At 38.4% G+C, this 72,089-nt stretch overlaps 1 protein-coding gene across 2 annotated transcripts; it reads right to left on the bottom strand.

Annotated features, from left to right (window-relative positions):
• Window positions 1-36,845: 36,845 nt before the first annotated feature.
• On the bottom strand, window positions 36,846-42,607 carry LOC111914975 (serine/threonine-protein kinase STY46). 2 transcript variants are annotated; one of them, XM_023910681.3, is made up of 16 exons: window positions 42,116-42,607; window positions 41,496-41,610; window positions 41,135-41,196; window positions 40,683-40,784; window positions 40,206-40,260; window positions 39,953-40,063; window positions 39,494-39,544; window positions 39,258-39,409; window positions 38,731-38,838; window positions 38,393-38,466; window positions 38,136-38,311; window positions 37,960-38,055; window positions 37,582-37,662; window positions 37,452-37,505; window positions 37,242-37,376; window positions 36,846-37,108 (listed from the first exon to the last, which is right to left on the bottom strand). In XM_023910681.3, the coding sequence occupies exons 1-16, from the start codon at window positions 42,331-42,333 to the stop codon at window positions 37,031-37,033; spliced, it is 1,668 nt and encodes a 555-aa protein (XP_023766449.1). In that variant the 5' UTR covers window positions 42,334-42,607; the 3' UTR covers window positions 36,846-37,030. The 2 variants fall into 2 exon arrangements, with proteins under 2 accessions (XP_023766449.1, XP_023766450.1); XM_023910682.3 differs by having other exon boundaries at window positions 40,683-40,781; window positions 42,116-42,602.
• Window positions 42,608-72,089: the final 29,482 nt, after the last annotated feature.

Genomic DNA, 72,089 nt, shown 5'->3' with positions numbered 1-72,089 from the left:
GTTTGGAAGTGTTTTTGGACTTGTTTTACATGGTTAGAGGGTGTTTACGGCCTGATGGGATTAAAACAACTTTTAATCTATGAAGATCGATTAGATCTTGAACAAGTATATGAATATGAAACAGTAAAAACGCAATAATAAGAACAAAACAGCTTGAATCAAACGTGTCGAATGATTAAATAAAATCCTTAAAAGAGCTCGATTAAGAACATCAACTGTAAAGGATTAGCAGATTACAAGAACGATTAACTTAAAGTATTGTACTCTGTATAAATCGCTATATCGATAATCTCAACAATCTTAACCTAATATGCATGCAAGCATTTAACTTATATACAATACATAAAAGGCTCACGGTTGGACAGGCCCAAACCGGAGAATACAAGGCTAAAGTAACAAGCCCAAAAGATGCAACATCAAAACTATCTTCAGCCCTACAATCTCCCCCTTTGCGTCAATTTGGAGCGAGACCTTCACTTCTTACTTGGGCCAGCAGCTGAAGTTGGTACCTTCTTCTTCACGGTGCTAAACAGACACTTGGTTATGGAGAGGATGGTCTGTCTAAACCGGATGTACCAATTGATCATATCATTGAAGTACTTGATGTCATCAGCCGAATTCTCCTTACACCGCTTGATAATTGATAAGATGTGCTCCAAGCAAGCTGTGGTGTAAAGGTGCTTGTCAGCTAAAGCGAACAAACATTTCTGTCCTTCGGCTCTAGTGAACATGACTGAGTTACGCCTCGGATCTATCTTGCCCATTTGCATTTGATTTAGATCACTGGCCGATCCCACAGGTGCGACTTTCGGTTTCTTCTTAAAAACTGTGGCGACCTCCTGATCCATTAGGGCAACCTCCATGATATAGCAGGCCAACATCCTTTTGACATGGTCTATGATGGGACCATATTCGGTTTCATTTGTCAGCAGGATATTGTACAAGACTATCCAGTCATGAGGATTCAGATTCGGCAGATCCGCCAGGGAGATGATGTGGGAAGTTCTTGCAGATCCTCGGATGAGCTTGAACTTAACGTTTGTGAATCTCCCCACGGCATAAGGCTTCAGCACCCGAACATTAACAATCTTCTGGGCGCTGCATGTAAGGTATTGAGGGCGAGCGGCCTCCAGGTAGAAGTTAATGAGCTCCCTGTCAAGCTCATCGTTCGGATGCGGGACTTCAAAAATGTTAGAGAAGACGTGGAAGATGAACGCCTTTCGAGTCAGCGGCATATCAAACTGCGAATCGATAGAGTTGTTGCAGTCGAATGATATCACCGGCTCGAGCCATAGTATGCTTGGAGTCTCTATGGCCTCTTTTATCATATGATCCCTGGTCCAGGCAGGGAAGAGCAACTTTCGGCTCTCAAGGAGATCGTGGGCTTCTTTTTGCTTTCGTTCGGCTTCTTCAGCCTCACGCGCCACACGACTGGCATCATCTTCAACATTGCGACTGTTCTTTCTTTTTAACATGTCCGCAATGGTCTCCTTGTCTTCATCTTCATCTTCATCTCCTCCCTCAGCTATGTTTTTGCCCTTGTTCTTCACACCCGAACCCGAGGCATGACCAGTTGGGGGTGGTTCGGTTGTGTGAGTAGCTTTGGAGGAAGGAGGTGGTTTCGATCCTTTCTTCTCATCTCCCCCTTGTTTCGGAATGGACACGAAACTCGGTAGGCCTTCAATTTTGCTTAAAAGGTCCATGGCCGGAGAGAGTTTTTCAGCAAGGGTACGCCTCACTGAGTGATTAAGGATGGGGTCGTGTGCTTCCAGGATGTTTGATAGAGCTGCGTGGACATCCGAAACACACGTCTTTATGACCTCCCTCTCGGATCGAAGAGCTTCCAATTGTTGTTCGGAGTTGGAAAGTTGCGTTCTCTTGACCTTTACGGCAGTAGTCTTGCTCGCCAAGACGTCCATCAGAGAATTTTCAGCCGCAAGGTCCTCTTGTAGCTTTGCCAAGCGGGCATCGATGGAGGCACGAAGTGCCGAGTTGTCGTCGCTAAGATGTTGTCTGAGAGTAGCAAATGAAGACAGCTCCGTCGAGAAAAACTGGGCCAATTGTTGAACAACTGGTTCCAGAGTTGTCTTAGTGGCGTCGGCGCTCTCCTGCAAGGACTTCAGCAGGATGGAAGCGTCGTTAAATAGTTTATCGACTTTTTCGGTCGCAGCCTCACAGGCTCGGGTGGAGGCGTCGATAGCAGCAGTTGCTGAGGCCACGGAGTCATGTTGAGCCCTAGAGAAAGCGTCAACGATCTTCTGAAGGGCAGCTTCAGACAAAGATGACTGCTGGTTGGAAGAGGAGGCGAGAAGTTGATCAACCTTCTCGTTAAGCTCGCGAAGACGCTTCCGTGTCACTGGAGCATCATCCTCCTCATCACTCTGAACTTGAAACGGACTATAGTAGACCGAATCGAAGTTCATGTGATCACCGCCAAGGTATTGATCACCGCCATCAGAGGCGTCTTCTGGAGATTGAGGTGGTGGTGAAGTTGGGGGTGTTATTGGTTTGGTAGGTTCAGGTTGAGTGGGTGGGGGGTTAGTTTCGGGTGGTGGTTGTGTATGGGTAGGGTCGGTTGTATGTGTTTGAGTTTGTGGTGGTTCGGTTACAGGAGGTGTTTCGGTAACTGGTGGTGTTTCGGTTGATGTGGTGAATATGGGTGGAGGTATAGGGATAGAGGTTGGGGGAATAGTGGGGTTTATGGTGGGAATGGAAATAGGAATTGTTGGTGGAGGTGAAGGAACTGGGGATTGATGAAGTTCCATCTCTGGGGTTGGGGACCGAGGTGGTGTGTTGCCTCGTTGAGGAGATTCGTCTCCTTGTGATCCTTCAGAGTCCGAACTCCCACCTTCGGATTCGCTTGAAGAGGAGGGAATAACGAGCTTTCGCTTCTGTTGGGTCTTCCTCCTTTTCGGCTGTGGGGATGAAGCAGCCTTCGTTTGTTTTCGCTTCTTGGGAGAAGGTCCCTTTGGTGCTTTGGACACTTGCTTCCCCTTCTCTGCCTTTTTGCCCCTGGCCACCGGTTTATCGGCATCATGAATCGATCGCAGCATGTCCGGTGTCAGTTCCCTCGGACCAGTTGGCCTAAACTCCTTGATCGTCCTGATCAGTCTGCTATCGGCGGGCACATCGGCATACATCGACTCCGGGATAGAGCCAATGAATGAGAATTTTGATGCATCGGATACGATGATCTTCTTGGTATGAAACGTACCAATAGAAGACATCGATGCACCATCGGCTGTTGGAACATTGAACTTGTCCATGGCCCATCTTGTGATCAAGATCCAGAACCGAGCCAGCGACACCTCAGAGCGTCGGGATGAGGAAGAGAGGCTTTGAATCAGCTGTTGCCATAGGACAAACCCATAGTCTAGGTTTATCCCGTTGTACACCCCATACATTATCGAAAGGAAAAGACGACTTGCACCGTCAGATCCTGAGCTCCTCTCAGACAGTCCCTTGAAGAGAACTGTAAATAACCCATTCCACTGGGGCGGTAGGCAGGACTTCTTAAACTTGGCGACGGAGGTGAGAACCTCTGTGTAGCCCATGTTGTAAAACATGTTGTACAACATCCCAACCGGAATCGTCTCTGGGTGAACTCGCGATGGGTCAGCAGCAAACCCTAACATAGTGCAGAAACGGGGGCGAGAAATCGAAGTCTTGTGTTCTGCCACTTCAAAGAATACACTGTCGACGGCCTTGTCGAAGTAAGCCGTCGCATAGACCTGAGATAAGGCAACCATTGGCACCGTTTCAATTCTTGACAGTGCAGGAGCAAGCTGGGAGTACTTGAGGCATTCTATGACCGGCGACATGTAGGAATCATACGCCAGTGGGTTCAGATCAATGACTAGGCATTGTTGGGGTCGGATGGGAAGAATCTGGGAAGTTGCATGAACAGAAGAGGATTCAGCCATTGTTGCAGGTGTGAAGAAGAAGATGAACGGGAGAGAGTTTGGGAGAATTTTTGCTTTGGAGATTATGGAGGCAGTAAAGAGGTAAAAGGTGGTGTTGAAGGCTTTTTATAGTGGGTGATAGGAGAGAGAAAAATCGTTTCAAATCTCTTATGGAAATACGAAACGGGTTTTTGAGTGACTGATTGGTGACAGTTGGGGCATGCGATGATCACGTAGGAGAGAGAGTGTCAGTTTCCTAGGATTACGCCGCCCAATAAGCGCCGGTTCAGAGAAAGGAACCGTTTCCATTTCCACACGCGCCTCTAATGCCAGATTGATGACGCTTCAATATCGCACACGCGTCCTTTAAGTGTCAGAAAAAACGCGGCCATTTCAAATTCACGCGCCCTTCTTTTTACCGTCGTTTGAATTTCTATCCTTTTAACTCCCGCCGAGTCAGCAACTTTTTGTCTTTTCCCCTTTTAAACGGTTGTTTTCAATTAATGACCCACGTGGCTAATTTTTTACCACAACTTCATTAGTAACCATCCAGTAATAATCCAGCCTGTAAAATAATTAGTAACAGAGTTTTTGAAAATCTAGGATTTTCGTGCAAAGAGTGTAAAAGAAAAAGAAATAAAGCAACTCTTTTTAGGATAATCTGTGATGTCCATAATGACACGAAACTGATGATCCCGGGCATGAATCTCTGCCTTTAAGGTCAAGAAAGACCTCAAAGTGTTAGTGTGGAATCCCGTTGAATTACGATCAAACATTTATAAATAAATGTTGAAAGGCTTCTTTTAATTAGGTTAATTAAGGGTGGTTTCGCTTTGATGCATCAATTCAATTCTTGATATAAGAACGAAAGTGAACAAAGTACTTGTGAGACCGGTGTAGTCTGTTGAACAAGTAGGTAGGAGTTGATTTTATAGTGGCTTGGATTAATATGAAATCTCAGAAAAAAATGTAAAACTGGATCCCTTGGGAAGAAATGTTATGGTGTGTAACAATTTCATTGGAATCACGCAAAAGAAAATTTAAGATTCCATGAAGGTACATTCGTCAATTCATTAGTGAAAACTTGATCAAATTAATTGGTCACCGTCAAATCGTTGGTGTTGAATTTTGGGTTTCACTCAGCTCGTAGTGGCACGAAACTAAGATCATAAACACAGATGTTGTGTAACCATAAACCTCAGTGGTAGTTTCTGAGAGTCTCAAGGGTTACAGTGATGAAACGAATGTAATGAAGAAGTGTAATGGGGAAGGTGTAAGAAAACATAGTACCTCTGCTGTGAAAATAAGGACCAAGCAGGAGACTCTTAACTCATGTGAGAAGAGAGTGAGGTAGCTCACGATTAGAATAAATGAGTTGGCCTTTTTGGGAAGACAAGGTTTGTGTATACCAGGTCATGAAGGCTATTATTCAAAATCTTATGAGGCTTGGGACACATACAGCAGCATGTTTCTAGGGACACTTAAGTAAGTCATCAAATATATCCCCATAAACGAATGAGCACACAAAGAAAAATAAATAAAATATTTTTGGAGTTTTTGAAATTTATAATAATAAAAAAATAAATAAAAATAATAATAAAAAAAATAAGACTTGAAATAAAAATAAGACTTAAAAAAAACTTTGGAAAAAAATGAAAAACCGAACCCGAACGTTCGGTTGGTTTCGGTTCTAGAAAATTTTGAAAAACCGAACCCGAACCTTCGGTTGGTTTCGGTTCCACAAAATTTTGAAAAACCGAACCCGAACCTTCGGTTGGTTTCGGTTCCACAAAATTTTGAAAAACTGAACCCGAACCTTCGGTAGGTTTCGGTTTTGGAAAATTTTGAGAAACTAAGGAATTTAGCTATACAAGAAATAAATACTTTTAACATAAAGAAAAACAAAATAGTACAAGAAATATACAACACAGAAAAACTACCTTTGAAGTAATGAGCGAGTCAGATGGTTGAACCGAACCCGAACGGTCGGTTGGTTTCGCTTCTTACGTTTGAGTTTGAGAGGTAGTGTGAGGTACTGACTCTGATTCCATCATACCTAGCCCTTGTAATATTTTATTGAATGATGCTTCTGGAAGAGCTTTGGTAAAGACGTCAGCCAGTTGATCAGTGGTTCTTACGAAGTGAACTTCAACATTTCCATCTTCCACATGATCTTTGATGAAGTGATACCTCAGTGCTATGTGTTTGGTCTTAGAGTGTTGCACTGGGTTATGACAGATCCTAATTGCACTTTCAGAGTCACAATATAGTGGGATCTTCTTCATATTGAGTCCATAGTCTCGAAGTTGACTCTGGATCCAAATCACTTGTGATGTGCAGGATGCAGCGGCAATGTATTCCGCTTCGGCAGTAGACAGCGACACACATGTTTGTTTCTTGGATTGCCAGCTGACCAATTTCCCATCAAGAAATTGACAGCCACCAGTTGTGCTTTTACGGTCGAGTCCACATCCTCCAAGGTCAGCATCAGAATAGGCTTGAACGAAGAAGCCTGAGTTGGATGGATACCATAGACCTAAGGAGTTGGTTCGCTTGAGATAGCGTAGGATGTTCTTTACTGCCAGCATGTGAGGTTCACGTGGGTTAGCCTGAAATCGAGCACAATAACACACAGAAAACATGATATCAGGCCTGCTAGCAGTTAAATACATCAGTGAGCCTATCATTTGACGATAAAGCGTGATATCGACAGCCGGTTTTTCTAGAGATGGGGTACGCTTGGTGCCGAATGCCATTGGGACTTTGACTTTTGAGTCTCCCATCATGCCAAACTTCGCTAGGAGAGTCTTCGTGTAAGCTTCCTGATTTATAAAGATGCCTTCGGGTCCCTGTCTTATGTTTAAACCAAGAAAAAAGTTAATAGGACCCATTGAGCTCATTTCAAACTTAGTCTCCATCAGCTTTCTGAATTCAGCTGTTATGCTGTGATTCGTGGAGCCAAAGATGATGTCATCGACATAAATTTGAACTATCATAAGGTGGTTACCTTCCTTTTTGCGAAAGAAGGTTGGGTCAACCGAACCTTGTTTAAATTTAGACATCTTTAAAAATTTTGTAAGCGTTTCATACCAGGCTCTCGGAGCTTGTTTGAGGCCGTACACAGCTTTATCCAGAATATAGCAATGATTTGGATATTTTTCGTTCACGAACCCAGGAGGTTGCTCCACATATACAGTTTCTTCGAGTTCTCCATTGAGAAATGCACACTTGACGTCCATTTGGAAAACCTCAAAGTTTTTGTGAGCAGCATAGGCCAGAAATATTCTAACAGATTCTAGCCTAGCTACTGGAGCGAACGTTTCTTCGTAATCTATTCCTTCCTCCTGACAGTATCCCTTGACCACCAGACGAGCCTTGTTCCTTATGACATTACCTTCCTTGTCCATTTTGTTTCTAAAAACCCATTTAAGACCAACAACCGAAGCATCTGGAGGAGTTGGAATGAGGCGCCAGACTTTGTTCCTTTCAAACTCGTTCGGTTCGTCTTGCATTGCTTGAACCCAATCAGAGTGATCGAGGGCAGTGTTCACTGTCTTCGGTTCAACTTTTGATACGAATGAGTTAAACATACAAAACTCAACCTTTGAAAATAAGGATGTCTGTTTTGCCTTCAGTTGAGATCGGGTCAGAACCTTTTCAGATACATCACCAACTACTTGAGAGATAGGATGATCTCTGGTCCATTTGGTAAGAGGAGGGTAATTCGGATCGAAGGTTGGATCTAGTTCAGCGTTGATCATCTCTTCTGGCTCAGATTGGCTATCGTAATCAGGCGTCATATTATCGTGCTCCCCCTCAATTGATGAGTCTTGAGAAACATGAGGTTCAGGGGTTTCTTGTGGTGCTGGACTTTCAGGCGTTGAAGCACCTTCGTTTGGAGGGGCATCTTCGGTTGGAGAGGCACCTTCGGTTGGTGAAGGACCTTCGGTTGAAGTAGTAGAGCTTGGCTCCCCCTGGACTTGTGAGCTTGGCTCCCCCTCGACATGAGAACTTGGCTCCCCCTTGACTGAAGCATTGTTGGATGGAGATTCATCAGTGGGCGATTCTCCTTCATGCATTCTTCTTGCAGCATCTTCGACAATTTGCTTCATATGATCAACTTTGTTGTCAGCTGCACCCGCTTCTGAGAGAGAAGCTTTTTCCGGTTCGTCAAAGAGTTCCATAAACTTCTCGTATAAATTAGCGATTGAGACTGTGACTTGGCCAGTTTGAGGAAAGATTTCCCTGGCCGTGTCTTCTATGGCTTGTAGCTTCTTGACATAGCTATCGTCGAAGGTCACATAGTATGTCTCTTCAATCCTTCTTGAACGTTTGTTTAGGACCCTGTACGCCTTGGATGTGAGTGAGTAACCCAGAAAGATTCCCTCGTCGGCTTTGACATCAAACTTATTGCGGTGTTCTTTAGAGTTGAAGATGAAACACCTTGAGCCAAACAAATGGAAAAATTTCACATTGGGCTTTCTGTTGTTTATAATCTCATATGGTGTGAGCGTGAATCGCTTGTTGAGATAGGACCTGTTCTGTGTATAACAAGCAGCAGAAATAGCGTCAGCCCAAAAATAAAGAGGTAAGGAAGCGAAACTTAGCATAGTTCGGGCAGCTTCACACAAGGATCGGTTTCGTCTTTCGACTATTCCGTTATGTTGTGGTGTGTAGGGAGCTGAGAAATTATGACTAATTCCCTTTTCTGCAAGAAACTCTTCAAACTCCCTGTTCTTGAATTCGAGACCATTGTCGCTCCTGATGTTTCGAACGACCTTCTTGAGCTGGACTTCAATTTGCTTGATAAACACTTTCAGCTTTTGAGACGCTTCAGATTTGTGCTTTAGAAAGAACACCCATGTAAATCGTGAAAAGTCATCAACGATAACAAGAATATACTTGCTACCACCGATGCTTTCGATAGATGAAGGACCACACAAATCGATATGAAGCAATTCGAGTGGTTCAACAACTTTTGTGTTGATTACAGATGGGTGACCTTGACGACTCTGCTTTCCCATTTCGCATGCAGCACACAGATGCTCTCTGTTGAACTTGAGCAATGGAAGACCCCTGACATGACCTCCAGTGACAAGTCGGTTGATATCTTTGAAATTGAGATGAGAGAGTCTTCTGTGCCACAACCAGCTTTCGTCGGATTGAGCCTTTGATAACAGACATATGGCTGGGTTTCCTTTGATGGGTTTCATGTTTAGAGGAAACATTTCACCCTTTCGCTCTGACTTCAGAATCACTTTCTTTGTCTTTTTCTCTATGATTTCAGAACCTTCATCATCGAACGAAACTTTGAGACCTGTACCTCCAACAAGCTGAGATACACTGATGAGGTTGTGTTGGAGTCCTTCCACATAAGCAACCTTCCTTATAGTGAAGTCTCCATTTGTTATCATACCATATCCCTTTATGGTGCCGAAAGAGTTATTTCCAAACTTAACGTTGCCACCATTTGCAAGAGATCTGTATTCCCTGAGCTCCTCTTTCCTTCCTGTCATGTGACGCGAGCAGCCACTGTCGATGTACCATTCTTCGTCAAACTGCTCGTCACTTATAACCTGCAAAAATTAAGCAGATTTAGGAACCCAAAGTTTCTTGGGTCCATGTGAGCTTTTCATGGGAACGGGAATAGTAAGAGAGATGTCAACTAGATATGTTCGTTTTATTAGAGTTGTTTCATCTTTCTTGTTAATGGTAAAAACTTTTATTTTGTTAGGATTGGGTGTGTTCGCTTTGGACTCTGGTTTGAATTCATCGACCTTCTGCTTTCCCTTCTGTTCAGCTGATGAATGAAGCTTTTGAGAGCAAGCGGGATTAGCTTTAGAGCAAGATGGAGATGAATTGGTGGAAGTAGAAGAATTAGAAGAACGAGAAGAGTTAGAATGAGAGGTTTTGGATGGAGAGGACTTCCTGGCTGATGACTCTGGGTGACCCTTTTGCTTTTGATCATTGGAGGGACTAACCTTCGAGTCTTGTTCTCTTTTGACTTTAGAGCCGAACCTCTGTGTTCGGTTGGAGTTGTTCTTGGAACCGAACCTTTGGTTTCGGTTGAAGTCCTTTTCAAAACTGAACCTTTGCCTTCGGTTAGTATCTTCTTGTGAACCGAACCTTGGCTTTCGGTTGGTATTTTCTTGTGAACCGAACCTTGGCTTTCGGTTGTTGGAACTTTCAGGCTTTCTTACAGGATTGTTTTCATACTTCAGATTCTTGTCTTGGTGTGAGTAGTATGCATTTTGGGAGTGCCAGAATTGTTTCCTTTCAGAAAGGTTTTTCCTGTATCTTTGGTTCCTTTCTATCTTCTTATCTCTCATCTGCTTAGGTTGATGATGAACGTTCGCTTTCGTTTTTGTTGTCTCCTTGGCTGGTTCCTTTTGAACTTTAGGAGTTTTACTTTGAGCCAAGGGAGCAGAAGGAGTATCCGAAGAAGATTCAGTTTGCACTGAGGGAGTAGAAGGAATGTCCGAAGAGGTTTCACTTTGAGCTGAGGGAGTGGAAGGAATGTCTTCTTTTGCTAATCTCCCATCCTCCTGAGGAATATCTTTCGTACCACTGGTGCTTGGCTCACTGAAATTATCGGGCTTATTCAATGGTTCAGGTATGTATCTCCCTTTTCTCATCCAGGAGGTTCTTTCAGATAGACCAACGGTTTCGTTTCCATTATCTATTGGAGCTTCCCAGAAGTACTCATCACAGCCATCTGCATTGTCTTCATTTACAATATATGTCAGCTCAGCTGTTTGATGTTCGGTAACTCCAGTCACTTTGTATACTTGATTCGGAGTGGTCCTGACCTTTTGATACACAACTGCTTTTTCTATTAATTTCGGGGACTTTTATTGGGACAATCGAGCGAACTCCACAGAGTTTTCAGAAATTAGGTTTTTGTGGTTTTCAGTTTCTCTTTTAACAAACTCTGAGCAGTCAACTGTGTCCTCTACAGAAATTTCACTCATGTTATCGTCCTCGTTAAGCTCAGATGCATTTTCAACATCGATTTTGTTTTCTGAGCTTACGTTGGCGTTTAGAGAGTCAAATTTTTGCATGGTTTCGGTTCTCAGTTTAAGTCTGTCATTTTCGTCCAAAAGATTTTTGAGCATGTCCTTGTGGTCTTTGGATTTAATGAAGGACTCAATTTTGTCCAGTCCATACATGTAGGTCGGATTGACATCATCAGACGATATCACACTCTCACAATTGTAGGCTTCGGCATCGATTTCATCCTCCTTAAATTCTAGGAAGGGCAAAATCATGCGATGGATCTTTTGGCCTATCTCACAGTCTAAGTGAAGTTGAGTAATATTGGAATATAAACGTTTAGCAATTAAACAAAAAACATTTCGTTGTTTTAACAATTTTAAATTGTCTCTCTGCAAATAAATGTTTTCGTCTTTGACTTTAACTAATTCCGACTCTTTTAACTCAATCCACATTCGCCGCTCCTCACTCTTCGACGCCACCCTGCTTAATTGATCAGTTAGGTTAGAATTGGTGACTCGAGTTTGAGTTAAGCTACTATCTAAATGAGAAATTCTTGTATTAACATTTTTCAATTCTTTCTCATATGAGGATGATGGTACTTTAGATGAAATAAAAACAGATTGTACCTTCTTTATCAGTTCATCGAGCTCATTGAACTGCTGGCTGAGTGGTTTGGCCGTAAAGCACATATCCTCCTGCACCTTCGGTCCATCGCTTCCTCCATCGGTATTGTATCCCCTCATTTGAGATACGTCAGTCACCATGAAGCATTTTCCACCACTGCTTTCCTCCTTAGCCCCATAAGCCTTTCCATGAGTAGGCTTCCTCACTTCTTCGTCTTCTGAGTCAGTAGACCAAACTTCTGTGCTACCGAACTCATCGTCATTAACCGAACCCTGCATAATAAGAGCATTAATAGAAGGGTTAGCGGTAGACTTCTTCTTTCTCAACTCATCCAATCTCTTCTGCAGCACGGCTTCCTCATCATTTTCATCGTCCTTTTCAGCCATCTTCTTAAGAACACAGTCCTTAGCATAGTGGTTCTTGCCACCACAGTAGAAACAGCTTACTCCGGAATCGCCATCTGCCTTCGGTTCCTTCTTGGGCTCTTCAGCCTTCGGTTCATTGTTCGCTTTTTCAGAGCTGTAACTCCCCTGCCAGTTTCGGTTTTTGTTGCTGGGGAATCTCTTCTTTATGAACCTCTTAGGATTGGATACCATCATGGCATAATCCTCAGTTGTGAGGTCATATTCTTCCAAGTTGAGCTCTTCATCCTCCATCACAGCTTTACTTTTAGATAGGAGGGCCAACGAACCAAGACTAGAAACAACGTTCTTCTCTTGAACTACAATCTTCTCTTGCGACTTTAGAATACCCACCAGTTTCGCCAAAGAGTATGATTTAAACTGTTCATGGGCTTTGACTGTGGAAACTACTGCTCTCCATTCAGATCTCAGTCCGTTCAAGAAAGTAACCTTTTGTTCGATGAGCTTCCTTTCAATGTCGTGTTTGATCATCTTGCTGAGAAGATGATTGAAGCGATCAAACGTCTGGGTCACCGTTTCTTCGGCTCCTTGCCTGAATTCTCCAAACTCAGATAGAAGTAAGGTTTGGATAGAATGTTCAAGATCTTCGTCTGTGGAATACAGTTCGCGAAGTCTATCCCATACTTCCTTTGCCGTAGTACATGAGCTGACCAGTCTGAATGTGTCTGACTGAAGGGCGAATCTGATCAACCCTAATGCCTTAATATTACACTGGAATTTGTCTTTCTCGTCTTGTGCAATATCCTTCACGTCCTTAAGCAGATCGTTGTACTCTTTTTGTGTCTTGATAATTCTGGATGTCGCAGAATGAGAAAACGGTCCATTGATGATGGCTTCCCATATGAGATAACCATTGTCCTCTGATCCAATCACGTAATCTTCAAAATGATGCGCCCATACTTCATAGTCATGGGTGTATAAGATTGGAATCTTTGTCGTCGAACCGATGCTGTTGGAAATATTAATAGGGTTTGATTGCGTTGCGTCCATTATGATCGTAAAAACCTGTTCAAAGATCAGACTTGTAATAAAGTAGATTAGGGCAAAATAATAAATATTAAGATACGTCAATTAAGATGACGGCTCAATAAATATCAATGATTGCGGAAAACCCTAATGGAAATCTTTTTCACAGAAAAGATGTGTATCGATTACACAGCCTCCTGCTCTGATACCAATTGATGGGATTAAAACAACTTTTAATCTATGAAGATCGATTAGATTTTGAACAAGTATATGAATATGAAACAGTAAAAACGCAATAATAAGAACAAAACAGCTTGAATCAAACGTGTCGAATGATTAAATAAAATCCTTAGAAGAGCTCGATTAAGAACATCAACTGTAAAGGATTAGCAGATTACAAGAACGATTAACTTAAAATATTGTACTCTGTATAAATCGCTATATCGATAATCTCAGCAATCTTAACCTAATATGCATGCAAGCATTTAACTTATATACAATACATAAAAGGCTCACGGTTGGACAGGCCCAAACCGGAGAATACAAGGCTAAACTAACGAGCCCAAAAGACGCAACATCAAAACTATCTTCAGCCCTACACGGCCTAAGCATGTGCTTGGGCCGTAAACCCTCTTTTATGCCCTAAAAATTGTTGTTTTGAGGTTCCAACACTTCTAGGTTAAATCCACAACTAGTTTCTAAGCTCAAATGAAGGAAAATTGGGACTTTGGGCACCATTTTAGGTGTTCACGGCCTAAGGAGGTTCTTAAGCCGTGAATTCCTTTTGTTCGCCATTTTGATTGGTTTTTGGGCTATAGCAAAAAGAAATGATGTTTAGAACAAGTTAGGGTAGAAGATCTTACGTTTTGGAGGCGGAAATTTGTGGTTTTGAGTCGAAAATGAGCTAGAGAGAGGGTGGATCTAGAGTGGTAAAAAGCTTCTATGAAGGGTTCAACCTCCTTTATATAAGTCTCGGGTGTTGCACCCGGTATACGACTACCCGATGCTAAAGCTTAACGTGGTTTAAACTTTTTACCCGGGTTAAATGGTCGTAATAAAATTACTTTATCCCATTAAGTGGAAATGAATTTTTCGAGTTGTATTTATTTTGTTATGACAATAACCACATAAAATATAATTAAATAAATAAACATTTATTTATTTGACGACCCCAAATTAACGGAACTTTTATAAAATGACATATTCCGTTAGCGGAAACAGGTTAATATAACAGAATAAACTTTGGGTTGTCACAAAGAAGGACAATGGAGGCCGGGTTGGGGCAAGATAAGGCGATTAAATAGGGTGCAAACCCTAAATGTTAGGGTTTCCTCCAGACAGGCCTACTCGTCGAGTCAGGGCATCCGACTCGGCGAGTAGGTTCTCCTTCCCGCGTCCCACTTGAACCTCTACTCGACGAGTTGGGGCCTCCAACTTGCTGAGTCCGAGAACAAAAGTGCAAAATTTATAATTAAATTATGTACCAGGAACCGGGTGTTACAATATTAAAAAGTTTTGAGACCATATTGGATTAGGTTGTTCTTGTGTTTCACTTCGCATGTTTTACTTCCTGAATAATAGGATTATTTAAACATCCACAGTCAATCATACTTTAGAAGTAAGTAGTAAATTAAGCTTGTCATGAATTCGACTGTAGATTGTCTAAGTGCTTATACATAGCAAATGTTTGCTATAGTGTTCATGAGTGCTCCTAAAATAGGATTCGAGTATTGGATAAACCCATGTTCATTTGAATCACTTCACGGATTTTATCACGAGTGATTGTGAGACAATAATATCTTATATTCTTGAAACAGAGACATATAGTTGTTGTTTACAAGTTTGTTGCGCATTGATAATATGTAAACGCATCAGTAACTTGATGTTATAAAACATATTACTGTGTATGATTTGATGAGTAAATAGTACAAACATATGAGTCGAAATTTATCCGTTCCTTTTACCCTAAATGGGATAAAAGCGATATCTGTGGGCCTCTCGATGATTTAGTGATGACACCTGAAGCGCTTGGCGAAGCCTGGATTAAGTTGATGTGTTTAATTGTAGTCTGAGTCATTCGTCATAAATCAGAAGTCTGGAAACAAATCTTAGACAGAGAGAATGATTATAATCCGTGTCTCATGTCCATACGATATCTTATAGAATAGAGGAATATTTGATCACTTATCTAAAGGACGTGTTACTGATGTTCGACAGCGGCTTTTGAAAGCTACGATTGCTAGTCAAAATCTGAAGGCATATTTAAAATAATAGTTATTAGACTTATCCAAGTGGGAGACTGTTTGATTAGGTGTCTAAGCCAGTAACTATAATTGATATGTACTTGATTTGATTTGTAGTATGGTTATTTTAGGTTGTCTTCACACATGCAACTTGATAGGATGACTAGTAGAGAGATAAAGTAGGATTTATTATGTGAATAAAAAATTGGTACTCAGAATGATTTTATTAATATATTATAATATTAATATATTATTTGGAAATCATATTGTTTATTAGTAATTAGTCAGAAATTAATTTTAGGAATAAAGGAACTGATTAACAATGGAGGGGATGGTTTTGCAAATCACTGATAGTTGCAAAGTTGGGCTGATGGACTCCTTTAGGAGGACTAGATGAAATCTATAGGAGACTTTATAGAATTCGTCTAAGGCTTCTAATTGTGGAGGTCCATGGACTGGTTAAGGCATAAGCGAGGAAATTAGGGTTTCCGCCTGAAAACCCTAGTAACCCTCGGCTTTATAAACCCTCCTAGTCTAGGAATTTTGGCCCCCATGCCTTCTTAGAGAACCCTGGCTGAAAATTCCTTGTCTCTCCTAATTATCCTTTTCATTGAGTGTTTATGACTCCATTATAGGTGCAACAACCAGGGCACTAACCTTTCAAGAGTCAAGGTGGTTCTTGTTGTTGCTACATAACAAGTGAGGTAATGATCAAAACCTAATTTTATATATGAATTTCAAATTGTATATGCTAGATCTAAGGTTATTGCTTTGGTGTTCATATTTGTATGTATAATAGAGAAAAACTTATATGTAAAGCAATTAGGGTTGCATGATCATATAGGAATGTAGATATGCTCATAACCCAACAATACACCGATTTCACGTCGTGACACCGTTATGGTCACAACGTGAAGAGCGAATTTATGGAAGCTATATGTATCAATCATTATATCAACTTGGGATGAAATTTGAAAAGGAGGCTAGAGATTAATCGATTATTGTGGTAGAAACCTACAAAAATTAACCTTATAAGACTATTAGAAAGAAGGAGAAGAATTGAGATCAAGAGATTAGACATTGTAGCAAGAGTTCACATCATTCATTCAGTTTGCTTAGATTCAATCATGTCTAGCTTAATTTCTTATGTGTTTATGTGTTTCTTTTCTGCAATTATAAGCTAAATCATTACGCTTTAATTTAGTAATGATGCATCCTTATACTATGATTTAGTTTCTATTTACATGGATTATTGAAGTTGGTTTAGCTTGTGTTTGATTTATCAATACGTAGGATGTTAAAAGTCTTAATCTTTGTTGCATAGAATTGAAGTTTACTATAGTTGAATGATCACTTTAATTGCATTAACTTGTTTACCTAGTTGTTTATGAACAATAAATCGCTAGAGCTAGTGATGGACCAGATCCTACAACAAGTAATAAAGATAACAACTTTAACTGTGCTAGAGAACATAATTTGATCATAGTTGTTTTGGTTAATTATCTTGATCATAGATAACTAATACTAGATACATCCTACATAGCCTAATAATCTTAATTAATAAATTTAGTGACCACTTGTGTATGACCATTGCATAGTACTTCATGAATTGGTGAAAAATTAGGAGATCGTACCAAGACTTCTAATAAATTTTATATTGGTAACCAACGTCTATAAATCCATGTCTTGAAACTAACCATAGGAAAAAGGGGGATTCAAAGCTAAACGGAAGTGTCTTCATTCTCTTGATTACAATTGTCTTTGTTTAGCTGTTTGTATTAGTTTTATTTAATTGAAGTAATTAAGTTAATATAAACTTGCAAAATCAGATAAAAGCCCCTACTTTTAGTTGTTTTTGTTAGAATAATTTTCAGTGGTTATTTTATTAAGTTAAATATTGTTCCTTGAGATTGACACCTGATTTACTTTTCTTTGCTATTAACTGACTAGGTAAACTGCCTATAAGTACATTAGTAGATAAGTTTTGTTAGGATAAAAATTTAAAAAGGATATGTATATATGTGAAAATTAGAGGGCATGACTCCTAGGAAAATGAGACTTCTTAATGCCTCAAGTGGAGGGTCTTTGACTGATAAGACTCCCACCGAGATTCATGATATTATCAAGAACATGGCGGAGGATTCAAAAAATACGAAGATGAAGATTGGTATACAGATGCGCCCCAATGTGTAAAAGAGGTGAATACTCCTCAAATTGAATCTCAACTTTTTGAGTTGACTAAGGTGGTAATGATGCTTAGGAAATACAACGGTGTTTAATCCACACCCCATCCTTGTGGTATTTTCAATCAAGTGGGACACCCAACCGATATGTGCCCTCAATTTCAAGAATAATATGAATAAACAAATGTTATGGGAGGCTATTACAGGCATAATCAAAGAACTTATAATCAACAGAACAATAATCAAGGCATAGGTTATCAACCATGACAACCACCTCCATACCACCAAAGGCCATCATACACACTTTAATGTTATAAGAAAAGTATAATTTCTATCTAGTAGATACCTTAAGTACTAATCTCTCCAGACTTTCTTGTTAGATAAAAGGGATAGTTCCTCTTTTAGTGTCCTATTTCATTATAGAAGAAACATGATCCATCTCTATAGGTGTATTGGATTTATTGGGAATGAAGGTGTCTTTTCCATAAACTACGGGCCACTTAGAGGACACTTTGAGACTCTCTTCAGACTTGCAGTTTTTCTATGTATGAACTGGTTCATACCAAAATCACTATATTTTGGAATATCTTCTCAACTTGATAAAACATATGAAATCATTCCAAGCCTTTTATTCCTTCCAAAGGTAAGGAATAACTATACCTAATATCATTTTTGAAACATCTTCATCATTACAATAATGCTTCCACCAAGCATTGTGTTCAGTTCTATTGGTAATTGTAAGTTATTTAGGAATAGGACCTTCTAGAATGTACAATTTATTATCTCTCTTGAGATTGTCTCTTAAGACACGAATCCATTGGATAGTATTGTACCCATCGAATGTTATTGTTTGGCATATATCAACAAGATTAAGTTGATGCATGGTAACGAGATTGGATTTAGTTATCATTTACAAAATTTTAACACAATTCATTTAGTATATTCAATGTTTTAAATATTTAATAACTAATACCCATTTGTTTCCTTAAATATCAGAAAGGATTCTCGATCAAGTCATCCATCTTAAAAGACATCTAGAATTGAAATATAATTAGTGGTTAGATGATCTTCATCCCATTGGAAATTACAAAATCACCTCGAACATCAAAAGATAAATCCAAGTGGTTTGGTGACCTTTATCCAACAAGGACATATTGTATCATGTATATTGCATGCATCCAATAATAAATAGTACATTTTAGAAAAATCATATTTTCTTTTATTTGTTCATCTTAGTTGAACTTTTAATATCTTGTATTAACTTATGAGTGTGTGTGTGTGTGTGTTTGGAAGCAATATTAGTCTTTTAATAACATTTTATTATTTTAGACTTGGAGTTTGTCATGAGTTTTAAAATCACTATTTTAACATATTTATCTTATTTTCAAAACTTTAAGATTCTAGAACAAATCTCCCTTTTATGTGAAAATCCAATTTGAACATCTTATGTATAAAAAAGTTATTGTTTTGAAAATAATAAACTCCATGATGATATGTTTTAGTTATTTGGTTGTCTGGCACGCAAGATCCTATTTTATTTAATCATCACACACAAACATGAGTGCATAAACCAAGTTATAACTATGTGATATTTCATGTGAGCCATATATGAAATATCAAGTTCTTTTCTTAAGGGACATTAGGGGCCAAAATCTTCAAGAGATGTTGTTGAAGTTCCCACTTGCAAAGACATCCAATGTATGCAAGATGATGAATTCTCTACTAATTCTAAATCGTTCCAACAACATGCAACACTTCACAAAAAGATAGGTTTAGGGCTATTGCTTCAAGTTCATGGAATCTGATGCAACACGTTTAGCAACACTTCAGATAAGATGTTGTGTTTTCTATTGCAATTAAAATTAATAAATTCCAACGCTTTTTGATCTTCAAAATAGCTTCATCTTCAATTCTTGTTACACTTTTATAGTACCTATACTAGATTACAAACTAATCTAATATTTACAAAAGATAAAGTAATTATTCTCAATTACAAACTCATCTAATATTTACAAAATAATAAAATGAAGAAATTCTTATTTACTATTACAAACCATTTGATTAAATAAATAATATTACAACCATATTGAAAAATTCCAACAATATTCAACACATTGTCTGTGGTTTATTTATGCACATACAATCATTAAAAAATTATCAAATAATATTTTGTTTTTCTAAAGCGTCATAAACATGATCAAATGCATGTATATATATATATATATATATATATATATATATATATATATATATATATATATATATATATATATATATATATATACTAGTTTATAACCCGTGAGAACCACGGTTATAAAAGTAATTAAACTTTCATATTAAAAAATCAAAATTATTAATCAATGATTTTCAATAAATTATCACTTAAAAGATATTATTTTTAGTTATATAAAATTATAATCGTTGATTTAAATAAATGCGTGAAGTTATATCACCTTATAATTTGTATAATTTTTTTTTAATATAATATTATTAATTTAATATAATTAAAGTGAAAAAAAAAATTAAATTTGAAATTTAAAATTTAATGTAATTAGGATGGAAATTTAAAATTTGAAATTTGAAATGGATAATTAATATGTTGACAAGTGGCATGATAAGAGACATATTAATATTAATGAAGAGTTTTAATATAATGACACTTGTCAATATGAGAATCAATCTATTCATTTATTAGAATACGGATATATATATATATATATATATATATATATATATATATATATATATATATATATATATACACTTTGATAACATATTATAATAAACTAGCATTGCAATATATATATATATATATATATATATATATATATATATATATATATATATATATATATATATATATATACTTTGATAACATATTATAATAAACTAGCATTGCACGTTGTCAAAGAAGTCATGCATGAACTTTTTCATACAACATGAAAAGCGTCCATGGCTTCCAAAAACCATATATTTTCATTTCATCAATAAAATATATGCATGCATGCAAATAAGACTCTGATACCATTTGTTGGGTTTTTGTTTCGGTCGAGATTTATAAATCATAAAATCAAGGGATTTTGCAATGGAATAACTTTTAATATTTTTTTATAAAATACTTGAACAAGGAGAAACCACCAAATGATCATTTTACATGAACGTACAATATTAAATGAAACAACCATATGAGTTTTAAGGATTACAACATTTGAAGGCTTTAAATCCTTTCATGAGGTTTGAACGTTGGTGAAGATGAAAAGAAGGCAATCGAGACTTTGTCTATAGAAATAATCGACCAACAATATTCTAATACCATTGAATGCTAGTCCGACTGTTGAAAAATACAAGCTCTTAAGCTTTAAGTACCAAATCCAAATTTTGTCTTCAAGAGAGTTATTGTATTTTCTTTCCTTTTACTATACCTTTAGAGAGAGGAAAGAATATAAGTATGTGTGTGTCAAATTTCGTCCCAAGAGGTTTTTATAATTATAAAGCCCAAGCTTTTTATCATTAATCTCTTTCTAGAAATCATTCAAAGCAATTATGGGATTGGAGGAACTAAAAGGCAAACAAACCTTATTGGACCTTCCTAAAAGTCCTAATAAGGTTAGAAGGTCGATGAATGAAAATTTAAAAGGAGAGAGAGTGTCCTACACTCTTACTTTTATATTTTATAAAAATTACTTTAGCCTCTTTATAGAATATAAACTCCAATCTTTTTAAATAACCTTTGTATTTATATATAGATAAAAATATAAATGATTTTATATATGTAATATATATATATATATATATATATATATATATAATTTAATTTTTACATTAAATAAAGTTATACAGATTTATTTAAATCATTTAACCTTTAAATGATGTAACTAACACACTTCAGTTAATTCATACCATATGAATTAATATACAATATTATTTTTCACAAAGTAACAGATGAAAGAGTTATGATATTGTAAAGACCCAATTTTCACGTCCAAAAATTTCGTATTTGATTAAGTGATTTGCAAAACATCTGAAAAACGAATCGTAAAAACATAATAATGTCAGAGTACAAATCCCAGAATAACTCATAATGCAGAAAACAAAGAGTGTGTGTATGATGTGCCGCTACCACATCAGCTCCTTCCCCTTCGCTGAAGACGTACCTGAAACCAAAACTGTAAACTGTAAGCACAAAGCTTAGTGAGTTCCCCCATCGTACCACATTCCACACAATCACTTAGCATACATACTGTCGGGCAATTCTGGGGTGCCCGACCTACCCGGTACGACAATTCTGGGGTACCGTCCTACCCATGCGGCCATTCTAGGGTGCCGTCCTACCCATATCAAGCCATTCTGGGGTAACTCACCGCTACTGGAAGGTAACTCACTTTGTAGTAGCTGCTGATCTGTGCGGAAATCCTCTGACTGATGCCGCTGCTGCTCCGGAAATCCTCCGGCTATAATTCCCACAAAACACTTAGTCATACACTGCTAACTTGTTCTTAGGGTAAAATGACCATTTTACCCCTGACCAACTCAAAGTCAAAGTCAACTTCTAGTTGACCTGACTCGCCGAGTTGGCTCGCCAACTCGCCGAGTCTCTGTCCTTCCATTTGTCCTTATACTTCGTCTCTACTCGTCGAGTTAGGCGATGACTCGACAAGTTTTCCTTCTAAATGAGCATCGACTGAATCCTCATCCGACTCACCGAGTTGTATGAATAACTCGTCGAGTTCATCTTCATCCTTAAGAAGTTTGTCTTGGACTCGTGGAGTCTGCTCATGCACTCGCCGAGTCCCATGAACTTCCAGAACAATGGTTTAGTCCAAAACGTTAGGTCACTCCCCAGGACCCCCTAAAACCTTTCCACACTCAACTGGGTCCTTATGACCCTCAACTGATATATGGGACAGAAACCTTGGACTCACCGAGTCTAAGAATGGACTCGTCTAGTTGGTCACATCTTCTAACTAAATCTTTGATTTTTGATGTACAACCCTTGATCAAAAGATAGATCTATGCTTCTACAATCGATCTAGCACGTAAAGCTACAACCTTTACGTGCTTGCATGGGACTTTGAGCTAAAAATGTCCTTAAACAAGCTCTTTCAATGCATGGGGCCTTCTTTGAGTGCAAAAGCCACTCCTTTCTGCCCTGTAACCCCTCTAAAGACCTAGATCCGAAACATCAACTCCAAACCATGCTTACAGTCATGGTTGGTGACCAAAATGCCTTAGAAAAGCCCTTAAACTCCACAAAATGGGATCTATCAAAAGAACTAACAAGGCATATACTTTATACCTTTTGAAGACTGCAAATGATGCTCAAAATCGGATCCTTCTAGCCTCCTTTTGATCCTTCAAGCTTTTCCTCCTTCCTTGGGTCACAAAAGCACCAAAATCACTCCAAATGCCTTAGATTGCTTCAAGAATGGCTAGGGTTTGCTAGGGGGGTCTTCTGGGAGCAAATGGCACGAAGGAGGCCAAGTTAAGGTGTTTAAATAGGGTGCAAACCCTCGGGTTAGGGTTTTTGTCTAGTCAGGGCCTACTCGCCGAGTCCAGGACCCGACTCGTTGAGTCCACAGCTTAAACCCTGCGTCTCATCCTGGTTCTACTCGCCGATTTGGTACTTCGACTCACCGAGTCCAATGCCAAAATGCAAAAATGTAAATAAAAGAATATGTACCAAGAACCAGGTGCTACAAATCTCCCCCACTTATTTTAGACTTCGTCCTTGAAGTCTGCTGCTCGATCCTGAAACAGCTCGGGGTAATGCTCCATCATCTCGTCCGCCGGCTCCCAAGTCCACTCCGACCCCTTCCGGTGCTGCCATTGCACCTTCACGAGTTCCACTCTTTTGTTCCTCAAATTATTCAACTTCCGGTCGAGGATTGCCACCGGTCGTTCAATGTAGTTCAGGCTGTCATCAATCTGAATGTCCTCCAAGGGTACTACTGCTGAGGCGTACACCAGGCACTTTCACAGCTGAGAAACATGGAAAGTGCTATGTATCTGACTGAGTTCGGTTGGAAAATCCAACCTATACGCCACCTTGCCCACCTGGGCTATAACCTTGAACAGTCCATTGTACCTGGGGCCCAACTTGCCCCGCTTCCTGAATCAGATAACGCCTTTCCATGGAGACACCTTCAGGAGAACCATATCCCCGACCTGGAACTCCAGGTCTGATCGGCGCTTATCGGCATAGCTTTTCTGCCGACTCTAAGCACTCTGAGCCTGCTCTGGACCTGCTGAATCTTCTCTGTCGTCTTGAGCACTACCTCAGTGCTCCCCATTACCCTCTGGACAACCTCGCCCCAACATATCGGGGTCCTGCACTTCCTCCTGTATAGCATCTCGAAGTGAGGACGATCAATGCTCGCATGATAACTATTGTTATAGGAGAACTCTGCCATTGGAAGGTAGGTATCCTAACTACCTCCGAAGTCTAATACGCATGCTCACAGCATGTCGTCCAGGGTCTGGATGGTCCGATCGCTCTGACCATCCGTCTGCGGGTGAAAGGCGGTGCTAAAATGCAGACGAGTACCCAACTCGTCATGAAACTTCCTCCAAAACCTGGAAGTGAACCGCATATCCCTGTCTGAAATCACAGAAACTGGAACACCGTGCTGCGCCACTACCTCCTGCATATAGATGTCGGCCAACTTCTCGGCCGAGATGCTCTCCTTAATCGGGATTCTGGGGTGCTGACCTACCCGTCGGTCCTAACAACCAAACTTGGGGACTATTCCCTCCTACTACCGCTATCACATATAACATATCATGCCAGCATATAAACATATCAGCACATATTATCAGACATATCTGGGGTGTCTGACCTACCCTTCGGTTCTAACAACCGAACTCTACTACTATCACATGTAACATATCATGCCAACATATAACATATCAGGTAGTAGCAAACCTATATGATATCACAAAGACAATCATCTAATCATACAACTCCTACTGGTGGACCGACATTGTGGCCGTAGACCCACTGCTACTGGAAGGTAACTCACCTCGTAGTAGCTGCTGATCTGTGTGGAAATCCTCTGACTGATGCCGCTGCTGCTCCGGAAATCCTCCGGCTATAATTCCCACAAAACACTTAGTCATACACTGCTACCTTGTTCTTAGGGTAAAATCACCATCTTACCCCTAACAAAATCAAAGTCAAAGTCAACTTCTAGTTGACCTGACTCGCCGAGTTGGCTCAACCAACTCGCCGAGTCCCTATCCTTCCATTTGTCCTTATACTTCGTCTCTACTCGTCGAGTTAGGTGATGACTCGAGGAGTTTTCCTTCTAAATGAACATTGACTGAATCCTCATCTGACTCGCCGAGTTGTATGAACAACTCGTCGAGTTCATCTTCAACTGATACACAGGTCCTGTCGGTGACTCGCCGAGTTGTATGAACAACTCATCGAGTTCATCTTCATCCTTAAGAAGTTTGCCTTAGACTCGCCGAGTCTGCTCATGCACTCGTCGAGTCCAATGAACTTCCAGAACAATGGTTTAGTCCAGAACGTTGGGTCACTCCCTGGGACCCCATAAAACCTTTCCACACTCAATTGGGTCCTTATGACCCTCAACTGATATATGGGACAGAAACCTTGGACTCACCGAGTCTAAGAATGGACTCGTCTAGTTGGTCACATATTCTAACTAAATCTTTGATTTTTTATGTACAACCCTTGATCAAAAGATAGATCTATGCTTCTACAATCGATCTAGCACGTAAAGTTACAATATTTACATGCTTGCATGGGACTTTGAGCTCAAAATGTCCTTAAACAAGCTCCTTCAATGCATGGGGCCTTCTTTGAGTGCAAGAGCCATTCCTTTTTGCCTTGTAACCCCTCTAAAGACCTAGATCCGAAACATCAACTCCAAACCATGCTTGCAGTCATGGTTGGTGACCAAAATGGCTTAGAAAAGCCCTAAAACTCTACAAAATGGGATCTATCAAAAGAACTAACAAGGCATAGACTTTATACCTTCTGAAGACTGCAAATGATGCTCAAAATCAGATCCTTCTAGCCTCCTCTTGATCCTTCAAGCTTTTCCTTCCTTCCTTGGGTCAGGAAAGCACCAAAATCACTCCAAATGCCTTAGATTTCTTCAAGAACGGCTAGAGTTTGATATAGGGGTCTTCTGGGAGAAAATGGGATGAAGAAGGCCAAGTTAAGGTGTTTAAATAGGGTGCAAACCCTCGGGATAGGGTTTTTGTCCAAATAGGGCCTACTCGCCGAGTCCGGGACCCGGCTCGTCGACTCCACAGCTTAAACCCCGCGTCTCATCCCGGTTCTACTCGCCGAGTTGGTACTTCGACTCGCCGAGTCCAATGCCAAAATGCAAAAATGTAAATAAAAGAATATGTACCAAGAACCAGGTGCTACAAATCTCCCCCACTTATTTTAGACTTCGTCCTTGAAGTCTGCTGCTCGATCCTGAAACAGCTCGGGGTAATGCTCCATCATCTCGTCCGCCGGCTCCCAAGTCCACTCCGACCCCTTCCGGTGCTGCCATTGCACCTTCACGAGTTCCACTCTTTTGTTCCTCAAATTATTCAACTTCCGGTCGAGGATTGCCACCGGTCGTTCAATGTAGTTCAGGCTGTCATCAATCTGAATGTCCTCCAAGGGTACTACTGCTGAGGCGTACACCAGGCACTTTCACAGCTGAGAAACATGGAAAGTGCTATGTATCTGACTGAGTTCGGATGAAAAATCCAGCCTATACGCCACCTTTGCCCACCCGGGCTATAACCTTGAACGGTCCATTGTACCTGGGGCCCAACTTGCCCCACTTCCTGAATCGGATAACGCCTTTCCATGGAGACACCTTCAGGAGAACCATATCCCCAACCTGGAACTCCAGGTCTGATCGGCGCTTATCCGCATAGCTTTTCTGCCGACTCTAAGCAGTCTGAGCCTGCTCTGGACCTGCTGAATCTTCTTTGTCGTCTTGAGCACTACCTCAGTGCTCCCCATTACCCTCTGGCCAACCTCGCCCCAACATATCGGGGTCCTGCACTTCCTCCTGTATAGCATCTCGAAGGGAGGACGATCAATGCTCGCATGATAACTATTGTTATAGGAGAACTCTGCCAATGGAAGGTAGGTATCCCAACTACCTCTGAAGTCTAATACGCATACTCGCAGCATGTCCTCCAGGGTCTGGATGGTCCGTTCGCTCTGACCATCCGTCTGCGGGTGAAAGGCGATGCTAAAATGCAGACGAGTACCCAACTCGTCATGAAACTTCCTCCAAAACCTGGAAGTGAACCGCATATCCCTGTCTGAAATCACAGAAACTGGCACACCATGCCATGCCACTACCTCCCGGATATAGATGTCCGCCAACTTCTCGGCCGAGATGCTCTCCTGAATCGGGATAAAATGGGTGCTCTTGGTCAATCGATCGACGATGACCCAGATCGAATGCACTCCCCGCGCGGTCCTGGGAAGCATAGTGATAAAATCCATCGTGATGCTTTCCCATTTCCACAGTGGAATATCCAACGGCTGCATCTTGCCGTGAGGTCTCTGATGCTTAGCCTTGACCTTCCTGCAGGTCAAGCCCCACTCCACGAACCATGCCACATCCCACTTCATGCAAGGCCACCAATCGTCCAGACAAAGATCCCTATACATTTTCGTCGCCCCGGGATTAATGGAGAATCGAGATTTGTGCGCCTCTTCCATCAGAACTTGGCGCACACCCCCGTGGTATGGCACCCACACCCTACGGTGTAGTGTCATTAATCCTCGGTTGTCGTAGTCGAAAGAGGAAACCTGCCCCATGATCCTCTCGCTCTTCCGATGTTCCTCCTTCATGGCCTCCTGCTGGGCCTCCCGAATCCGCTCCAACAGTGGAGTCACCACTGTCATCCTTAGACAGATATTCCTGATCGGTGTTGCCTTGCAGCTAAGCGCGTCGTCCACCACATTGGCCTTACCCGGGTGATAAAGGATCTCGCAATCATAATCCTTTACCACGTCCATCCACCAACGATGCCTCATGTTTAGATTCGGTTGATCCATGAGGGCTAAAAGAGTAAATTGGGAAAGAGTGACTCGGCGAGTCCATGGATGGACTCGGCGAGTAGAGTCACGATTTGGTCGCATGTTAAGTAGCCGACTCGGCAAGTCAATGAGGTGGACTCGGCGAGTAGGCGCTGAGTGGAGAAAGCCCTAATTCTAAGGGTTGAGCCCTATATAAAGAACATTATGTTTCCTTCCCAGCCTCTTTATCACCCCTTGAGTCCCAGAAACCCTAAAGTCATGGAGAAACCCCATTGTTGAGCAAATTGGAGCTTGGAGAGGTGGTTGTTGAAGAGATCTTAGAGAAGGAGAGGCTTGGAGAAAGGGGCTTTGCTTGGATTCAAGTTTCATTGCAGTTGGGGAGTTCTTTTGAGGTAATATCTCGTCTTTGAGCTGCTATTTCCTTGATGCATCATTTTGGGGGTATTAGAGATTATATATTTGGATGTGTTGGGGTTTAGAGGTTAGATCTGAGGTTGCTACCTCAGATCTGGAATGGAGAAGAGTTGGAATGCATGAAAGTCCCTGTGATGAGTGTTGGATGAAGCTATCATGTCCCAAACCTTATCCCTAATGTGCAAAATGCATAGATCTCTTTGGATTCACGTAAAGTTTGCCACTTTACGTGATGGATGAGTTGTAGGAGGCTAGATCTATGTTTTGGAGCAATTGCATGGCCTGGAATGCTTCTGAATGGATTCAGACCGGTGGTACTCGGCGAGTCACATGGGTGTACTCGACGAGTTGCTTGAAGATGAGCTGGAACTCGACGAGTTGGAAGAACAACTCGGCGAGTAGGTTGAAGATAGCCTTAGAGTCGGCGAGTCTGTTTTTGGACTCGGCGAGTCTTGTCGAAGAGTTCCAATATTTTCTGGTTGAGTCGAGAATCGGCGAGTCAAGGGATGACTCGGTGAGCTGTAGGCGAGTGGACTCAGAGTTGTTGGACTCGGCGAGTCTCGGGGTGACTCGGCGAGTTAGGTCGCGGATTGAGGGAAGTTCTGAGTATGGGGACTCGGCGAGTCATCGGGTTGACTCGGCGAGTAGAGTCAGTTAGGGGTTGACTTTGACCTTGTCTTTGACCAAGGGCTGACCAGTGGTTTCCAGGGGCATTTTGGTAATTGTTGATTATTGTTTTGAGTTCAGTGCATTGGTGGTTGTCCAGTGGTGGAGATCGTATCAGTGATCAGAGCAGCTTGGGTTATCTGTTCAGTCGCCAGTTTCGAGGTGAGTTATCCTCACTATACCAACAGGGTCTAAGGCACCAAGGCCGGCCCTTATCGGATTGAGATCCGGGTAGTTGTTATCATGTTACTGCTTTGATATGTTTGCATCCTGTGAGCTAGGATGGTATATGTTAGAGACATGATTGAGATCGGTATCCTGAGAGATAGGGAGATGCTATGCTAGTGACCTGTTAGGTCGATATCCTGGTTAGGATGGTGATATGTTATGTGATCTGTTTGATCTGCTCGTTGACTGTGAATTGCTATATGATTGTATGTATATGTGCACATGGTTGTTTGGACTGGAGTTGGGTTGAGGCGGGTCCTGCTGTGTACGGTAGGCCAAGATACCCAAGGCGGACCGGTTGTCCCGAAGGCCCAGCGAGCGGTCCGGATAGGCTGTAGGCCCCGAAAGGGTGGACCAGACGTGCCGAAGGCTCGGAGAGTGGACCGGGTGGATTGTAGGCCCGGGAGTGGACCAATCACACTGCAGACTCGATGTATGTGGATAGACTCAGAGGGTGGACCAGGTGGACTGTAGGCCGGTGCGGCGGACCAGTCACACAGTAGACCCGAAGTGCATGGTTGTTCTGTGATCGGATATGTTATGGCATGTTATGCGTGTGTGGTATTTGTGGTTGGTATTTTGGGGATATCTCACTAAGCTTCCGGGCTTACAGTTGTGGTTTTATGTTTTTCAGGTTCTTTAGGGGATCGTGGCAAGGCGAAGGCGTGATTGTACCGCTCCTCATGATTTTTTAGTATTGTGATTCTGGGAACACGTTAAACGTTTTGTATTGAAAACCTTTTTGTAAAGATTTAATGGAATCGAGATGTTTTTGAAAAATTTAAAATTGGTTGTATTTTTCGGTCGTTACAGTTGCCTCGACGCGTAGGCGATGACATGCCCTCTATGCATTAATACTGCGCCCAAACCTGAGATGGACACATCGCAGTACACAACAAAATCCTCTATGACCTCTAGCAGGGCTAAGATTGGCGCCTCGCACAATCTCTGTCTCAGTGTCTCAAACGCGGCCTGCTGCTTAGGCCCCCAACAAAAGACCACGACCTTCCTCGTTAGCCTGGTCAGGGGTACGACTATCTTGGAGAAATCCTGGATAAATCTCCGATAGTAGCAGGCTAATCCTAGGAAACTCCAAATCTCGGATGGAGACTTCGGAACCTCCCATCTCATCACGGCCTCCACTTTGGTCGGGTCCACTGAGATCCCATTCTGGTTGACGAGATGCCTAAGGAACTGCACCTCGCGCAACCAGAACTCACACTTGGAGAACTTAGCATACAAGTTCTCCCTCCTCAAAGTCTCTAGAACCTATCGCAGATGCTCCTCGTGCTACTCCTACGTCTTGGAGTAAACCAAGATATCATCAATAAACACTATCACAAACCGGTCTAACATCGGTCTACACACACGGTTCATGAGGTCCATGAACGCGGCAGGAGCATTGGTGAGCCCGAAGAGCATCACCACAAACTCGTAGTGGCCATAGCGCGTCTGAAAGCAGTCTTCTGTACATCCTCCTCTCTGAACCTCATCTGATGGTATCTTGAACGCAGATCAATCTTGGAGAACCAAGATGCTCCCTGTAGCTGGTCAAAGTGGTCATCAATCCTCGGGAGTGGGTAACGGTTCTTCACCGTTACCTTGTTCAGCTCCCGGTAATCTATACACATCCGATGTCACCCATCCTTCTTCCTTGAAAACAGAATCGCGGCTCCCCAGGGAGAGCTACTCGGTCTAATGAATCCCTTGTCTAACAGCTCTTGCAGCTGTGTAGACAACTCCTGCATCTCAGGAGGAGCCAACCGATACGGTGTCTTGGCACCGTTACCTTGTTCAGCTCCCGGTAATCTATACACATCCGATGTCACCCATCCTTCTTCCTTGCAAACAGAATCGCGGCTCCCTAGGGAGAGCTACTCGGTCTAATGAATCCCTTGTCTAACAGCTCCTGCAGCTGTGTAGACAACTCCTACATCTCAGGAGGAGCCAACCGATACGGTGTCTTGGCTATCGGAGCCGCACCAAGGACTAGGTCAATCCTAAACTCCACCTGCCTCTCCGGAGGTATCCCTGGAAACTCCTCGGGGAGTACATCCGTAAACTCTCGCACTACGGGCACATCGTCCACTATCACCTTACCCGCCTCCTAGGTGTCCATAACATAAGCGACATATCCTGCACAACCCTGCTGAAGGTAACTCCTAGCTCTCGCTACTAAACATACTGCTGGTCCTTGCTGTGGCCTCTCGCCCTGAACTACCAACTCTCCCTCACTTGGGGTCCTGATCCGAACCAGTTTTTGTGCGCAATTTATCACTGCCCCATTGGGGCTCAACCAATCCATGCCTATAATCACCTTGTTCCCTCTCAATGGAATAGGAACCAGGTCCACTAACGCTCCTCGAATAATCTCATCACACAGCCTCGGAATACCGTCGATGCTCGCACCGATCGGTCATCTGCAATCTCTACCTCTAAAGGGCAATCCAACATGCCCAAAGACTCAGTAAACTTCTTGCTAAGCGCAAGAGAGACAAATGATCGGGTAGCCCCCAAATCAAATAGTACCTGAACTGGGAAACTGTTCACATGGAACCATCCTAAACGGAGCACATACATAACATATCAAAATCACAGCAGCCCATCATAAAGCACAATGATAAGAAATCATACCCGTCACCACATCGGGTGCAACGTGTGCCTTCTCGGTAGTCAATTGGAATGCCCTGCTCCTCACCAGTGGAGCCTCTGCCTTGCCCTGCCAGCCATCAGTGATCCGCATGGTTGCTGGCGCTAGCGCCTTCACTGGTGTTGATGCTGCTGTCAACTGGGGGCAGTTGGCTTTCTTATGGCCCTTCTGGTTGCAATGGAAATATAGCAACTCAGACGTCTGAATAACCGGTACAGGGTCAGTACAATCCCTGCTAAAAAAATTCCCCGTCTTGCCGCACTTGTAGCAGCCCGACGATCCCAATCTACACACCCCCTCGTGAGGCCTTTCGGCCTACCGTCTTATCCCATGGGCTTCTTCCCAAAAGCCCCAGTCATCTGACCCTCCTCTATCTTTGTTTTCCTGACATGCTCCAGATCAATCTCCCTCTCCCTTGCCCTAGCAATCATGGAATCCAGGGTATGGCGCGCTGAAAAACTAACATGCTCCCGAATGTCGGCCCGTAGCATGTCATGGTAGCAGGTCCTGCTCATATCCTCATCTCCCGCATACTGGGGCACCAGAAATGCCCTCTCCCGGAACTTGGCGGGGATCTCCGCCACAGTCTCTGTAGTCTGTCTCATGTCCAAAAACTCCCTGGCCAGATGCTGAAGCTCTACAGCTGGCGCAAACTCTGCTCAGAACCGGGTCACAAAATCTAACCATGTCATAGCCTCAACAGCCGAGGCTCCCATAGAGTCACCAACCGACTCCCACCAATCCCTAGCCCGGTCCCTCAAACACCCTGCTGCAAATCGTAGCTTTGACCCCTCGGGGCAGAAGCTGGTCAGCTGTGCGGATTCAATGTCTGCAATCCATCGTCTGGCAGCAATGGGGTCCTTCGCCCCGTGGAAATCTGGTGCACCACTGCCCCTAAAGTCCTTAAAGGACAGTGTGCGGGATCTTGATTGACCAGACGCCATATCACTCTTGAACGCCCTGAGGCGATCCTCCATCAGCTCGACTATCCCTTCCTTGATCGACTTGAAGATGAAGGGGGTCGACTCAAGGATGCCTCTGGTGATCTCTGACGCGATGAACTCGCATAGCCTCTCATCTGCTGGCTCGGAACCTGATCCCGAACCCGATCCCTCTCCTGAACTGCCAACTACTGGCCTCTGTCGTAGTACCACCATTCTGCAAAACATGATACCAACCGTTAGTGATACTGATACATCTCGAGGGATCACGTCCACTACAAGTTCCCTGGTCTTGTCTTAGCCTTCCTCAATTTAGGTACGGATCCTCTGCTTTCAGTAGTGCGGGACCATACTACCTTCCACATCTATCCGTACCTTCCTCAAGGACTGACTTGACTCCACCAAGTCCCTTTCAATACTGCTGATTCTCTGCTATTCTCATCCTAGGATTACCCTCGGGAAAATCTCTAACTCCACCCAAACCGGTCCTCAGCTGCTAAAGGCCTCCTTGTAATGCCAATTAGCCAATACCTAAATACCATCACATGTGATGAGGCTCAGATAATCCTTCGAGTAACAGACTCGTCCCTACAACGGTTAGACTCAGACGAGAGTTGCGCAATAGGGCCAAATCCAGTGTTCTGAGATTATTCAATCCTAATCACATGTGACGTGACGTATTCACCTAATGGCTAACTCCCACCACTCAGAGTCCCACAAAGCACAAAGCAAGCGGCATTCGGACGCAGGAAAAACTACTCAAGCAAATATGTCCTCATAATGAGAAGCTGAACTAGCATATAATGTTGAGCTCATACTACCAGGCATAACCTAAACAGGCTATCCTACTACTGTCTACTCAATACTAGCATGCAATTCTCATAAGCTGAAGCACATAAAGCAGGCACATAAGGCATCGTTCCTAGATCCTTTGTCCTATTCTAGCATGTTGTTCTACTGAAACTGATAAACATAAGATAACTGGTATGGGTACTATGGGGAATACTTACTTGAGCTCGGCCGGTTGCGCACATCACACACTTGTTCCTTCTCAAAACTCTTTTATCTTAGCTTTTAGAAAGTCATTTTCCTTGTAAAAGTCTTTTGATCCCTTGGCTTAAGTCCAGATACCCCCGAAGGTGTGTCCGAATCCCTCAAACTAGGGCTCTGATACCAACTTGTAACGACCCAAATTTCACGTCCAAAAATTTCATTTTTGATTAAGTGATTTGCAAAACATTTGTAACAAAATATCATTCGATCATATCATTAGATAAAAACATGTCTCGTATCTGAAAACCGAATCGTAAAAACATAATAATGTCAGAGTACAAATCCCAGAATAACTCATAATGCGAAAAACAAAGAGTGTGTGTATGATGTGCCGCTACCGTGCCAGCTCCTTCCCCTTCGCTGAAGAGGTTCCTGGAACCAAAACTGTAAACTGTAAGCACGAAGCTTAGTAAGTTCCCCCATCGTACCACAGTCCATACAATCACTTATCATACATACTGCCGGGAAATTTGGGGTGCCCGACCTACCCGGTACGGCCATTCTGGGGTGCCGACCTACCCATGCGGCCATTCTGGGGTGCCGTCCTACCCATGTCAAGCCATTCTAGGGTGCTGACCTACCCGTCGGTCCTAACAACCGAACTTGGGGACTATTCCCCTCCTACTACCGCTATCACATATAACATATCATGCCAGCATATAAACATATCAGCACATATTATCAGACATATCTGGGGTGTCTGACCTACCCTTCGGTCCTAACAACCGAACTCTACTACTATTACATATAACATATCATGCCAGCATATAAGATATCAGGTAGTAGCAAACCTATATGATATCACAAATACAATCATCTAATCATACAACTCCTGCTGGTGGGCTGACATTGTGGCCGTAGACCCACTGCTACTGGAAGGTAACTCACCTCGTAGTAGCTGCTAACCTGTGCGGAAATCCTCTGACTGCTGCCGCTGTTGCTCCGGAAATCCTCCGGCTATAATTCCCACAAAACACTTAGTCATACACTGATAACTTGTTCTTAGGGTAAAATGACCATTTTACCCCTGACCAAATCAAAGTCAAAGTCAACTTCTAGTTGACCTGACTCGCCGAGTTGGCTCGCCAACTCGCCGAGTCTCTATCCTTCCATTTGTCCTTATACTCGTCTCTACTCGTCGAGTTAGGCGATGACTCGACGAGTTTTCCTTCTAAATGAACATTGACTGAATCCTCATCCGACTCGCCAAGTTGTATGAACAACTCGTCGAGTTCATCTTCAACTGATACACAGGTCTTGTCCGTGACTCGCCGAGTTGTATGAACAACTCGTCGAGTTCATCTTCATCCTTAAGAAGTTTGCCTTGGACTCGCCAAGTCTGCTCATGCACTCGCTGAGTCCCATGAACTTCCAGAACAATGGTTTAGTCCAGAACGTTGGGTCACTCCTCGGGACCCCCCTAAAACCTTTCCACACTCAACTGGGTCCTTATGACCCTCAACTGATATGGGACAGAAACCTTGGACTCGTCGAGTTGGTCACATCTTCTCACTAAATCTTCGATTTCTGATGTACAACCCTTGATCAAAGATAGATCTATGCTTCTACAATCGGTCTAGCAGGTAAAGTTACAACCTTTACGTGCTTGCATGGGACTTTGAGCTCAAAATGTCCTTAAACAAGCTCTTTCAATGCATGGGGCCTTCTTTGAGTGCAAGAGCCACTCCTTTCTACCTTGTAACCCCTCTAACGACCTAGATCTGAAACATCAACTCTATACCATGCTTGCAGTCATGGTTGGTGACCAAATGGCTTAGAAAAGCCCTAAAACTCCACAAAATGGAATCTATCAAAAGAACTAACAAGGCATAGACTTTATACCTTTTGAAGACTGCAAATGATGCTCAAAATCGGATCCTTCTAGCATCCTCTTGATCCTTTCAAGCTTTTCCTTCCTTCCTTGGATCACAAAAGCACCAAAATCACTCCAAATGCCTTAGATTGCTTCAAGAACGGCTAGGGTTTGCTATGGGAGTCTTCTGGAAGCAAATGGGACGAAGGAGGCCAAGTTAAGGTGTTTAAATAAGGTGCAAGCCCTCGGGTTAGGGTTTTTGTCCAAACAGGGCCTACTCACCGAGTCCGGGACCTGACTCATCAAGTCCACAGTTTAAATCCCGCGTCTTATCCCGCTTCTACTCGGCGAGTTGGTCCTTCAACTCGCCAAGTCCAAGGCCAAAATGCAAAAATGTAAATAAAAGAATACGTACCAAGAATCAGGTGCTATAGATATTTTACTATGAATCACATTCATTAAATAAAATATCAATTGGTGTTTGTTTGCTATTGTGTGACCCTATAAGATCATACGTTATTATCAATATTATTTTATGATTATTTATGACCATATATAACCAAAAATATCAAATAAATTTTCGAACAATTATCAAGTCGACTTAGCAAACATGTTGAATTGCATCTAGTTTTTACATCTCGCCTAAGCATAGTCCACTTGATTATAGCACACAGTTGAAACATTGTTTTTCAAGGCTTATGTAAATCGTGGTTTGTCGTAATGGTGAAAATAGCAATGCTTCTTGGATCATGAACTTGGTAAACATGTCTCATAGATTTTCCTTGTTATACACAAACAACATGCTACTTCCGCCAACCGGCATTAGCTTGCACCGGGTCGAAAAGTTATTTAAGCGCCTTGCATTTCATGAACCCTCTGCATAATTTTTCAATTATGGTGTTTCAGCTAGGGTCAAATAACTTACAGTTCTCTCTCTCTCTCTCTCTCTCTCTCTCTCTCTCTCTCTCTCTCTCTCTCTCTCTCTCATGTCATAGAAACGGAAGTGGGCTAAATAACCAGGTTTCAAGTTTTGAATATGGTCAGCAATAGCCACAACATCATCATCGGTATAGTTTCTTGCTCCAAAACCAACACATGCTTGTGAGTATGAGATTGAAAATTGAAGAAAGAAGCGAGGGATCGAGAAAACAAGATTTCAAAACTAATCTTGTTTCTGAGTGGTGTGGTGAAACAATACAATCGACGCCTATTTATATCAAGTCTAGAGGGATAAAATTATTATTTTGGGGTTTCAAACCCTTTGAAACATCCCTATAAAGTGACGTTACTTTAAACCTTAATGGCATGGATTATTGTATGCAACAAAGGACTTACATTAATTAACAGAAAGCTGATCCTCTATCTTTCTCATTTATATAAAGGCAAATTAAAAAACCTAGTAACATACTTATATTTTGATACCCTTCTTTTACCAACAACACTACACGACGTAATTTTTTACCCATAACAAAAACATGCTTCCATTTTCTCTACCAATACAGATAATATAAATAATTTACATATTCCTATTATCGATAAAAAAATGTATAGATGCTTTGATGGTACAATTAGTTTGTTGTAAGCACATTGCTATTTATGTGTTAAGAAATGTAATGCAAGTAAATTGCTATAGTGGGTTACATATCGCTGAAATTATGGTGAAAAAACATATACATCTTGCTACTATAAGTAAAAAAAATGGTGATTAAGGTACTTTTTGAGCAAAGTAGTAATTACTTGCAAATATATGCAATGAAAATTATACTTTTTTGTAAGTTGGACAATTTCTAGTCCAAAAAGAGAAAGGAAAAATAGGATAATTAAGTATACTACTGTACAATGGCTTACATAACAAACCATTTTAGATACCACAGTAAATAATAAATTACGAGTTTTAGTTTAATGATGGCCCCGCCTAAGTAGCGATAGGAATCGACCCGATCCCTTTTCTGTCCGCCTGTCCTCCGCATTTTCAACCTAGAAAATGGAACCAATGTTTAATTTTTTTCATCATTATTATTATAGTAATATTTCAGTGGCTAAATTGATAAAATTGTCAAAGGACGTGTTTTTCTATGTTATGCATGAAGTAAAATATATAAGTTCGTACTTCAATAGTTATTTTCTTGAGAATATCTATGATCTCAGTGAAATCTGGTCTTAAAGCTGGATCTTTTTGCCAGCATTTCCCTAGCAATTCTGCGAGCTTTGGTTGAGTGTTCTTGGGTATAGTAGGCCTTAAGCCCTGAAAAGTTGGAACATATATGTTAACAAAAATGGAAATTTATAAGGTTGAACAGTGTAATGATTTATGTTTTACCTTTTGAACTACTCCAATAGCTGCCTGGACTGGGGTCAAGAACTCGTATGGAAGCTGGAAAAATAAATATACAAAATACATGAATATCAATGTACATAAAAATATACCAAAAGTGAAAAAAAAAAAATACCTTTCCAGTGAGCAACTCCCACAAAACAACCCCAAAACTGAAAACATCTGCCTTGAGATCATACGGCTTGTGTTCAATAACCTTCATTGTAAAAAAAGTTATCACGAAAAAAACTCATCATCGAACTTCCAACCAAACATATTGCGTTTGACATGCACTAGACCAGGACTGAGACAGATGTCAATAGGACAAAATAGTAATTTGTCCCACCCAAAAAGGTAAGACCGTCTCACTTTTTTGGGTAGTACAAAAAGTTGTAATGTTTGTCCCATTGATATCTGTCTGTGTCAGTATCAGTTTCAGTCTGGTGCATGTTAAATACAGTACAAGGCCTAACAAACTAAGAATCGTAAAGAAAGATTGATAAAAATGAAGCACCTCGGGAGCCATCCATCTATATGTCCCGGTTTCTGCTGTCATGACACCTGTCTGAGCCTTCACTCTTGCGACTCCAAAATCAGCCACCTTAACGACCTGATTACAAAATATTAGTAAAGAATATTGAATGATTTAAAAAAAAAATACTATATGGAATGCTAAAGAAGATTGATTACATCATTTTCATCCATGAGAAGATTTGCACACTTGAGGTCCCTGTGTATAATATTGTTCTGATGCAGGTAGTTCATCCCCCTTGATATATCAATTGCAACTTTGAGTAATATTGGAAGCTTAAATGTACCCTTTTGTTTGTGCAAATAATCATACACACTTCCCCCACTCATGAATTCTGTACAAATTTATACACTTACTAAAAATCTACCCATGAAAAAACTAACATGGAGAAAAATCAAAATCAATTAAAAATTACCAGTTACAATGCACAAGCTTGATGGTTTAGTACATGCTCCAATAAACTGCACAACATTCTTATGTCGGATTTTCCTGCATATAGTAATTAAACACATTTCTAAAAGTTTTATAATAAGAAATTTATAAACTTCGGATGAAATAACATGCATAATTATTTAAACCCAATTTGTTACTCATGACATGACATAACAGGTTGTACTGTGTTTGCCTTTGATGTCATTCAGACAAAAGCTGCAACTTTTTGTCTGACCCTAAAAGGTAGGATAGGGACTAGCTTTCAATCTCTTGTTTGTGAAATTGACGTAAATGCCCTCCTCATGGGAATTGATGACAAACCTCATGATATAAACTTCTTGGGCAAATTCTTGTTGCATATCTGTGTCTATACGCTCAGCCTTAAGCATCTTTATAGCCACCTCTTGACTACGATATGTACCTTTATATCTAAATTATTAACACATATAAAATATCAGCATTTAAAAGAAATAAAGAATTCGTAATAAATTAATAACCCCTTCATCCCAAAATAAATGAAGGTTCTACTAAACATGTAAGAGTTAGGATATTCCTTTACATATGTAAATCACCATTGATAATTATTTGTGTGAAGTAATTGACATATATTGTCATCATATGTTTAATAAACCTTCTAGGCTTCCCCTATTGTTTACATATTCTAGAAGAAGATAGTCAAATTAGTCAAAGTCAAAGTCAAGACTATGATTTCCATGTTATTTTCATTGCAGTGAATATTTATTGGTGTGTATGAGCCTACTTTCTTAAAAAACAGAAAAATCAAAAGGGTCATTAGATTTAGGCAAAAATCAAAAGCCAAAGGGGTAATTTAATTTGAGAAGACTTACAGATCACCATAAGATCCAGATGCAACTTTGTGATCAAGGGTCAGAAACTGAGGATCAATTTCCCATACATCTGTTCCATCATTTGGTATTCTTAAGTGATCAATTTGGCAACTTTTTCCTCTTTGGTCTTGCTCATCTTTCCAAGACTGTTTCTGTAGACATTAGAATGAAGTCAAATAGTCAACCTCATAGTCATTGACTTACAATATCAGGTCAAAATGTCTGGAAGTACATACCTCAAGCTTAGAAAGTTTTCTTTCTATTGCATCTCGGAGTTCTTCAGTTTCCTAAAAATGTTTACAAAAAAAAACATCTATAAAAAACAATAGATAAAAAGTGACATAGTACAAAACTTATAATTGTTTTTAACCACTGAACTTTCAGTTATGTTCCATTGTAGTGAAATTTTGTATCTTCTGTTTCATTCTTACAACTTTTTTTTTTAACTTTTTGCTGATGTGGACGTATAACGTGGCAAGTTAATTGCAACAATTTAATTAGATGATAACAAAGTTTCAGTTTAAACCTCTTGAAAATGAGTTTGAGGTGCCCAAATGGAACAAGCATGAAACTTGGTTACAATTTAGTGACATTGTCCTTTTTTTTAAAAAAAAAAAACAAAACTTAGGAGTTAAAAATAAGTAATTTGAAACTAACTATATGTGTGATAGATTTAAAGGAGAAGAAGAAAATACCTCAAATGCCCATCCATCAACAACAAAGACATCTAATGAGTAGCCATCTACAGTAGAAAAAGCATGTGCTTCCTGGATATTTAGTCCTATTTCAGCCAGTAAGCTTGTCAACTGCATTTTTTTACACATCCAAATGTTCATCATGTGCAAACAAATGATGAGGAGGGCATTTACGTCTTTTGTATATATGAGAGATCAAGGGCAATTCTTGGTCTACCTTTTTGTGTTAAACAAAAAGTTGTAAAGTCTTTACCTGACTCAGAAGCTTTGGTTTGTCATCTGTTGAAAAGGTGATTTCATGCATTGGCCTGTATAATAATAAAAAATTGTAGAGTAAGTTATCCAAGAATAAACATTATACTTTTACAATACTGAAAGCTAATTAATTAACTACATTATCTATTTATAATGTGTCCAAGAATCTTATACATGTTAACATCTAAACAAATGGAAGTATGTAAAAGATCATAAAGCATGAAATAAATTAGAGTTTTAACAAGAGTGGGTTAATATCTTGTATCAATATCATAGTAGGTTGTAACTCAGTTTTTTGGTGCTTAAGTTCATAGTGCACTTTAATAACAAAGATAATAAGATAATAAGATAAGTTTTGAACTATTTTTATTATGTAAATAACAATACAAAATCATGAATGATACTGAAATAGTGTTATATATCAATATGAAAGGCTGCATATGTGAAAATAAATCAGCATAGTTAATATATATACCTGGGAATGTCTATGTGACTATTTACAGAATTATTTCCATTTGCTTCAAGTGCAAGGGCTTCAAGATTAGGTGCTGAACCAAAGGCAGGTGGTGGATGACTGCTGACATAAAATATATATCATCAGAAAACAACATTCAAGATCTCAAAATATCAAAAGAGACAGAAATGAAGAAGAAAAATAAGGCAATACTTGTTTAGGACTTAACAGGCTGAATAAATGAATGATATTAAATAAATCTTTGGTCAACAAGTTAAATAATTCATAACATTGAAGTAGTATCAAATATCTGTTATTTATGTAATTCATAAGTTGACATTTTTTGTCATTCAGATTTTTTGTTCATAACATTGATCAAACAATCATTTTAGTCGGCACTAATTCTACACGGAGGGGTAAAATAGTCATTTTCTATCATTCAGGACATAATGTGTAGGTATCTAAGCTTGTACCTTTGGGTTGTCTGCTTCCCAGGTGAGCTGCAATCAACTGAATCTTCTGAACTCTGAGAAACCTGCATATAGGCAATACAACTTAGACCTGCTATGCACTCACAAAGAATTATTAAGATGAGAAAGATTATAAATAATTAATAAAATAACATTAACATAAAAAGGCACCACAGAGGGCATTCACGTCTTCTGCACATTCAAGACATTGAGAGTGAGTCATGTGATAATGTCCTATCTTGTTCACCTTTTTGGGTGCGAAAAAAAATTGCAACTTTTGTCTTGTTGACATAAGTTTCAAGTTTTAGTCTAATTCATGTCAAACAAAGTCTAATGCATGTCAAACACAGTACAAAATACAAACCTGAACAAGGCGAACATCGAATACAGGCCGATTAGCAGGATCATGTGCTAAACTCAGCAATCTCTTGTGCATGAGTACATCTTCTGCCCTTTCGACATTTACATCAAGTGCATACCTTCAATACAGCACAGAAAATGCATCAGATATGATATGAATAAACTATTCAACTTTAATTTCCAACTCGCCAGAAGAAAATATTAAAATATATTATCCAAGTGGTATTAAAAAACAAAGAAATCCCTAGGTTAAACAGATCCACTTACAGACAAAAACAACATATAAAATATTATATAATGTGGAAGATTTATATATATACCAGTAGAAAAACTAATAAACATAGACAAATTGCTACGCAGAAAATCGTTGAATACAATTTAATCAATGATAGATGACAAAAAAGTGTCTGAAGATCGAAGAAACAAAATTTGCTTCCTTCAACACTAAATGTTAATTCCGCCTTTTTCAATCCAAATCAACATTAAAAAAACATAAAATTCATTTACAAATGTGATCTGTTTTACGTTTTGATCATCTGTGGTTCTATTATCAAAAAAAAAAAACAAGGTTGAAATTGAATGGCTATTCAATAAGAAAAGAAGATTAATGGATTTCACATATACCTGGTCGGAAGACGATTGAAGTGCGCAAAGAGCTCGTCATCAAAACCAGGTTCTTTGGCTTCATCGCTGCTCGATTCTTTGAGTCGCAGAAGAATCTCATTGTAAACCTCTAGCTTTTGTATATGATTCCGGTTATTGTTATTATTCATCGCCGCCGTGGACGGCCGCTTCGATTCCATACTCATACTATCACAGCGCTCGTTATCCACCGTCACCATTGATACAAAATCAAAAATATATTTATCTACGTAAATCAAATTAAGCAACAAAAACCCCAAAATTCTTTCGAGATCCGATTGAATCACTTTTCAAGTTATAAAAGGAAGATTGAAGAACGTAATCTTCAAATTTGATGCGCAGTGTGCCTTCCGCTATGTGCATACATTGTGTACATATTCATGCCTTCTCTCACCCTCTCTATATATAGTATGTGTAGGGAGAAATTCTTAATTTATCTGTTTTCTATTTTCGGGTTAAAAACGGTGTCGTCCTGTGCAAATTAAATTTTACAAGAGGAATGAAATTGTCGTGTATAGCATAAGTCCTTCGATTAACATAATTCATCAACAACATTTTAGTAGTATGATGTTTATCCTTATCAAAAAAGTGGACATATTTTAATAAGATTTGTTGGAAAAGTCTTTAAATATATGAAGACATAAAACCGGGTTAATGTTTTTATTTTTAGGAATTTTGCTATTGAAATACTTTTTAGTCGGTTGTACAGATGATGATATAGTAAGATACTACTTAATGATAATGAAATTTTATGGATCAATAGTAAAATAACAATAAAATAATACCTAAAGCAATAGCATAATCTTTCTTAATAAATAAATTTTTTTTTTCCACGTATCAATCTCTTATGAGTTTTGACCTTTGTCATTTTATGGTATTTCTAAAATAAATATTAGGCACTTTTTAATTTTTGATTTGTTTTAATTTTTAAAATTAAAGTCATATACTTATATATATATATAAAATATTAATTATCATATATGATATTAAATTGCAATAAATATGTTTTCTTTCTTTCTTATTTTAAAAGTTGTACATTAAAAATATTTTCTGTTTACACTTTAATTTAATGTTTAATTTTTTTTTAAATCAACCCGTGTAATACACAGGTATTACACCTAGTACTCATTACATAAAGATTAAAATAAGATAATACATACCATCTATTATATAGAGGAAAAATGATATATTTACAGTAAAATAATATTTTTTGCGAAAATATAATAAAATTACAATATATGATCTGGATCATACTAAAAGAATATAATAAGATTCATTAAAACGATATTATTTGATCTGGTTCAGACATAAATATTACATAAAATTATCGGATCATACATACTTTTTTTAAGAAATAAGACACATAAAATGATAATTTTTTTATATTAATTTAGTTATTTTGATACTTGTAGATTTTTTGTACTTGTAATATAAATTTTGGAATTATTTTAATTCATAGGCTTCACTGAGAATGTTCATTTTTTAAATATGTATATCTTAGAACCATATTGTATATAATTTTGTTACAGTAAAATATTTTCGCAGTTAAATTTTATGTCATACAATTATAACACGCCAAGAATAATACATATCATTATGGAACTTCTATTTGATTCTAAGTTTAAAATATTTATCATTTAGTTATCGGTTTTCAGAGTATCCTTCCATTATAAATCAAAATCTTTTTGTCATATGCCTTATTCTCCTTCATTTGGACAAATGTCATTTTCTAGAATTTTTGAATTTTTTATTTTCCATTTGTCATTTTATTGTACTTTTAATTTTATTAAATTAAAATTCACATTTAAAATGTAAGATAATATATATGTAAGGTATTTATTAGAAATGGTTTATATATGTAATGTATTCAATTTATTAAAGCCTCATTAATTTCAATAATTTAATTTTTTTTTTATTTTTCTTATAAATTCAAACTTCTCAAATTGTTAAAATTTCATATCAATTTTTTTTTTTAAATAAACCTATCTCACACCTAGTTTATTATAAATTAAAAGTAATTAAATTATTTCTTTTTATTTACATATAGTTTGTCTATATCTTGACTTTACACTTCAGAAATTGGAATTATAAAGATATCATATCTTTAGTGTAATAGTGTAAAAGTAGAAAGGTTGACTTTGGCGGGTAGTTGAACTTTAATTTGTAGGTACAGACAAAGTAGTGTAGACTTCATGTGAGAAATGTGAATTGTAGATAAAAAGGGTTCGGGGATGGAGAATATGGTCTTGGGCTTATTGATTTTATTTATAAATTTAGCTAAAAGTTAAAAGTTTGTATATTTAACGTACTCAAATGTTTATAATTTTTTGTTTTGTTTTATTATAAATCTTAGATTATAATTTAATAGTTTAATTTTGTAATGTGATTTGGTATAATGTTGATTGATACATTTGAAAAAAACCAATTTATTACGGTCATACTATACGTACATCTTTACTCACATAAATTATCAAATCATGAAATATATCCGAATACATTTCCACTCACAAGGGGTGTGTTAAACTTTGAATGGTCAAATCATTGTAAGTAAACTTTTTGTTTGCTTACAATGTAAATGAGTTCACATAAATTGTATAAGAGAATATCAAAGTATTACATGACTGGATATCATAATTTTGAAAAACATATTCTAATAAGACAATAGAACTCTAGAAGGGCAACATTTAACATATTCACATTGAAACTTGATACAATACATATGTATTTATATTTATATTTTGTGTTGCAGAGTCCAATCTTCTGTTTGACCTTATTTTCTTTGAGCACTTCGTAAAGTGAAGCCTTAGGGCAAATGCGCTTGGTGAAGTTGTTTAGTGTTGCTTCCATGCGAAGCTGCAAACTATAGGCGAAGTCTTAGGACGAAGCCCATAGCCTGATAAGCGAAGCTTTGAAGCAAAGTGTTGGTACACATATCATGTGTCAGATTTGTCAACATTGTTGTCTGGGCATTGTTTTATTTGTTCATTTTAGGTCCATTCGTCTATATAAATAGATTTCATATGAATTAGTATCGTAAATAAATAAAAAAAAAATATTTCTAATTCATCCATGGAGATAGCTTAATTCGAGTGAACTAAAGTTACATTCTTGTGCTTTTGTGTTTTTTTTCCAGATCTTTGTTTTATTGTGTTTGTGTGTTAAACCTATCCATAATCCTAACATTATCCTTATAACCCCATCATTTAAATGAAGTAACTTGCGGGTTAAAATGATAGTGATCGTTATATTAATAATAATATTTGTTAATCGAACAACCAAACTTAAAAACTTTATAGGAAAAATAACTTTTTTAAAATAAAATTTATCTTTTGAGTTATTTCTTCTTGTATACTAAAAGCTTGAATAGACTAACAAATACTGAGAAAGAGAGAATGCATAATCGAGCTTGATTTTTTTTTAATATCATGTCATTGTAAACTTTTTTCTTTCTTTCTTTTTTTTAATTATTTAATGCCGTATAAATTGATGTAAAAGATTTAGTGTTTTAATGCTATAATACAAGTTATTTTGACCAATAAAATGGTATTTTACCTGTTCGAGTCATTCGAATTGGTGAAAATTTATTGACTTGCCGCAGAAAACGTAGGCGCCTTGGAGTTGGGGGTATATATGCCACGTGGGAAGATCAGAAAAAGTGACATGGCAACAAGAAAGCGGCTTTTCGGAGTCCCAAGGGGTCGGTCACATTGACTGGTCAATGAGGTCGTTGCATGAAGTTGTTACGTGACCTCGTAATTATCTTTTTCCATGTGTTTAGGCGCGATCGATTTTACATTAGAGAATTCTAAAATGAGCATATTCTACAGATTTATGCTATTTCAATTCACGATTTTATAATAATTGACTTGATAATAAAATAACATAACTTATAAAACAAGAAAACAAATATGAGTTATATGTTAAATAGAGTTTTTATTTTTAGATGGTTTATAAAAAAAAACCAAGTTTAGAATATTTATTCCGATAACCATATTTGTAAATAAAACATCACATACCAACAATATTTTTAAAAATAACATTTTTGAACGAAAAATGTAATCTATTGATATGAACTACTCCTAATTTAATCTATCTTTGTAACAATACTTGAATTTTTGATTTTAAAGAAAAAAAGATAACACTAAATATTGTTGCACTAGAAGCCATTTTAACCTTTAAAAAATAACAATGATACTTTTGAAAATATACTTTTTTTTTTTAAATTCGTTAGTCTATTCAAAACGGGTCTCATTTTTATAATAGGTGTTATTTTCTTCTTCAACATCACTTCATAAATTTTCTTTTCAAATTTCTCTGCATAATTTCATCAAGAAAATGTTCGAAACACAAAAAAAAAACTCATTATATTTTCAAGTTTTAGAGTTTATTTTTTTATCAAAAAAGATTTAAATTCATAACTTTTTATCATCTTTCCAGTGATATCAAATTCTATATTATTTTTTTTTATCTGTTAAGATTCACATTTTGAATCTGCATAGATTCACACTATGAATATGTATTGATTATTTTTTTTAGAATGGGTCTGTATTGATTCATAGTGTGAATCGAAACAAATTAACAAAGTAAAGAAAAACTTATATCGAATTTGATATTAATGGAAAAAGTATAAAAAGTTATGATTTTTTATATTTTTAGTTTTTTTTATAAGAAATAAGCTTTAAAAGTTAAGAAAATATTGATTATTTTGTTTTAAGATTTAAAATAGTTCATTGTTATATATATATATATATATATATATATATATATATATATATATATATATATATATATATATATATATATATATATATATATATATATATATAATGGAACTATAAACTTTTATAAGAGATAACACAAAAATAAATTCCAGACAAAAGATAGTAAGATAATTTTATTTAATTACGATTTCATTAGATATAACAAACTACACTACAATAAATTAGAATATTACTGGCGACAGTCCTCGCCACTAAAACTAACATTTATCGTCGTTAATAGTATTAGCGGCGACGTGTCGTTGCTAAAACGTCGTTGCTGATACTTTGTCGCTGACAATCTAAATTCGTCGCTAATAATAGGCCGTCGCCACTAATAATAGGGTGTCGCCGCTAATAAACAATTGTCGCCACTAAAGGCGTCGTCAGTATTGGTATTTTTTTTATTTCACATTAAAATTGAAAAAAAAACTATATAAAAAGTATAAAAACTATTATGATATTAATTAAGCTAATCCCACATCCTTCCATTCCAAAATATTAATCCAACATCCGTTTAAAATACTCATCCAATTTAACATAATACAAAATATCGAAAATACTAGTCTAAAATATTTACACAAACAAAACATACAAAAATCCTACAACTAGCTACTCGTCATCATCGCTCTCCTCGTCTCCTCCGTTTTCATTTCGTTGTGGCAACGAACAAAACTAATCTTCAAGTGCGGCACTACATTCCGGGTCCTTTAACATTGTTTGAAGCATTTCCAACTACAAATAAAGCAACATAGTCTTATAAGTTAAACCAACATTATAACATTCTATATATAAAATATACATTAAACATAAACTAACAATTACCAAATTACACGTATTGCATATCACACATTATAGCATTGTACTATAACTAACAATTACCAAACTACACATATTGCATATAACACATTATAGCATTGGACTTTCATAAACTAACAATTACCAAACTACAAAATACCAATATATCAAACTATAACCAAACTAACAATTACCAACATATAAAATATTATCAAACTAACAATTACCAATATTTGAAACTATTACTAAACCACCAATTACCAACATTTGAAACAAATACCAAAATTAAATAGTTTTGTCACCTGTGATTGTGGTGGTGGCTGTGTCAGTGGTTGCTCTTGATCGTACATCGACACAACCGTAGAAGGTTTGCGCTCGATGCCTCTGTTGTGGCCTCGTCGAACACCAATATTCTGTCAAAACAATTTTGTGTATCCTTTGGTGTTAAACCACTGGCTTGTGAAGGAGCTTGAGTTTTTTACTGATCTCAAGGAGTAAAGCATTCTATATTTTCAAAAAATGATAAATATCATAAAAATTAGATTATTAAATACCCCTTGACGATATAAACACTTATATAAAAAATACAAATTAACCACTTACATATTTTTGTTCGACTGCAGGACTACTAAATACCCCTTGACGATCAATATTAGCCTTACGAAATGCTTCAACTCAAGTGATGTCCTATTTAACATTAAAAGTTAGAATAATTATAATTTAAATAAACAGTTAAATATATCATATCTTACTTCTTTGAAACATGCATTGCTATAAGAGCATGATCCCCCTCTGGTTACAACTTGTTATTGTGCACAGACTCCTTTGTTTGACGCCGAACGCTTTCAAAATTCGAGCGTTTGACAATGTTCGACTGCTTGTGCCCAATTTTCACATGGCATACCATCCGGGGGGTGTCTAATGCCCTTGGGATATCTGTAAGCCCCCAGCATTCTGAAAATGAGTATGCGCTTTATTTTTTTCGGCCTCTATAAACTCTTTGTAAAGTCGCATCAATGCTCTGCAACAATTGAGCACGCTCGGGATCCAAGTTAACCTTATCTAAATCAAACTTATTCTACAAATACAAAAAATTTAGTTAATTAAATATCAATCACAATTAAACTTAAAATATTATCCAAGTTACCTTTAGATGCACGACTGTAGCATTCCTTAAAGCGGGGAAAACATTGTTCCAACCAGATACGTTCAAAGGGATATTCATCCACATATACCTCCCAATCTCACGGGTAAACCAATTACCACGGTTCCTGACAGGGGAATATGTGAGCTCTCTGTTGAAATCCAAATCCACGGGCTTTCCCTTGTTTGCCCGTATCAGCTTTGATAGTTGGATGTTTTGTGCTAGGCCTTTTCTTTTTTTAGGAAGCTCGGCTGAAAAATATAATTAAAAGTATTAGTCGCGATATCTTATAATAAATGGATAAAAATAGCTAATAAATATATCACAATAAGACTTACCATCCTATTCGTGTTGTCCACGACCAAATCCTACAGGAGGTGGTAGATCCCCGACTCCATCACCTCCATGTTCTAAGCCCATAACATCCGCCATCACGTAGAAGAGTATTGCCCAACCAAACCCCATATGTAGCCTATAAAATTACAATATGAATAAAATTTACACATATTTCCTATACAAAAATAATACACTTTATATTATAGCACCCTACTTTGTTTTTTTTTTTCATCTATAACATTATAGTTTCAAAAATGGCATACAAATACACAAACTACATATGTAATTTCTATACACACAAATACACATATAAAAAATAATACTTTCCATTATAGCATCCTACTTTGTTTTTTTTTTCATATTTTCCATTATAGCATTCTAGTTTCCAAATTGCATACAATACATACATATCTATATACATACAAATACACATATTACATATACATACAAATTGTAAAAATTAACATATTAAACTACACTAATACATACATTTCAATCACAAATGGTAAAAATCAACATACTAAAATACACTTATACATACATTTCAATCCCAAATGGTAAAAATTAACATATTAAAATACACTTATACATACAATTCAATCACAAATGGTAAACAAATATACATATATAAACATATAGACTGATACATACAAATTCATATACACATATGGCAAACAAACACACATATATAAACATACATAATTTTCTTGTTTTCACCATATATACATGCATTTATACATACATTACATATATACATACATTATACATACTTAAAAAAATATATACAAATACATATGTACATACACATAATATAAATATAAAAATACATATGTTATAAAGGAACATGGTTGTGTAATCTGGTGGAGAAGGGTGGTGGTGGCAGTATTCCAACATCTTTCCGACTAACAAGTTCTTTCGGGCTAAATTCCGGCAAAAAACAAGAAAACCCGGTAGAGGTTGCAAAAATCTACAAGGGCTGCAACAATACCACTCTTAAATCGGTGGGAGAAGAAAATTAAAACAAAAAATCGATGGAGAAGGAGACAAAAACCACATGTGGTCGCCGGTTTTACTTACTCGTCGTCGATATTATGATTCGTCGTCGCCGGTGATATGAGTCTTCGACGAAATTGATGGAATGGAGGTTGGGTCGGCGATGTTGGCGTTCTTGTGGCAGGAACGACGGCTGGACGCGATTAATGGCCGAAAGAAATTGACTCGGCTGGGAGGTTTCACAGAAACACGATGCACAGAAAGGAACAGAAAGGAAGCTGAAGGGGCGTTATCTATAAAGGCTTTTAGTGGCGACGGGCATTAGCGGCGACACATTGGTATTAGCGGCAAAAAGCTGTAGGGAAAATCCAGCGCCTTTTCTTGTTCCGTTACAACCCTGGGATTAAAAACAAATCGAACGGATGGGGCTCGTTTGACGTAGATCGCTATTATGTGACTATTAGCGGCTACACATAAATTAGCAAAGACATGTAACGCGTCAATTACATGTCGTTGCTAATGCCATGCGTCGCCGCTAATGCCCCCCATTTCTTGTAGTGCTAGCGCAAACGTCTTACATTTTAAAGTTGACATTTTCGTTTACCCATTTCCGGAAAACGATCTATCACTCATTCGATCTTAACATTCATAAATGCTTATATTTCTACACTACAAATCAAAAACATCGTTCAAATTTTATGATTCTGTTAAAAAACATCATTCAAAAAATCATCACAAATTTTATTACGTAAGTCAGTCTTTAAGAGCATCATCGGAGAAAAACGTCTTTCAACGATTGTGGTTGCGACGGACAAAATAAAAGTCAAGTTTAATAATCTATAAATCAAAAGAAAAGAACAATGTTTCCCGGTCCCCGAATCATTAAAACCCATTTTGTAGAACACACTTAGCTTTGCCAACATTGATTTCTCAAATTTAGATAATGAATTACAATGACTCAAAGTCGCCATGTAATCTAGCAAATTGGTGCTCACTTCACTAAAATGGTCCCCAAATTCTTAAATTTGCATATCCAAAACTATATTGAATATATCAACTTCAAAGAGATGTTGATTAGTAACCTTGGTTCTATGGTTTCTTGGAGTAACATAAAGTTTGGATATTTCCACATTTTAATTTTATGTTTATGACAAAAAGAAAATGCGTTATCCAACATTGAAGGAAACTCATTATTTCATAAAGCTTTCAATGTTTAATCGTTACTTTCACCAAAGAAGCCGCTTCTAAAATATTTTGATCATTTCTTTGAATATGTCTTGAAAAGGTACCATGAGACCAAAAATCAAATAGAAAAGAAAACCAAGTGTTTTGAAATATGACAAAATATTGTACACTTGATTTCAGGTATGTAAACTAGATCCATTGTCTTCAACATAATTAAGAACTTTGACAACATCCGGAAACAAATCCTTCAAACTTATTATTTTTATATAATGTGAGGCATATCTTGTATCTCCGGCTTGAGATAAGTCTCTTGCTTTAACCCTCTTCCTTTAACTTCCCAAAATTCAAACAAAAATGATCATTTTCATAACAGTTGTAACATTCGATCTAGGTATTAATCGTGTTTATTTTTTTAGATGGAGTGGCCAAGGCATGGTGGGGCACCACCACGGCATCGCGTACCGGTTTGGATCGTGGGCTTTTAATGACCCACCAAGGCGTGGTCTTGAGGCACCAGGGCGTGTCGGGTGCTTTTTAGTGAAAACCCTAATTTTCAGGTCTTGGACTCTATTTAAGGAACATTAAGGCTAGGATTTCAGCCTCCATCTTCCTCCTAACCACATAAATCCTAACCCTATCCTCCATTGAGGTTGTGAGCTCATTCTTGGTGCATTTTGGTGATTTTAAAGGGACAAGGAAGCTTTTGGTGAGGTGGTTCTATGGAAGGCATCATTTCTTTAACTAAGCTCATCTCTTGGACCTTGGTGAGTACCAAGACTCAACCTTTTTCTTGCCATGTTGCTAGATCTCGTGTTTTGTCTTCTCTTTCCATGTTTTTGATGGAATTAAGTGATAGGATCTGATAAAGTTTGCAACTTTATGAATCTCCAGGTTAAAATGAGCAAGTAGTGCCTTGGATCTGGATTATAATCAAGTTTTGATGTCACGCATGAGATTTTAGTCTTTAAACCCTCTTTTTCCCTAGAAGGGAAAAGGGATGTTTTAGACATGTAAGTCCATAAAGCCATGATTTTTAAGGTCACTTTGGAGCATGAAACCATTCTAGAAACTTTATAGGTGCAATTCTAAGGATTTGGTGCGTAATGGAAATCGCGATGCATTAAGTCACCATTAGTGGTTGTGTGGGGAGTTTGGCATATAGAAGGGTTTTGAGGGATAAAGTTGGAAACTTTACCCATCAAAACCATGAAAAGGACCAGATATGAGCCTTGTAGTTCTTCTAGTTGAGGGGAAATGACTTAATGGGCTAAGATGTCCTAACGTATCACCAAGGCATGGTTGAGGTCGCCACAGCGTGGTGACTTGGTCCAGACCGTTTTTTTTGGCGGTTTACGACCACAACATGGTCAAGGAGGCCACGATGTGGTGGCTTGTTGGGTGGACTTTAGACTTTTGATTTTGACTCGGATTTTGACCTAGGGGTATGTAGGGTATTGTGATCTGTATTCTAAGTGTTGGTCATTGTATTTTTTAAGGTGATCGGTAGAGTCGATTCCGGAGCAACGTATTATTTAGTATTTATCTGGTTGTGAAGTAAGTATCCTTACTAGATCCATGGGTTGAAGGCACCAATGTTGGCCCATTACCTTGTTATGTGGAATGCTAGTTGTCTCTGTGATACTTGCATGAAAGACCAGGATTTGACCCCTATAAATTATATGAAAGACCATGATCTGGCTCTTGACAATTGTATGAAAGACTAGGATTTGGCCCCTACCAGTTGTATGTAAGACCGGGATTTGGCCTTCAGCATTGCAAGGATAGACTATTATTTTGCCCATGGTAGAAAGTGACTGTAAGACTATGATTCGACCCATAACATTCATCTTCTTGTGTGTATGGTATGTGTTACTTTACCTGACATGATCATGTTATCAGGTACATTATCCTCATCTGGTTTGAATTGTAGATCAACAAAAGACACCATGATCTCATCATCATTTGGTTCATCTTCTTAAACCACTCTTGCAGCTTCAGTAGATTGGTTTACAAAGTTTTTTTGCAACAAAGTTACGTTGTGAATTCACTTATACACGGTTACAATGTAGACCTTGCTTGTTCCAAAATTTTCCAGTTGCCACATCATCCCCCTGTTAAAGGAAATTTCATCCCGAAATTTAAATCTTGGACAAGTTCTTGCAACTAGAGGAAAAGTTGTGGGTACGTCTGTTTCATTTGATCTTTGTGTTCCCAGGTGAATTCAGGTCCACGCTTGGCGTTCCAACGGACCTTCACTATGGGTATGCGGCTTTGTTTTGTACTTTTGACCTCCCTGTCCATGATTTCCATAGGCTCTTCTACGAAGTGTAGACTCTCGTTTACCACAATTTCGTCGAGTGGGACTACAAGATTCTCATCGGATAGACACTTTTTTAGGTTGGACATGTGGAAGGTAGGGTGTTGTAACGACGTGAAAATTTAAAACAATTTTTCATTTTTAAAAATGCATACTCTTCATAACATATCTTATAAAAATCTCTTTTATTTAATTACAAATCACAACTCCATTATTAATCCAGGATCCTCCTAACTCTTTCTCTGGTGTGTACAATCATGCCGGTGCCGTCCCGCGATCCTAAGAAGAAAACCTGAAACACATAACACGGTAAGCACAAAGCTTAGTGAGTTCCCCAAAATACCACATACAACACATATTAGCCACTCGAGGCTATAACTCTGTTTGACCCTCTGGTCAATGTGTCTCAGTGGGACCCTCCAGTCCCATAACTCTGTGGACCCTCTGGACCTAACTCTGTGGACCTTACGGTCCTAACTCTGTAAACTCTAAAACATACATAGCATAAATCACATAGAAATAATGCAGTTTATCACATCATATAATCAACATACAAATACTCTGTCACATAACTCTAATTACCACTCTAGGTAAAGTATAGTGAGAAGACTCACCTCGGATGAAGAACAACTCCTATAAGCACTGCTGCTACGCACCGGCCTCTAACTCTGTGCTAAACCCACAATAATCTCAATTAGGAGCTAAGTCCAACCTCTCACTTATTGCGTCTAAAGACGGACCACCTACCAGTCCATTAATTCCCTAAGCCCATTGGGCCCACCAAGGCCCAATAATAAATGTGCTTCCCCGAGGCCCAAACCTCAATCTACAAGACAAGCCCAACACAAGGGTCCAAGGCTTAGTTATAATATTCTCTACTCATAGTCTCAATTACACAACCCAAAGGTTCAGGTCCAACATCTAAGGCCCACAACAAAGTCTAGCCCAAAAGCCCACAGTGGGGTTACGCGGGGCGTACCCCTTTCGTACGCTTAGCGTACTCCAGCATGCATGAATTTGATCGGGGACCTCAACCCGGTACGTGGGGCGTACTAAAATTATGTGGGGCGTACTCTCAGTTTGCTAGATCTGTTTCCCCTAGTCTTAACCCGTTAAGACCATAGCCCATCTCTTGGATCTAGGCTCCCTAACAGTCCTTATTCCATAAAGTCAGAGACATTTAGCCTTTGCATGGCTGATGTGAACACTGTTGGATTAATGTCTAAGTCCATAACTATTTTGGTATGTACTTGACCCGATGGTGCATGGTCCTTTTGGGTTGCCTTCACCAAAGCAACTTGGTTGGAGAAATAAATAGAGAAAGAGGTTATTATGATTTATTAATATGTTATAAGAATAATATATTAAGGGAGAAATCATATTTGTTTAATTAATATTGGTCAATAATTGATTAAGAATTAATTTTGTGATCAAATGTAATTAATTAAACTAGAGGGGCTGAATTGTAATTATGTGATAGTTACAAAATAAGGTAAGGATTATCCTAAGGATAGGTTGGACGAATTTAAGGTGATAAGGCCTTAGAATTCGACCATGATAAGGATTCAAGGCTTATCTTATGGGTTGCTTGGTGAACAAGCAACTAGATAAGGATAAGGACTGAAACCCTATCTCTACACCGATATAAACACCCCTTTGGCTCTTGATTTCGTCCAGACCTTCCCAAGGCTTCTTAGGGACGAAATCTTATACCTCTCCTCTCTCTTTATACCTTCTCCACTTGCTCTTGGTGTTTGTGAGCCATTAGAGGAGTGACACTTGTGACTCTAAGCCGTCCAAAGTCAATACAAGGAGATTTGGGATTGCTATTGCTACATAACAATCAAGGTAATATCTTAAACCTAATTATATGTTAATATCGATTTCCATATGCTAGAATTAGGTTTTATAGCCTTGGATAACTTGCATGTAGAATAGAGAAACCTAGATCCAAGCATTAGGGTTTGTATGAGCACATAGGATGCCTTATGACCAAAACCCATCAGTGGTATCAAAGCCTAGACTGGTTTCTATTGTATTGATGCTTGATATGTTTGAAAAATTCGAATTTTTGGTTTCTGGAGGCTGGACTCGCCGAGTCCATAGTTGAACTCGCCGAGTCCATGCAGACTCGACGAGTCCATGCTTGACTCGACGAGTCAACTCGTCAGATGGGGATATCTTCGCGATTTCTTGCTGTTTTTGCTTATGGAAAGTTGCCTTATCACATTAGATCAATATAAATCCGTTTTTTGATATATATGAGTATATTCTTGATCTAATTGAAGATATTTATCAATTAATAAAATATTTGTTTCCTTATGTGATAATTGATTAATTATTTTGATTAAATTGGTAAATTGTTTTGCAAGAAATCATTAAATAAATCAAATATGGATAATTATGTGATTAATTGTTAATTTAGATTATTTGTTATTTGATCCTTATGTTATGAAATGTTTCATATTTTCCCCTTAGGTTTTATAGTTTAAATTTGAACCCAAAAGTTTTGTTGTTTTGAAATTTAAATAGTTAAAACCCTAATGTTTTGAAAAAGGTTTCAAAAGTTGCCCTCGAGTTTTGGAATTTAATATTTTGGATTAATAGTTTAATTTGATGTATATTTAAATTCTAAACCCTAATGTATTGAAATGTTTCAAAACTTTCCCTCAAGTTTTGGAATTTAAAAGTTGATTAACAGTTTAATTAGGAATGTTAAATTCTAAAACTCTAGTATTGTTTTGAAAAAGTTCAAATCACACCCTTATGGTTTTATTAATTAATTAAGGTGTATAATTAAAAGAGGTTTAATAAATCCCTAAAAGTTTAGGTTTACAGTTTAACTGAATTAAAAGCATAATTGTTAAATTAGACCACCTAGTATTTTGAAAGCATAAAAATACACCCTATACTATATATAACATTAAAAGTCTAACATTATATATATATATATATATATATATATATATATATATATATATATATATATATATATATATATATATATATGAGTAAAAGTCAGTCTTACCGTTAGTAGGTCTCATTCACGAAGCTGGTCTATAAGGGGTGTTTAAAGAAATTGCCTATAAAATGGCGATTGAATGGGTATCCACTCTTACCCACCGCACTCTTGACTAGTGGAGGGTCGTTAGCCGAACAGGTAGGATAGGACGAAACCTTCCATTAAAAGTATAATAAATTATAAAAGTAACTAAATGTTTTCATAAAATTCCCAATCTTAGTTACTTAGGCAAAAGTGAATTGATGGAACTCCATAAAATTACACTTTGTGCCCTTGCGAAGACGTTAGTGGAGCGTGTGTGGTTTACGGACACACTAAATGGTTCTAAGCAAAGGTAGCAAAGGGTGACTCAATGTTTGTCATAGTTCGGTGGAGCGTGTGTGGTTTACCGACACATCGAATAGGTGACTGTAACATGTGAGGGCACCATGTAAGTTTGCATGGTTATTCACACCCGCTTTGTGATCCTCGGCATCCCAGTCACAAACTAGAGGGGCATATCGAGATTTAAACATGCCATTGAAAGTTCAGTGAATCTCAAAGGATCTAGGAGTTTTCATAGATTTAAAACTTAATTTTTTTGTTTTTCGTGGTGGAAATTAGTGAATCTTCATTCACTTACCTTCAAATGTTCTACAATTAGGGTTATGGCATCCCTCTCCCGAGTTGTGGAATATTGTGTTGGGTCCTAGCCTTAGAATATCATTTGGGTGATTTACTAAGGACTCAATCGATCAACTAACTTGAATTTGTTTTCTCCCGTTTTATAGATGTCAAAGTTCGACAACTATGGTCTTCCCAAATCCCGTGGAACAAGCTTTCCACATGAAGATGATATTCCAAGATTCGATTGAGGAACAAGAAATCATGCTTCACTTCCTCCACCTCCTCAAATTATTCTCCCTAACCCACATGTTCAAAGGCTTGAAAAGTTCAAGATCACTCAAGCCCTTTTGGCAAGTAAACATAAAGAAGGAAAGTCGGTGTGTGCACACGTCCTAGGGGTGAAGTCACACATTGATAGGTTAAGAATGTTGGGATCCGTTATCTGTGAGGAAATGGTTGTTGATTGGGTTCTTCAGTCACTTTCTAACTCGTATAGTGAGTTCATAAGAGAGTACTATATGATGAATTGCGACGTGACCCTTATAGATCTCACCTATATGCTTATTGCTGTTGAATCAGCAATGGTTTGGCGCAATAGAAAAGCAAAGTTGATTGGTGAATCTGCCTTCAAGACCTCTATGGATATAGACAATGGCAATGAAAGACATGCTATGATCGAAAAGTTTGATCATAAGAGAAAGGCAATGTCTGAAGTAGTTCCATGTTCTGTTCCAAAAGAGTCAATTTGCTTTTATTGCCAAGAGAAGGGGCATTGGAGACGAAGCTGCCCTATTTACCTAGGAGATCTAAGAGATGGGAGAGTCAAAACGTATGGCTCTGCTTTAGGTAAAATCCATTGACTAACTCTTTTAATCTCCTATTCTAGATTCTTAATACATAATGTGATAAGATTACAATTGATGTTTGTAGAATCAAAGAAAAGAGAGGAAGCTTAAGGGAAGAAATGAGCAGAATCTAACCGTGAAGAAATGGATTTCGATCGCATTACTTGAAGATTAGATTTTGAGCTACTACTTAGAGTTAGAATTAGAAATATGTATTAACATAGTTTTTCAATGAATTGCATTGTAAGGACAAATTTTTTTCGCAATAAAATAAATTTTGATTTTTATATTATTTATTTATCCTTGCAATGGCATATATGAAAATTGATGTTAGAATTATTAGCAATAATGGATTTGGTTCTTATTATGCTATTTATGGAAAGTCGAGAGTTTACCAAATAGGGAGAGTTTCTCATCGCCCAAGTTTCAATTGGACAGAAACTTGGAATCATGCAACTTGGTTGCACGATGAATGAGAAATTTCATATTTTGGAAATTAGACTAATTCATTGACAAAGTGTCAAGTGAAGGACTAGGAGATCAAGTACACAAAGTTGCATGTTGATCAAAGTCCACCATAATAGTAACAAAGATATTCGTCATGATTTGCTAAAGGTTTAGTAAATATGATTATACTTATAAGATTAAGTGTAATTCTGAATTGATTGAAAAGGTTTAAATCAATAGCAGAACGAATAAGAAGAATCAAGTAGGCAGAAAGATAAAAGTTTCTCCATTCTAAGAAGAAGGGAGAGTACCTTTTATGCTTTATGATAGGTCTTAATGATTAAGAACCATATCTCAATTGATCCTCTAAATGAGTCTTAGTACAATTGTATGTCTAAGAAGAGTGATCAAGAATTGAAGAAATGGTTAAATCAAGAAGTCAATCATACTTCGTTCCAAAACAAGTCTCAGAGTTAAGATTGTGACATTGAGTGATAAGTATAAAGAAGGTTTATAATATTCATTAAATGTGGAAAGTTATGATGTCTTGGATAAGACAAAGACCAACTAGGACCAATTTATGAATTGTTTTGATAAAAGCTACACTAACTCTTGAATATTTGTTTGTCAAGAAATGGTTATTGACAAGAGAATTTTATATGTCAAGGAGTCAGTGGGAGTCTTAATAGTCTTGAAAGGTTTCAAGAACAAATCAAATAAACCTTATCGATCATCACTAGCACACGAGTTGAGGTTTACAACCTATCGTGATGACATTATTTTGTTTCTTTGCCAATCCAATTGAGTTAATTATGCATGTGAGTTCTATGAGTTCTCATTTTGAACGCATAAAAGGCAAAGCACCTTAATCAATGAAAGGTACATTGATAGGAAAGGGTGAGCTGCTTAACTACTTGGAAGACATGGTGGGCAGCTGTGCCACTATAAGGCAAGAAATCAAGATTAAGAAAGTTCGGTCCATATGAGTTTGAATTTGTCGTAAACTTTGGTTTTAACAAATTCACATGGATAGGAACACAACACCGTTTAAATCTAAGTGTCATAAGATTTCCTCCTTCATGAAAATGATTGTGAGGAAATGCTTTCACTAAGAAAGATTTTAAGAAGATAGTGATTGTAAAATTGCATTCTCAAATTCGATTATGGTTACGGTATCCCTTTCCATAATTTGAATTGTGAGGTTTGGCAATTAGTCTTAAGTGTTTAGACACACATATGAACTATCGAAGGCAAAGGTGTATAAGTTCAAGAAGCCTTGATAAAAGATTATCAAAGCACTAAGAACATGAACTTAAGAAATTCAATAAGCATTGTTTTTCTGAAAGTTAAGATGTTTATGAATACATGTCGAAGCTAGTGGGAGCATAAGTGTTATGTTTTATAATAATCATCATGATAGTGGGAGCATAAATGTTATGATTGTATGATTATTAAGGCACGTATTGCAAGTTGGAAATATTAATTAGAGAAAACAAGAGTTATACCTTGCAAAGTAGTAAGGGTTATAAAGTTGTTTTGCTATAATTAAGGGATAGAATATTATGTTTCATTTCAAATCTAAAGGCTTAGGTTGAGAAATGCTAATAAATTTAGTCAAATGTACATAGTGTGTTCTTAAAATTTCGATTATGATTACGGCATTCCTCTTCACAATTCGAATTTTGAGAACATAGCAAATAAAACATTATGCATCGTGTCCCATACGCTTCGGGTATAGGATCGATTGCAAATGCTTTAATGTTTGACCATTCTAAATTTTTCCAAATGTCTAGCGCATTTAGAGGGAAAAAGGACTAGAATCGGTTTTGACTAAAATAATTAAACAACTATCAAAGGAAAATCCAAAGTTCGACGAGGATTGGTCGCTTGTGAGTAGTTGGAAGTATAGTATTGGAAAATATGGAAATGTTTCCATATTGGATGGACCATATCGACATTATTATGAATAGATAAGATTCTATTAAGAATGAGTTGTCATATGGAAAATATGGAAGCGTGTCCATATTGGAAATTGAATATTGAAAAATCTATGACTAGATTAGAAACCTTTATGCAAAAGGATGTTCAAAGGAATGTACTTTGAGTGAGATACATCATATCTAAGGAATTGTCTTGGAACAATCTCCGATAAAGGACTTTGTAATATCATTGGCAATAGTCTTTGTGACTTTGGGACAGTGACATTACGAAAGTATTATTGCATAAAAATGTTAGAATCTAGCATATTCTATAAGTAGCAAGAATTTGATATTCTTTCACTTATGAAAAGGATTTGGAGTTGTGAAATGAGAATGATTGGAAATGTGTTCACAAAGTAAGAACCATAGGTAAACATTGTGTGCATGCTAGGATCATGGGACAAGTGTAATAATTCAAGTAAGAAGTTGATTACCCGAAACGACAAATAATGAGTAATCGATATGGTGATAAATAAAAGGAGTTTTATTTATACTCAGAAGTTTGAGGCCATATGGGATTAGTATTATTCTTGTGTTTCACTTTGCATGTTTTGACTTCCAGAATAATCGAGTTTATTAAGAATAATCGAATTATTCAAACGGACCACAGTTAGTCATACGTAGGAAGTAAGTATGAATGAAGACTGTCATGAATTGGTGTGTGGATTGTCTATAAGGTATTAGACATAAGCAAATGTTTGTTGCAACGTTCATGAGTGCTTATGAATATGATTTGAGCATTGGATTAAACCCACGCTCACTTGGATCACTCCATGAATTGTATCACGAGTGATTGGTGAGACGATAACATCTTATATTCTTGAAACCGAGATGTGTGAGTTGTATCTTGCAAATCGATTACACATTGATAATATGTAAACGCACTAGTAACTTGGTGTTATAAAACATATTGTTGTGTGTGATTCGGTGAGTGAGTGCAAGCAAGCATTGTATCAAAGTTTATCCGTTCCTTTTATCCAAAGTAGGATAAAAGCGATATCTTTGGGCCTCTCGATGATTTAGTGATGACAAACGTAAATGCTCGGCCGGGCTAGGGCTAATTTGATTTGTTCAATTAGTCAGTCGTCATAAATTGGGAATCGAGATATAGTACAAAGAGAATGATTTGAAATCATATCTCATATGATATCTAGAATGGAGGAATATATGATCCCTTATCTAAGGACACGCATATCTGATAGGATCAGAGTTGTCAGCGGCTTTGGAAAGCTACGATTGCATATCAGGATTTGAAGTCATACGCATAATAGTTATTAGACTTATCCAAGTGGGAGACTGTTGGATTAGTGTCTAAGTCCATAACTATTTTGGTATGTACTTGACCCGATGGTGCATGGTCCTTTTGGGTTGCCTTCACCAAAGCAACTTGATTGGAGAAATAAATAGAGAGAGAGGTTATTATGATTTATTAATATGTTATAAGAATAATATATTAAAGGAGAAATCATATTTGTTTAATTAATATTGGTCAATAATTGATTAAGAATTAATTTTGTGATCAAATGTAATTAATTAAACTAGAGTGGCTGAATTGTAATTATGTGATAGTTACAAAATAAGGTAAGGATTATCCTAAGGATAGGTTGGACGAATTTAAGGTGATAAGGCCTTAGAATTCGACCATGATAAGGATTCAAGGCTTATCTTATGGGTTGCTTGGTCACCAAGCAACTAGATAATGATAAGGACTGAAACCCTATCTCTACACCTATATAAACACCCCTTTGGCTCTTGATTTCGTCCAGACCTTCTCAAGGCTTCTTAGGGACGAAATCTTATACCTCTCCTCTCTCTTTATACCTTCTCCACTTGTTCTTGGTGTTTGTGAGCCATTAGAGGAGTGACACTTGTGACTCTAAGCCTTCCAAAGTCAATACAAGGAGATTTGGGATTGTTATTGCTACATAACAATCAAGGTAGTATCTTAAACCTAATTATATGTTAATATCGATTTCCATATGCTAGAATTAGGGTTTATAGCCTTGGATAACTTGCATGTACAATAGAGAAACCTAGATCCAAGCATTAGGGTTTGTATGAGCACATAGGATGCCTTATGACCAAAACCCATCAAACACAACACACAAAATACTCCTTCTCTTTACTCATTAAGCTCTCCACTCATGCATGACTTGATCTTAACCTTCAAGATCTCATTTTTATGAAACTACTCCATCAAAAACACTCAAAAGGACGGATAATGGGCTCTGGAGTTTAACAACTCACAAAGCTTCAAGCTTTGGGACGAAAAACCCTTAAATGGACCATACTAAGCATAAATCAAAAGGAGTATGAAAGCTTTGAACTTTATACCTTCATTTGATGCTCCATCCCCATAAAAGCTCAGATCCAAAGTTTGAACTCCTACTTTTTCCCTTCTATGCTCCTTCATCACTTCAAGGACTTCACAAAGTCATCCTTAAGGGCCCTCATGCACTCATAAACCCTCATGGACGAGGATTAAAGGTTTTGGAAGGTTTGTTCTCTGGGGTGGGTGGCCAAGAATGAGGCCATCTCATTCTTTATATAGGGCCACTCAAAATATTAGGGTTCCCACTCTGCGCCTAGTATGCCCAGCGTACCCCCTGGTACACCCAACGTACTGGGTGGCTCTTGCTTAAGGATCACGCGCACACGTATGTTAAGCGTACACATATGTACGCCCAGCGTTCTCCGCTGCAACATTTCTCAACTTAGGGGCTCTTATTGCCAAAACCCCAAACTTCCTTAGCCCCCTTGATGCAACTATGATTCCAAATATTCGCATACCTATGGAAAGTTAACAAGATGACCAACGTTTCTAGCAACTTGCCGCAATCCGAAACCTCCTCATGCCCAACTTGTGGCCCACGATCCCTGACCAAGGACAATTCGAAACAGGATGTTACATGTGTATGTTAATTAGTTCCTGTGGTAGTCGAAGTTTGTAAGCCACCGGGCCGATTCTGGAAAGGATCTCAAATGGCCCGATATACCTTGGATTTAGCTTTCCATGTGTTGCCAAAATGTATCATTCTCTTCCAGGGTGAGACCTTCAACATAACGCGGTCACCAACCTAGAATTCCAAGGGTTTTCGTCGCTTATCAGCATGGCTCTTTTGCCGATCCTGGGATGCCTTTAATCATCCACGGATCTGGACAATCTTTTCCGTAGTTTCTCGTATGATCTCTGGGCCAATGAGTGTGCTATCAGGCACTTGCCTTTTTGCTAGTTGTGTGTAACCCAATTCAGCCCAGCACAGAGGTGATCTGCACTTGCGTCGGTAGAGGGATTTGAATCGCACGACTTTGATGCTTGTGTGATAGCTGTTATTGTATGAGAATTAGACGAGTGGTAAGTGGGTATCCCAGTCCTTACTAAAGTATATCATACATGCCCTCAACATGTCTTCTAGCGTCCGAGTGGTCCTTTCGCTTTACCCGTCAGTCTGAGGGTGATATGTTGTACTCATGTCGAGTTTGGTTCCCAAGGACTTTTGTAGCGACTACCAGAACCATGTGGTGAACCTACTAGCTCTGTTGGAGATGATAGATATTGGCACCCCATGTAGTCGCACGATTTCTTTAATGTACGTCCTGATTAGCTTCTCCATCTTGTCGGTCTCTTTTCTTGGTAGGAAGTGTGCGGATTTGGTTAACCTATCAACGATCACCTAGATGGTGTCAAGTCCACCAATTGTATTGGGTAACTTAGTTATGAAGTCCATGGCTATTCGATCCCATTTCCACTCGGGTATGTTTGGTTGCAGAAGCAAACCCGAGGGCTTTGGATATTCTACCTTGACCTTGGCACAAGTCAGGCGCTTGCCCACATAAGTAGCAATCTCTACTTTCATGTTCAGCCACCAATAAAGTTTCTTGAGGTCCAGATACATCTTGATTGAACCGGGATGAACAGGGTATTTTGTCTTGTGAGCCTCGTTCATGAAAACGTCTCTGTACCCGCCGAATTTCGGTGTCCAGATTCGATTAATGAGGTAATAAGCTCTGTCACCCTTGGCTTCTAAGTTTTTATCCATTCCCCGTAATGCCTCACCTGCGATGTTCTCAGGTTTCAGGGCTTCTAGCTGCGCCTCCTTGATTGTGTGGACAGGTGTGAATGGATGGTCATGGTTAATGATTTTACGCGGCGGCCTGAGTATCATTTTTGACTCAGGGTGTCTACTACTATGTTGTCCTTTCCTGGATGATAACAAATTTCACATTCATAATCATTTAGCTGTTCCACCCATCATCATTGTCTCATGTTGAGATCCTTTTGATTGAGAATGTGTTGAAGGATCTTATGGTCTATGAAGATGGTGCATTTGGTGCCTTAAAGGTAGTGCCTCCAGATCTTCAGGGCAAACACCACTGCTCCTAGTTCAAGGCCGTGCGTAGTGTAGTTGACTTCATGGTCTTGAGTTCTTTTGAGGCACATGCAACGATTGTTCCTTGTTGCATAAGCACACAACCTAGGCCCTGCTTGGATGCATCACAATAGAGCACAAAGTTTTTGGTCCATTCTAGGAGAGACTAGATTGGAGCGCTGCACAGAGCTTTCTTAAGCATTTGGAAGGCAATTTCTTGTTTATTCTCCCAACTAAACGTCACTCCCTTCTGAGTCAAGGTAGTGAGCGGCTTCACGATCTTATAGAAGTTTTGTATAAATCTTCGGTAGTAGCTAGCAAGGCCTAAACACTGGCGGATCACTTTCGGTGTTCTCGGTGTTGCCCAGTTTTCACGAACAAGACCGGTGCTCCCCAAGGTGAGAAACTCGGTCAAATGAATCCTTTGCTCAGTAGTTCATTCAGTTGGCTGGATAGTTCTTGCATTTCAGACGGTTCTAAGTGGTATGGGGATTTGGCTATGGGAGTGGCTCCAGGAATTAAGTCGATTATGAATTTGACTTGGCGCACAGGTGGGATTCCAGGAAGGTCTTCTGGGAATACATCAGGAAAGTTGCAGACCTCGGGAATATCCTTGATGTCTTGCACTTCTTGTTTCTTATCAACGACATGAGCTAAGAAGGTGTGGTATTCCTTGCATAGATATTTCTGAGCCTTGATGCAGGAGATGATTTGTAGATTCGCACCGGGTTTGTCGCCATAAATGACGAGGGTTTCGCTACTTGGCAGATTAAGGCGAACAACCTTTTCATAACACAGGATATCAGCATGGTGAGGACTTAACCAATCCATGTCAATGATAACGTCAAAGCTACTTATTGTGAATGGAATAAGGTCTATTAGGAAGGAATGATTGTTTAGAGTTAGTGTGCTTCCTACAAATATATTTTTAGTACTTTCTGTCTTTTCATTGGCCATTTCAACTGTGAATGTTTCATTTAGTGGTTGGGATTACTGTTTGAGTAAGTGTTTAAACTGGTGGCTCATGAAGCTTTTCTCCACACCACTATCAAATAGTATGCATGCATATGAGTTGTTTAGGAGGAACGTACCAATAACCACGGTGGGATCCTTCATGGCCTCCTAATGCCCTATTATTAGAACCCTTCCCACACCTCTGTTATTTCTGTTTTGTGCCTTCGGGCAGTTCCTCTTGTAATGCTCGGTCTCACCGCAACCGTAGCATGTGCGACTGTAACGCCCGCATATCCGGGCTAGTAAATTGAGACACAATAAGCGTCGAAAACGAATTTTTTTGATAGAAGGTTATTTATAATAAATAACCTTAACCAAGTTGTAGTATATGTCTCAAGGGTTCCGTACATATAAAGAACGCCAAAATCCGAGTTATAACGAAGAAGTTATGACCTGTCGAAGTGTCACGACAAAACCGACATGACGCTGTGTGATGTTAAAAGTGAGTTTGCGATAAATTCTCTTTAGCCTTAGCGATCTAAACAAAAGTTGCAGTATACGTTAAACAGAGAGTGTGCATAAAAAGAACGTCAAAATCTAACTTCGTATGAGGAAGTTATGAATTTTCTAAGATTTGGCATAGCAGTCTACAACCCGGAGTTTGAATTTTAGATTGAGCAATTTGTAGCCGACACAACCTAAATGAGATTTGAAGACCTCATTAACAGGATTTCAACAATAAAAATACAGTCGGAAACGGAGTTCGTATGTAGAAGTTATGAATTCTGCATGGTTGTTTAGCAGTGTAGTCTTCTCATACTATTAAATTTAAAAATTGGTCGAGAATTATCCGATGGTGTCTAAATGAAAGTTGTAGAGCATGTACCCACCTACACGTGGATATAAAGAACGTTGAAAATGGATCTCATATGAAAAAGTTACCAGGTTTAGAATTCGAAAGGGTGCTGCAGCGAAGTAGGTGACGTGGCGCAATCTAATGACGAAACGTGGCACCAACTCGACTAGTTGGAGGTCATAAACTCGACGAGTTGGGCCAGAAACTCAACGAGTTCAACACTTCTTCAGCCTATAAATACCCGTCGAGAGTTCCTTCATTTTTCATACCGAAATCCACTTCTTCTTCTCTATACTCACTCTTTAAACCTCCCAAAACACCCCCAAAAGCCTAGGAAACTTCCCTAGCACTTGAAGAAAGCCCCGGAGCGCTAGAAGGCTTCGAGAAAAACAGCTTTTTGGTTCGGAAACTCTGCCCCCGCAGAACCCAGTTTTCAAGCAAACCTCCTGGTTTCATCGAAGCGAAGCGTTGTTCAAGTTGGAATCACCACCTTATCAAGTGAGTGCATAGTTACTTTCATCTTACACATAGATATGAAGTATTCTATATAATTTACATGCTATGTGTGCATATTATCTATTTACTTGAGATATGTGCTACATGAAAGATTTAATTTTTTTTTCAGATGTATGTTGGATGAAAGATCTAAACTTCTTTCTTTTCAGATCTGAACTTTTTCTTCAGATCTAGACTGTATTTGTATTTTATACTTTGAGATCTATGTTGCATGAAAGATCTAAACTTCTTTCTTTTCAGATCTGAACTTTTTCTTCAGATCTAGACTGTATATGTATTTTATACCTTGATATCTACGCTGGATGAAATATCTTAATCATGTTTTTTAGATATAAGCTATATATGTATTTTATATCTTCAGATTTATCCTCGATGAAAGATTTAGACTTTATTTCAGATCTGAACTGTATTTTTTTTTATCTACGAATATGTTGGGTAGAACATGGGTAGATAAGTGATGAGGGATGAAAGATTATATAGATGAATATTGGTAGCTGTGCCACAACCTGTAGATGATTTTGAAATGAGATGTAGTCTAAACATCCTAGCAGTTGCACCTATAGGATAATATCGGTAGTTGCGCCTAATAGAGAACATCATAATCATCGCAACTACGCCTAATAGATGATATTGACAGTTACGCCTAGTTGAGAACAACACAATCCTGGCAGCTACGCCTAAAGGATAATATTGGCAGCTGTTCCTAACATATGGCATTAGCAGTAATGGACTTCGCGCGTATTCCACAGGATAAACCTTAGCAAAGAATGAATGAAGGATAGCTAATTCTTAGGGTAGATCCTTAAGAATAAAGAAGATAATGGAGATGGGTAATTGGGTTGATTGTTTGATGATTAAACATAATAATTATATTATTGTGGGTTGAAAACCCTGTGTACTCATCAGGTTTCCCAACCTGACCCACTCAGTTTATTTGTATCACAGGTTTCGATACATAGTCAAATTATACTGAGAGGTTAAAGAAGATGCAAATCACTAGTGTAAATGAATGTAAGGTCTGCTTATGCTTATGTTTCTGTATCGACGATGACATCCCAAAGTTTTAAAATGAATAAAAATACATTTCTTCGGATATGCTTTGATAACATATTTATCATGTTTTCTGGGAACAATTTCTGCAATATATTTCTTTAAAAGGCACTCTGATTTTCAAAATAAAGCATAAACAAATCGATCTTTTCTTGCCGTGAAAAATAGGGATGTCACAACGACTCACCCTAGGATTAGCGAATTGGGTGGTTTGTTTTGTGGGTGCTTTGCAGAAATGGGATGTGTGCCCCTTCTTGTTGCAATTGTTGCATTGCATTTCCTGATATGGTCCATGGTGGTGGTAGTTCTACTTGTCGCATTTTGGAAGAGTCCCGACATATTGCTTGGCTGGCGCAGAGGCGGTAGGGGCAGTGATGGCATGGACAACCGCACTTTGTTTCTTCTTAGCTGGGTCTTGAGCGGATTGGCCTTTCTTTTTGTTCCAAAACTTCCTCTTGTTGTCACCTCCTTTTGGTTGTTCGAGCGTGGGGGTTATGATGCCTTGACGAACTCCCTGGTCGACAAGAGTTTATGCCAGATGCTTGGCACCATCGAGGGTGCTCGGGTTGGCAGATATGACCATCCCCTGGATCTGAGGGGATATCCCCCAAATGTAACGTTCCACTTTCTTAGTCTTTGAGGTGACCATTCCTGGGCACAGAGTTGCCAATTCGTTAAATCAGGAAGTGTAGGTGGCAATATCGGAACCCTTCATGGAGTGTTCCTACAATTCTTGTTCCAACTTCTGCATCTCGCTCCTTGGATAGTATTCCTCGAGCATCATTGCTTTCAAGTCCTCCCAACTCATAGAGTTGGCAACCACTAGATTCAAAGTTTTAACGTGGCTGCTCCACCATGGCAGAGTCCACAAGTGTACATGCGACATATTTGACATTGAACTCGCTTGGGCGGGCGCAGATTTCAAAGATGGACTCAAGTTTTAAGAACCATCTTGTCAAAGTAACGACCCTGTCATCGACATGATACGTCCTGGGCTTGCTGTTCATGAATTCTTTATATGAGCACATCCGCTGGTGCCCTTGGTTTTCTCCCTGATTGGAACTGTCACTCCCGTTTCTGCTTTCGTTGCTGTTACTGCTGATTTGGTCCACAGTGGTTGTTACTACAGCCTGGAACACAACAAAATCCATTTATGGAGGTGATGGGTTTGTTGGTGTGTTGTTCTTGCGCCTGTTTTACTTCCTTGGTGGCATACTTTTGCCATAAAATTCAGAGGTGGAACGACAATAAGTCTTTGATAAGAGTTATGAATCAGACATTTCCGTAATGGAATGCCTTATTTTGTATATGTATCAAGTCTGGTTGTTATTGAAATTTGCAAGCAGTTCATAATGAAATTTATTGTAACCAGTAAACAATTTCATAACATATAACAATATCCAATGAAATAATAATGCATACCCATTTCATTGATAATATGGTACTAGTACATAGTTTTTGAAAATTTAACCTTTAAGAAGGTCTACATGAAAGAGTAGCACTAACGCTTACTCATAATTAAAAACAAGATATGAGTAGTACATTCCCTACTCCCGGTGGGTAGTCTCTGCTGGGCCAGAAGATGAAGTCGAGGTGCCTTGTATCTCTGCTATTCGACACTCAGTTACGATCACTCTCTCTTCGAGAGCCGAGTGCATCTCCTGGTACTCTCACACTTCCACTCGAGCAGTGGTAAGGTCCTCATGGAGACTATCAATGAGCTGACATACCCGAGGATAGTCCCTCTCCAGTAGTCGAGTGCGTGCTTCAGTGGCCTTAGCAGCGGCCCCTAGCTCTAAGATCCGATTCGCTAACACCTTGGTTTGATCTCCGAGGTGTGTGATTCATTGAACCATAACAGGGAGGGCCCTGTCCACCGATCCTCCATGACTGAGGTTATAGAAACCTTGCTCCATGTCGTATGGAGATTGCTGATGTTGTTTCCTACTCCATCTTTCCAGGTCCTCTTCCTAGTGGGGCATGGGTTCTTTGTAGCATAGTCGATGTGTAGGAACTCGGGCAATGTAAGGAGGATTTATGAATTCGGACTCTGCATCCGAATCCTCCTCTTCCTTTTCCTCGTATTCTTCTTCCTCCCCCTCTGGATCCTCTTCGGAACCTCTTCAGGTTCTTCTTCCATTAGTTCCTCAGGATCTTCTTCAGGATCCTCTTCGATCCACCCACTATTTCCCTGGTTAGGGAAATAGGGGTCTCCGGGAATGTGAAATCCTGCCATGATGTCTATGCGAGAATAAAGATATGAGAAATACATGAAAGGCCAAAGTGTATGATCCTATAAAATTTCTAAAATACTCATATAGTATTTTAATCTTTATGTTTGATTATAAAGTTTCTTGGTATTGAGGGTTGATAAGTTTTAGATTTGTTGCCCACCACGACCATTCCTAAATATCTCGTATAAATATAGTTGATCAGACTATATTTATCCCAGATATGATTACATAATTGTTTAGGCTTAACCATAGTGTTTAGCTCCTCTAAATATACAGTTCTTATTATGACACTATTTCTAGTATGTATGCATGTACATATATTAGTTAGAAAGGTACTGTTATATTTTAAAAGTATATTTCTTAGTTAGAGTGTTTTAGCCCCATTGTATTTATAGTTGTGTATCTTACATGGTTTGATATACTTAGTTCATTATAAACAATGCTCTGACACCAATCTGTCACAGCCCCAAACCAGAATGGCGGAAACCTCTGGGGTGGATTACTTCATGTACAGTATCATAAAAATTGAATAGTAACGATCAAAGCATTACAACTATTGTATTGGATATTTAATAAGCTTACACTGTGCTCAAAACATTGTTTACTTGACATCAAATGCATATGACAAAATAAATAATGTGATGCGACAACGTCCCACACACCAAAAACTTCTGTAATTACATGTTTACTGATTTCCTAAGAATACAAATGATTTTGAAAAGTGTCAACAGTTAAGTTGGTGAGTTCATAAGCGCTTTGTATGAGAAGGATTTTGTAACTATTTCATGTAAAATGATAGTGTATACTCTTTAAAATAAACTGTAAGTCTTAATCCAAAGACTAAAAATGTAAGTAATGTTGTACTGAAAAGTAGTGTTATGAAGTTTTACCTTTATATAAAACTACTTGAATGTATATATGTTAACCCGTATATCAAATGTTTTGTCGATACCCTATGTGAGTTATTATAACCATATTAATGCGACTAGTTGGCCTGAATGACGTTCTTCAGGCATCAGAACTTTTACGACATTTATCACCCCGGACCTACCAGTCTAACTGTAGCTTAAAGTTTAGGTGCGGGGTTGTCAATCCCGTATAGATCTATGCACAAGTGTCACGCTTTCTGTCACACCCCCGAACCAGACGGCGGAAACGTCCGGGGGCTGTCGTGACTCAATTGAATACCATAACATTGAATATATATGAAACAAAACAACATTCGTCACCATTCATCAACATAGTACAACCGGTAGTGTTTACATGTCATACATTGTTTAAGACATTACATTTCCAAAAATTAATGTTGTTTGGTTCATTCAAAAATAAACTGCAACCGTCACTGAGTATGATTTCCCTTGATTCACTGGTTCCCTGAGAATACAAGTATTTTGAAAAACGTCAACATATGAAATGTTGGTGAGTTCATAAGTAGTGTTTGAAATCGAATGTTTATATTTCTTGAAAAACCACCAGAAAATCCGATATTTTCTGAAAAGAAAAGCTTTCGAAAACGTTTGTGAAGATCCATAGGTATGCCTGTTTGT

The sequence above is a fragment of the Lactuca sativa genome, chromosome 8 (assembly GCF_002870075.4).
Source record: "Lactuca sativa cultivar Salinas chromosome 8, Lsat_Salinas_v11, whole genome shotgun sequence".
In the NCBI taxonomy this organism is placed as follows: domain Eukaryota; kingdom Viridiplantae; phylum Streptophyta; class Magnoliopsida; order Asterales; family Asteraceae; genus Lactuca; species Lactuca sativa.
Note: the sequence above shows the minus strand (reverse complement) of the source record. Positions and strands in the feature narration are given on the sequence as shown.

Excerpts from the sequence above, each read along its gene's own strand:
- LOC111914975 (XM_023910681.3), bottom strand. The coding sequence starts at position 42,333 with ATGGTGACGGTGGATAACGAGCGCTGTGATAGTATGAGTATGGAATCG. Across the intron at positions 38,839-39,257 it reads TCTGGATCTTATGGTGATCT|ATATAAAGGTACATATCGTA; the intron begins GTAAGTCTTCTC and ends TTAATAATTTAG. Across the intron at positions 37,109-37,241 it reads TCAAGAAAATAACTATTGAA|GTTGAAAATGCGGAGGACAG; the intron begins GTACGAACTTAT and ends TCCATTTTCTAG.